This window comes from Eulemur rufifrons, chromosome 30, assembly GCF_041146395.1.
Source record: "Eulemur rufifrons isolate Redbay chromosome 30, OSU_ERuf_1, whole genome shotgun sequence".
NCBI classification, from domain to species: Eukaryota; Metazoa; Chordata; class Mammalia; order Primates; family Lemuridae; genus Eulemur; species Eulemur rufifrons.
Window position 1 is genome coordinate 68,351,243 of NC_091012.1, and position 72,089 is coordinate 68,423,331.

At 38.2% G+C, this 72,089-nt stretch overlaps 1 protein-coding gene across 1 annotated transcript; it reads right to left on the reverse strand.

Annotated features, from left to right (window-relative positions):
- Positions 1-10,531: 10,531 nt before the first annotated feature.
- On the reverse strand, positions 10,532-25,161 carry TNMD (tenomodulin). Its single transcript, XM_069463887.1, has 7 exons — positions 25,031-25,161; positions 24,734-24,865; positions 16,180-16,320; positions 15,909-16,010; positions 12,789-12,942; positions 11,238-11,404; positions 10,532-10,913 (listed from the first exon to the last, which is right to left on the reverse strand). Exons 1-7 carry the CDS (start codon positions 25,076-25,078, stop codon positions 10,704-10,706), a joined length of 954 nt encoding a protein of 317 aa, XP_069319988.1. The 5' UTR covers positions 25,079-25,161; the 3' UTR covers positions 10,532-10,703.
- Positions 25,162-72,089: the final 46,928 nt, after the last annotated feature.

A 72,089-nucleotide genomic window follows, 5' to 3' on the forward strand; every position in this document is an offset into this window, starting at 1 on the left:
AATGGATCTGGGAGACAGAAATTAACTTGTAAATGATTCTCTCTGGAATTTGAATGAGCCCAAAAAGCAGACATTATCTTGTGAAAAAGTTTGTCTAAGTGTGGTTACATTCCTCAGTCTTCTTTTCTGGGATAGATAATGAGATTTCTGGGAGGAAGTGCAAGGCAATTCTGTTTTCTTTGGCAGGTCCAGTCTTAAGGTAGATAAAGGACTATCAGAGTAAAGCTTCTTCCAGCATCTGCTGACCTTCAAGAGCCTTTAATTTAAAATAATCAACATACTAAGATGCAATATTTTGGGGTGAAATTCCTTGGGCTCCTTCACTGCTGTCATCAACTCCTTGGTGACCTTGGAAAAGTTACTTAAACTCTCAGTTTTCACATCTCTGAAGTAAGGCAATGATAAGCAGGGAACACAGCATTATAAAAGCATTGTAGTAGGTATTACTGTAATCACAGGGAAACTGAACTTGATCAGGTAAGCCACTGATAAAAGCTTATACTTTTAAAACCTTTTTTCTCCTCACAATTGATTTTGTTCCTTAGTGAGTAAAAATATAATCACAAAGAAAAGAAAGCTAGTATTATCCCTTTGAAACATAGACAGTTCTTATAGCAGAATGGTTAAACACAGGGCTCTGGAGCCAGTCTGCCTGTCTTCATACCCTGGCTCTGTCCCTTAGCAGGCTGTGTAAGCTTGGGAAATGCCTCAGTTTCTTCATTTGTAAAATAGGAATCATTCACTCCAATCATCCATTGGATTGCTGTAAGGATTAAATTAGTTAATATAATAAAAGCACTTAGTACTGGGCAAATAGTAAGCACTCAATAAATGCTAGCTATTCTTGTTATTCATTTAAAATGCTCTCCCTTGCTGAAGCCCTGAACAGGAGCTAGTAAGACAGGTGGAGGCAAAGAGCTGGCATGTATGGGAGCAAGGAAACTAGAGGCTTTCCTCTAACTCTACCAGGGAGCTCATAGTTCTTATGATGGTGTTGCTGACATACCAGTCAGTAATTACTCTGATCATACTATCAGGGTGTTTTGTAAAATACATCAATTTCATTCAAAATGTATTCCCTGGGCTACTTGCATCAGAATCAACAGGGGAGGGAAGAAATGATAAAATACAAATTCTAGAGCTTCATCCCAAAGCTGCAGAATCAGGATTTCTGGACCTCAGATCTAAGACTGTGTGTTTTTAACAGGAAACCCAGGACCTTCTGATATAGACTAAAGTTTGAGAACCACTGTACCAGGGTATATTTAGATATGTTTTGGCCAGAACACAGTAAGCAGCTAGTAACACTGACAGTGATGTCAAATGGCACTAGTGAGGACTGAACTCTGATTTTTTTCCTTTTGCTCAAATTCCTTCCTAAGGAGGCCAGATGAGTCAGGCTCACAAATGGTAAAGTCCCACTAAGCAGGTTTTTGTTAAACAAATATAGTGTGGTTTATTTCCCAACCTGATTCCGGTATAGCATTAACATCACCTAAGAGATAGAAAGCCCCCCACCTTAACTCAAGCATCCCAGCAGATCCTTATCTTAACTTGAGAGATTCTCCTGTCTGGACCTCCTAGAGTGCTTGCACCTTTATCTTAAATTAAACATTTACTTTCTGGTCTTTTAGATAAAGCCTAACTCTCTCAGCCAATTGTCAGCCGAGGAATCTTCAAATCCACCTATAACCTGTAAGCTCCCCCCTCCCCCCACTTTGAGATATCCCACCTTTCGGGCCAAACCAATGTGTAATTCCCACGTATTGATTTATGACTTTACCTGTAACCCCTGTCTCCCTGAAATGTATAAACCCAAACTGGAACCCAGCCACAGCGAGTCCGCTTGCTCAAGGCCTCTTGGGCGTGGCTCCGGGTCATGGTCCTCAAATTTGGCTCAGAATAAACTTCTTTCAAATATTTCAGAGTTTGGATTTTTCTGTCCACACTAGTATGTGAATCCATATTCAGCTTGATTCTGAAGCTGCTCTGACTACACTTGCTTCTACTCTCGGGGTAAGGAATAATCTTGTTTTGTAATTTTCGAACTCAGGTGACAAGATATCCTGTTTCTGGGCAGAGTAAACAACTTTTTAATTCTTGGGCTTTTGTCACGTAAATTTTTGAGACTGGCTGTAGCTCTAGATTTTACCAGTAGGGAGCACAGTCAGTCTATTGATCTTAAGCTTTGCATAACTAAGAAGTTTGAGATGGTCTTTTCTCTCTTTTAGTATGGAAATCTTTTCCTTCCGGTTGGTTAGAGACAAGGGCCACTTCTGTGTGGGGGAGGAATGTAACCCTTATGGTGGAATTACTCGTTTCTTAAAGATGACACAGAATGAAATCCATCTAAAACTTTTATATCTGAAAAATATGCTCTCTTAGACATGCCACCCCATGAAATGAAATGGAGCCCTTCTTTCATGAGAAATGTGCACTCCAATTGAGCACTTTGGAATAGGGTGTGAAATGTAGAGAAATGTGTAAGAAAAATTATGAGATGTTGAATTACTCTATTTTTGAAAACATCGTGCTTTGGCATGTGGAATTAGACACCTGGAGGGAAATACTGGAATGCTTGATGAAACATAAATTTCAATTTTCTGCAGTTCGAGGTGTTTTTTCTCAGTTCCACAGACTGCTTAATTATATCATCTAAAAAAAACTATATGGGCAAGGGTTTGGAGGCTTTGGGGAAAAGATAAAACACAGATCAGATTTACCTCTCCTTCCTCCAAATCCCCAAAGTCAAAATATCTGAGACCCTCAAATGAAAACCTTTCTCAGTGTTTTCTGCACAACTTTTCATAAACTCAAAAAGAAGGATTAAATCATTAATAAAATGTAGACAAGTTTTAGACTAAAAGAAATTGGACTGAAAATCAAGACAAATGGAATTTCTGTGAAGCAATCCCTTAGTACTTGAAGTGGGCTTCAGTCATTTTTTTTTTTTTCTCTCACAGCTTGGGAAGCAGAATGGGCTTCAGTCTTAAGATGCTGAAATGTAATACTGGGTCAAAACACTTGGGACTGTTGGTTAATATTTATTAAGTGCCCACAATGAGTGTGCTGTGGGGAATCAGTTTGTGTTGGTTGGCCTGAAGACTGTGAACAAGTTTCAAACTAATAAATTTTTTTCTTTATTTTTTCTCTGGTGGCCTAAATAGTCATTGTAGTTTCTCTCAATATAAAGGTTTATGCTCTTGGGATTGGTCTATAAATTGGTTACAGCCTTTTATATCTCCAAAGCCATATTCATTGCAATGACTGATGGGATCCACTGATGATGCAAAAAACAAAGATTTAGAAAAATATGTGTGGATTATTGGCTACTTGAAAGAAAAGGGAAATTTCCCTGGGTGATAGCAAAATAGAACTTGTTTTTTCTGGCCTTAGATTCTCACATCTGCTCTATGTGTGATGTGTCGTGAAATTTACTCTGCTCTGCTAGACATATTTTGATTCTCCATAATGTAGAACATGAACTTTCTCTAGTCAATTTAAGTCTGTCAAAACAAAACCTCTTTGATGAATAATATTCATTTTTAAAGGTCTTACTCCAAAAACTAATGAAAATTTTTGAAAAGGAAAACCTGTCCTCATACTTATCTTCAAAACGGTATTCTATTTTGATTCGAGAGCAAGAGCTATAGTTATTTGGAAGTTTTTTTCCTCTCCTTTTCCCAACCAGTTCTCAATCTCCTAAGTACTACTTTTCCCCCTTTGCTGGTAAAAATAAAATAAATAAAAATATTGCAGAAGATAATAAATGGAATTGTTTGCCTTGAGATATATTATCTTTGAGTATAATCTATAGACTGTAGCAATTCCGTACCATTGTATCAGCCTAGACTTGTGGGGTTAGTCTGCAGCAAAATTGTGAGGTAAGCAAAATTGGTTTCTGCTCCCTCCCTACCCCTCAGTCTAGTGGCTTAACTTTACAGAGTACTCTAAATGCTTTCCCTTAAAATATCCCTTATTTGCTTTCCAATTAGTGTTTTTGGTTCTCTCTACTTATGATCTCATTCTTCAGAGAAAAAGTTAATCTCATAGACTGGTTTGTGATCATCATATGAAGATGGGTCTTAATTTGTTCCTGTTTTACCACTTTGCAAGTAATATATTTGCAATTAACAGAGATTTTGAGAGACAGCAATTTAATACAAAAGGGATGGCTTTTTAATAGTAGGGATTCTAGATTCTGTGACAAATTACTAGATGTCGACAAGACTGCTAATTACCTCCTCCAGTATGTCTTCTTGCCCTCTTCCTCAGTGACAGAAGCTGGATTTCATTTGAGATGATAACGCACCCAGAACAAAGACTGTTGCTAGTCTCCTTTGAAATCTTTGTCCATGTGACTTAGTTCAGGCTTATAACATGTAAGCAGAAGTCTCCCTAAAAAATAGGGGCGTGTCCTTTTGTCTAATCCTGCTTCTTTCTGATGCCAATCTGGAATGTGGACATGATGGCTGGAACTAGATTATCCTAGGTCATGAGGTGACCTTGAGAATGAAAACCACATACTGAACATGGTAGAAAAGAAAGATAGGTACATGGGTCAGTTGACTGTACCACCTGGACTACGTACTTCTACCTTGCTTAAGTTATGTCATTTTGGGATTTTACAGTTATATGCAGCTAAACTTGATCCTAACAGTAAGACAACTATCTTTGGAAAATCAGGGCCTTGCAGATCTCTCAGCATAGTTGGTAGGCTAATTCTGAGAAAGCCATCATTGTTGGCTGTTGAAATAGAGAAGTTCTTAGTCTCTGAAAGCATACGGAGAATTCTTGCTTTCTTGAGTCCTTGTGAAAAAAAGTTCTATCTCATACTTAATTGTTTAGAGGGCATAGATCTTATCATGTCGAATATTTTATAAATGACTAGGCAATAAAGAGGATGACATATTTTCTATCTGCCGTGCTAGTGTCTAGCAGTATGCTGGGTTCTTTGTATCTTGTTGATCATATTGAGTAACGGTTACTCTCGATTGACATGCCCTCATAGGAAAAAACTCTCAAAAAGAGAAGTAGTTTGGAGGAACAGGAAATGTAAAAGGTCAGCCACAAACCATTCTGATTTCAGCATGACATGATTTAGCATAACCAAAACATCAAAAGCTATTATTGGGAGCATGGGAGATTTACATCTCAGTGGTTCACCAGATACACACGGCCAGAACAACACTGCTGTGTAAGAGGCAACACTCAGCCCGAAGAACAGATTTCAGGGGACACAGTGAATTTGTGAGTCGATGTGCCACACAGGCCCATTTACAATATAAATAAGCTCAAATCACTATGTTCTATTTCTAGGTAGTCATACTGCTGCTTTCTTACTCTCTATTTAAGCAGCTCAACTGTGGCTAGGATCTGTACCCTAAATCCCCTGCCCTTGGCAGGTGTCTTGCTCTTGGCTCGCTGATGATTGATATGAGTATGAGCCTGAATTGTGTTTTAGTAGCCAACATTGCTGTAAGTAAGACCAGCAGAAATACTGCTGTCAGTGGAAAATTCAGAATGGCAAATGATAGCATCAGCAGGGAAAGATAAATATAAACAATATCACTGTCAGACAGAGATCATCTCAGCACTGTGGAGTTCGTGGGGATTTTTGTTGTTTGTTTGTTTGTTTTGGTTGAGGGATTTATCGTGGCTTGGTCTATTTTTCTTGGTTCAATCTGCTTCTATCTTTCTGAGTCCTTTTAGCAAGGACAATAGGCCTGAGTGTGAAGTTCAGAGAATGGAAGAAAAGGTAGACAATGGAACCCAAATCTCAGAGCAGCAAATAGACAAGTGACTATTCACTTACTGCGTTCCAAATGCCAGAACTGAATATTGATTTAGATAAATTATCAATGCAGTCATTGGATAGGTAGCTTTCATGTGAATTGATTAAAGATACCCAAGGAGACTTCTGAACAGGACTTTGGAATGCCAGGGACAATATTTTATGTGTGTGTACATTCATACCTGGTTTTTAATATGGAGCCACTTTGTTTTTCCTGTTAGGGAACAGCATGCTGTCAGCAAAATTAAGCCCCAGGATGAAACTTCTTCAAAAAAGGAAAGCCAAAATGAAATCATTTTTTAAGGGTATAAATAAAATAGATCCACGCATTTCCTGACAGCCTGAATGAGAAGGTCCATATTTATCTCAGTAAGCTTTCAGTGTTAGACTTTAGGAGCCAAAGTGACAGTTTTGGACTCAGCCAGACAGTGAGCCTTATATATAAAGACTCAAAATAGATTTCCTTTGCCCCTAGCCCTGCCAAAGAGCCGTTTTAGGTGTGCAGGAAGGCGCTGAGCACACTAATACATAGTGTCCTTATGCTGAGTAGGAGCAATGGATGGCTTTGCCTCACCTAACTTTTCTTGATTAGAATTTAGATCCCCAAATAATCTGAAAGGTCATATGATATTTCTTGTAATTTCATGGCAGATGTGCTTTTTGACTTTTTTCTTTTTTATACATAGCATCATTGAAATTAAGATGAAAATGTGAAAAGCCTGCATTTGTATAATGGAAATAGATAATTGAGCTGTGGGCAATCATCAATGCTTTTGATCATTCTGGAATTAGAGGAATTCCTCACACTTGTAGAAATTGACTATGTCATAAGATGAGGAATACAAAAATGAATTTAAGTAAGATGAGAACTTTCATCCCAAATTTGAACACAACTCAAGGTCAACTTCTATAATAATATTCTGAAGGGCTCTGTAGCTGTGCTCTTTTACAACTTCCACTTTTTCTTCTACCTTCTTTCCCCTCTTCTTTCTTATTGCCCTCAATCAAAAAAACTCAAACATTTAGAGTCCCCCTATAAGCTTTAGATACTGTGTTAGTCTCTAGACAGAGCAAAATGGGAGAGGGTACGGGCCCTCTTCTTTTAAAACTTGTATGTTAAAATCGTACTTAGAGGGTATGTGCATTGAGTGATATGCAGTTGGCCCTCCCCATCCATGGGTTCAACATCTGAGGATCAAAAATATTTGGGAAAAAAACCAATAAAAAATAACAACACAACAATAAAAAAATACAAATAAAAACAATGTAGCATAACAGCTATTTAAATAGCATTTACATTGTATTAGTTATTATAAGTAATCTAGAGATGAGTTAAAATATAGGAGGGGATGTGTGTAGGTTATATGCAAATACTATATCATAGTATATAAGGGACTTGAGCATCCATCAATTTTGGTATCCTGGGTCGGGGTGGGGGTCTTGAAACCAATCCCTTGCAGATACCAAGGGACAACTGTGTTAACCTATACAGGCATAGGATAAAGTAGAGAGGATTTAGATTTCATGTTTGGGCAAAAGGAAAATGGGATTTTTAAAATTTCTTCACATCAATGAGAGACAACTCCATAAAGGACATGGGATGACTGGACAAATAGAGCATGAAGCTAAGGTGTCTGAGGAAAGCAAAGGGGGTGGGTAGGGCAATGGGAGGAGAAAAGAGATGGGAGGTGGTAGTTTAGGGTGGTTTGAGTAAAGATGTTTCAAATGGGAGTTAGGCTTAATCCTTAATGTAGTAAGTAGCTATTACTTGGGAAAAGACTCTTTGGAAAATAAATTCCATTAATAAAATCTATGAGTGAAAAATAAACTTTGTGTAAAACCACTTATGTTAGTTTCAGTCTACAACCTGGGAACTTCAACAGGGAGGAGGTTGAAACAGATGAGCTAAGAAATAACCTGTGGCCTGGACCATAAGCATAATTGAGGGAAGATTTAGGAGGGAAAGGTGGGAGTATCCGGCAAGAGACTGTCATGGAGGACAGGGATACATTAAAATTACTATAAGGTCTCTGGCTTGGAAGGTGATATAGAGCAGGAAGGAAAACAGGAGTAACTCCATGACAGACTGGACCCTAGTCCTAGGATAGGCCTAAGTTTCGGTTTCCCGACGCAGGCCCTCCCCCTCCCCAGAATGCCGCTAGTAACAACTGAAAGCCCCGACTTGGAAACTGGCCAATCAGGAGCCAAAGCCCCGGCTTGGAAACTGGCCAATCAGGAGCCAAGGTCCCGGCTTGGAAACTGGCCAATCAGGAGCCAACACTATCAGCCGCTTTTGAAAGAGCAAATGAACCAAAAGGGGGGTGGGGGGAATGATGTGCCCCATACATGTAACCTACTGATGAGTATTAAAGCTTAGTGCCCACCCTAGGGCAGGGTCCTGGCTCGTGGAGAGACCACTGTGTTGGTGCTCTGAGCCTTGGACCCTAGCTCGGGCTAGAGAATAAACTCCTTTGTCTGTTGCAGCCTTGGTGACTCTGCCTATCTGTTCCTGGGGCTGAGGGAAACCGGTTCTAACAGTCAGAGTTACTTTGGTGTTGCCCCTTGTGTGGCGGGGAGGCTGGGCTTAGGGAAGGGTGATAGAAGGAAGAGAGGCAACTCTAGCTTCAATGGGGTTGATGTGAGAGAAGTCTAAGGCATGATGTAAGGGATATCTACACAGGACTCAAAAATCTATGACAGAAGAGAAATATACTTTCTCCTTTTCCAACCTGGCCTGGGCTTAAATTGAAGGGACAGACTAGTGTGTTTGGATTTGTTTGTTTGATGTGTTGTTTTTTTCCCTAAGCACATGATGATTTGAATGCTTCTTTAAACATGCCTTTGTATTTTCTTTTGAACTCATGGTCTACTTCATTAGGGGATCACGCTTTGCCACTGTGGAATTATTTGGAGGCTGAGGTATCTCATTTGAACGAGAAATGTTTCCTGGATTAAAAAAATGTGAGGTGTATAATTATCTGGAGATGAGTTAAAATATAAGAGGGGATGTGTGTAGATTATATGCAAATATTATGCCATATTATATAAGGGACTAGAGCATCTGTGGACTTGTGTCCTCAGGGGGGTCCTTGGCCAATCTCCTGTGAATACCAAGGGATGACTGCGTTAACTTATACAGGCATAGAATGAAGTACAGAGGATTTAGATTTGAAAATCTAAAATGTGATATGGATCCACCTATACATCTTAGTGTGTGTGTGTGTGTGTGTGCGCGCGCGCATGTGCACATATATCCAAAGCATACACAACTGTAGTTAGTTGTATGTAAGTTCCTGTGTTTGGGCTTATGTATTCTGGGTGTCTTATCTTTCTTTGGAAATAGGAAGTATACTTTCTACTTCATTTATATCCCTCACAGAGCATGATATATATAGTATACTATAGATTGCATAAATTTGAGTATCTCAGGAAATTAAAATTATTGGCTGATCTAAAAAAGCAATGTTATAAATGAAGAATTTATTAAAAAAGATAGGGAACATCATAAAGTCCATATAACCTCAAATGAATCTTATATCTTTTACATTTTTCTATTTAAACTGTAAATTAATGCCTGTTATGATAATCGAAGTACTCCAGAACGATCAGATGTCTTCTAAATCATCAATAAAAAAGAAAATATTTTTAGTGATGTGCATTGTTAGATACATTTTATTGTGCTCTCATTCTATGGCATGTATGCTAATTATCAATTAATGACTGGCTAACTTGCCTCAACCTTGAGCAAAGCCATTTCTATGTGTTTCCTCAACTGTTAAATGGGGGGAAATGACTCCTGGCCCACAAGCATCTTGGTGAAGATTTATTTGAAAATACTTTTCTGATAGAAAGTTCCAGACAGATATTTTCATGACACAATAACTTTGAAGTTGAGCAATGAAGGATGCTACGTTCAAATGAAACTAGAAGGGGTGACAGATAGGTAGAGCATGAATTTTGAAACTGGAACTGGCTGGGACATCAAAGTTAGCATTACCCTCTAACCACCTCTTTTCCTTTCGCCTTTGCCCCCATTCTCCTTTCCCAAGCAAAGTATGAGGTGATTGGGAACTAGGCCTTATCCTTCCTTTAAGAAAGCTGCATACTGCTAGTTCCCTATGATTTGGGAGGGAAAATCTTATTTGATTCCTTACCTCAGTAATTTCTTATGATGCCTGTTTTGTGAATGAAGTTTATGTGGCCTCGTTTTTCAGACAATTGCCTTGGAAAGTTATGTAACTGGACACTGACCTAAAGATAAGTCAGATGTGAAGGTTATGAGACGTTGAATTTGTCCAAAGTTCAGCTCCTGTTTATAGGAGGAGAGCCTGGGACCCTTTTTGCTAGGTTGGCTTTCTCCTTTGCTGAATCTGTGCATTTGGAATATTTTAGTGTTGGCCTGCTGTGACTCACTGCCTGTCCAGCAGCTTAGTTGATTCTTAAGCAGGTCCACAATATGTCTTTCGGATAATTAAACATTGAGGCTATGTACACACACAAAATCTGTTTTTATGCATTGGTTATGGGGACATTTTATCATCAGCCCCTCATTTCTACTTTCTCAATACAGCAGAGTAAAACATGGCATTTGAGAATCATTATGCTTTGCCCTTTCGTACTCCCGAACCTGATGAAGTGCAAACTTCATTGTTATCATCCATGTTACACAGGTCTGTTTCATTTCAGTTGCTGGGAATATGCTCAGCAAACCCAGTGTGTTCAGCAGCAATCACGCCATTGGTGATGATGTAGAAGTTTATTAGAATATGAAGAGAGGAATTACCTACAAGTAATTCTGGAGTACTGGCTACCAGGAGCCAAATGCCTCAGAGGCAGAAATTCATTGGATAGCATGCATTTATTATATGTTGGCTGCCAGAAGTTTAAGCATTTAAGCTCAAACTTCCTATTAGACCCTCCCCAGCATGCGGGCCACCCACCAATTGCAAGGCATGATGACACGACAGATGACCCGTCCTCCTTGGTAGCAGTATGGATATGGGTAGTAACCTAGCAATGGTTCACAGACGCGGCGGCAGTAGCGGTTGCCTCGACGGCAGTAAATACAACAATAACCTCTCTCATCCAGCATGGGGTCAAATTCTATTCCATTTTCAGTCTGAAAGAAGAAGAAGCCAGTGTTGGGGGCAGGGGAAGAGGCAGAAGATTCACTAGGAAGTGGCCTCACCAAGCAGGGCAGGACTATAAGACTTTATGAGGTGGGGGCTGGTGAGAAATTAAGTTCCTTAGCCTGATCATGAATATATATCAATAGAGATCAAGATTGATTTTGAATGAGCTTCCTGGAGATTCCAAGTTTCTTAAAGATTTTTTGTTAAAACCATGATCATTCTCCTTCCAATGATCGTGATCTGAGGGGTTGTAAGTTCTGTGAGGGATCTTTGTTTCTCCTCTACCAAGAGTTAACATGAACATAACTCACATAGTCATTTATTGGAAGTTCTTCCTCACTTGCTTGTCTGGTGTGACGGGTCCTCTCCACCTTCACTTGGGGGACCACCCACTGCTCATTTTGTTCAATCCCTTTTTTTTCGTTGGTTGGAAAATGAAGGTCTTCACCATCCTCCTCAAAGTCTTGTAACTCGGAAACTAAGATAATAAATACAAGATTGTGATGTGACTGCTTTGCAAAAGTTTCTGAAAGAAGTGCTTGGGGGACTAGCAGCTGGGGATGGAGATTTTCATTGTGCCTTCTGATTTCATTGTGCTTTCTGATCATTTAGGCACGCCTGGGCCACTTTTCTAAGCTCCTTCAGCTGATATTTTACAGAGTATTTTCCAAAACAAACCTGACCATTTCCATGCACACAGACCCCTTCGTTGTCTGTTTGGCATCAAACATTTACTGCTTTGCCTTATTAGTATACTAAATTAAAAACTGAGGACAAGGGACATCTGTGTCTCTCACAATGATTTTACCCATAGTAAGTGCTCAATAAATATTTCTTAGTTGTCTGATTTGATTTGATGTCCTCTGTCTTTCACTCACTTCCCTTCTGTTTCCTGTCTTAAAATCTTTTTAAAAAACTTTCTATTTGGAAATAATCTTAGATTTATAGAAGAGTTGCAAAAATAGTACAGAGTTCTCATCTATCTTTCATCCAGTTCTTCTAATGTCATCTTACATAATCAGGGTGCAATGATCAAAACTAAGAAGTTAGCATCGGTACAACATTATTAACTAGACTATAGATTTTATTCAGATTTCATTAGTATTTCTGATAATGTCCTTTTTCTGTTCCAGCATCCAGTCCAGGATACCACATTGCATTTAATTACCTTTTTTTTAAGTCTCCAAAGAGTACCAACAGATGCTTGCATTGGTGGGAATGGCCTCTCTTGGATAACATAGTAATCTATGCTATCCAGAATGAGAGAGGCCAAATTCCATGTTAGCTAGATAGAACAAGATGTCCAGGGGCCTTTACCTTCTCTATGGGCTGTCTGGAAGTTGAGGGCCGGACTCTTCTACTCTGGACCTCTAGCCCTCAATTACTTTTATAGTGATTCCTAAAACAGCCACAAAGAAATTTGTATTGCAGTGATTGTCCTATCTTCTGGGGAGAATGCCACCATTTGACATAGAGAATCCTTCTTGACAACAGAGCATTGTTTTTGCTCTTCTCTCCTCTGTTCTTTGGTTGGACCCACAGTGGTTTGAGCAATAGTCTGGTATCGCAACTGCAATGAATATAGATGTGCAAAGAAAGACAGATTAGCTTTTTGCTATCACTAGTCACATTAGGGTGGTGTTACCTTTGCTGGGATATTTAAAAGCCTGTCAGCATTAATTTATCTGATTTATAACTTGGCTGTGAAAAATTCCCTTCTCTGGCAGTCAGCATATACAGTTTCATCCAAGAAGATATAACTGATCATTTGTTTTCCTAGAAATGTGGTCTCTGAATGCTGGGAATATTAACCTGTTACTGTCTTTGGAAAGAGGAGGAGGCTGAGGAGGAGGAGGCCATACCTGCTATTAGAGTGGGATTGATCCAATACATGGTCACGTTATCACAAATCTCCAGAATTTTGGAATTTTTAAGAAAGTCTCGGTTTTCAATAGGCTTTTCTGCTGGGACCCAAATCACTGACTGTTCAAAGAAAGTTGTGGTAATTTCTTCATTCTGAAAGAAGAAAGTAGTTCAGGATGGGGATTAGCAGAGAAATTAATAAAATGAGTGTGAAATTATGGGATGCTAGATAACAATCTATTTTTTTTTTTTTTTTTGAGACAGAGTCTTGCTCTGTTGCCCGGGCTAGAGTGAGTGCCGTGGCGTCAGCCTAGCTCACAGCAACCTCAAACTCCTGGGCTCAAGCAATCCTACCGCCTCAGCCTCCCCAGTAGCTAGGACTACAGGCATGCGCCACCAGGCCCGGCTAATTTTTTTCTATATATATTTTTAGTTGGCTAGATCATTTCTTTCTATTTTTAGTAGAGACGGGGTCTCGCTCTTGCTCAGGCTGGTCTCGAACTCCTGACCTCGAGCGATCTCCCCCACCTCGGCCTCCCAGAGTGCTAGGATTACAGGTGTCAGCCACCGCGCCCGGAGATAACAATCTATTTTGAGTGTGAATAACAATTCCAACCCTAGGGCTGCTGGTAAACTAGCTCTGTGCCTTGCATACAGTGGGTGCCATTGGGGGTGTTAACAGCTGATCCTTCCCTCTCTTCTAGGTTTAATAGCAGGGCCACTCACTGACATAGGAGCCTTTTCTGTTATAATTTCACTTAAAGTCAGAAAGGCTCTCCATTATTTTCTGGGCACCCAGGGGCCCTGTATGTTTTAATTTGAGCTTCTAGAACCATGAGTGATTTACACATGTTTTCTCTTTTTTAAAATGGATATTGCAAGCCTGCCTTGTTTTAGGCTTTCAGCTAGGGTTGTGAGCAGAATTTGACTTCAAACTGAAAAAAAAACTCCTATAACCCAAACTGGTGATATCAATTAAATAGCAACTGAACCTAATATTTTTGTTTTACAAGATTTGTCTATTATGGTAGCTAGTTGTAGGACAAAAGATGTCTTTTTATGTTTTAAAGTCAAGCCTGCAGCTGATCATTTCACTGGCCTTACCACTCTTGTGTTCTTTTCATTCTAGATGCTTAGAGGTTGTCTCGCAGAGTGTTTTTGCTTTACATAGCCTTTCTTATATTGTGAAGGACACCATCTTCTATTCACTTTCTAGCATTGAAGTAGTTGTCTTGTATACCTAGTTCTTACTAATTTTTCCCTGAGTCATTTACTGCAAGTCTTAGCACCTTTGTCCTTGAGTTTGTGAAGACCTTGGGATGCATCAAAAGGGATTGTATAAAATGAGGTTAGTATGCTGACTAGCTTTGTTAGCAAAATCAGGGCTATTTATATACCTGCTCTGCATGTTTAACATGCACAGTCCGTGGCTACAGTGGTGAGGGAAGTACAGAAGAAGAGGGTTTTTGGTCATTCAGGACTACAAATTTGTCTCATAAAAAATATGTAGTGTGAATATAAAGAATAGGATTTATTTGAATGTGCAATATTCTGACTGTTGTGTGATGAATACTTGGGGTATTTTAAAGATTCAGCAAAATTAACTGAAGAATAAATTAGGGCCAAAATGAGACATTATGGGTCTTTGCCTTTATCTCTTTCAGAAAAATAAATCCCATTATGTCACTTCAGGCTTTCATTGCTGGCTGGCCTACTCAAATGCTTACATTATTTTCTGTAAGAATCAGCATATGATATTGTGTATAGTAGCCTGTTAATCCTATTGATTCTCCTTTCATCTTACCCTTGCCTCCCACTGTCATTCCTAATATCCTGGAAGTTGATCTGTTCCTCAGATGCATCTAACTTATGCTTATTTTAAAAATAATCTCCAAAATTTGTCACTACTGTAGGCCTTGGAACACAGCATCATCTTTGGGGAAATTTTCTTCTTTTTCTTGGAAATTCTACTAATAAGGATCTGTAACTTCTCTGACCCTGAGGGGACCAGTAGCATGAAAGAGTAATGTGGGAGCTAAGGACAGCTCTGAGACTTGGGTAAGGGAAATGAAAAAGTGCTCCTCACCCTCCACCCTCCAAAAAAGAAAGGGAAAAGAAAAAGATACATGGGTAGGTAAGAGTTAAAATGGAGAGAGTTGAGTGGGAGAAAAGTGAAAAAGAATAGGACAGAGAGAGGAGAAAGAGAAAAAGGTTCTTATAGCCTGTGGAGAGGCCACTGTGCCATTGCCATAATCCCATTTTAGATTTGCCAGTTAAGCACTAAACCGAACTAAACCAAACCTAACCAAATCAATGCTTGTTTTTTCCTTGCTACAGTGGGGTATGCTGTCACCATATGGCTCTTCTCCTCACTGGCAAAAACATACTGTGATTATAGACGGAATGCCAGGAAACAATAAAGAGTCTTAAGGGCTTTATGGCTGGTTGTATTTTAGTTGTCTAACATCTATCTTCTACTAGGCTTTCAGGGGCCATTCAGTGATTACAACAGTACCCTACGTTGCCTCACCCTGGCCTAGCAGTGCGTTTCCAAAGGATTCATATATCACTGCATTTCTCACCCTCTTTGCTTCTGCCTTTCCTAGTGAGGTTAAACGTGGCCTATTTCATTAGCAGCCAGTACAAAATGGTAAGGAGAATGAACTGAAATCTTTAAACTAGGTGAATGTTGCAGTGTGACGAGTGGCAAGAACCTTAGGTGGCCTTTGGAATATTTTTTAAGGACTTTATCTTAGACATAATTGATTTCATTTCTCTGGCTCATCCCTCTTACTAGAGATCTTTGGTTTGGAAGCAAATGTACATAATGTTAATGGGTACCCAGGTATAAATGTGTAGTGTTGCACCTAAAAGCATGAAAGTTTTTTGAGAGGCCTGAGTTCCAGACCCCAATCTACTACTCAGTAGGTGTGTGATCTTGGGCAAGTCACTTTTTGGTTCTACGTCTCAGTTTCCTAATCTGCAAATAGTGTTAATAATAGGACCTATTTATAGGGTTGTTTGAGAATCAAAGGAGAGTAAAGCATTGAGTACAACGTTTGGCACATAGCACCCAATATATTATGTCTTTTGCTACCACTATTGTTATTCTTACGTACCTCATCTATTTCCTCTTCTGGTTCAGAAAATTCAGGAATCACTTTTATCTGAGTTTTGATAAAACATTTTTGAAGACCTACAAAGTAGATGCCAGTGTATCCCTATAAAACAGACAAAACAATAATAAAACTTCCCGAAATAGCCACAGTTAATGAGTTCCATGATCTGTCAGGATCCCAAACTAAATGGAGGTTTAAGGCTATTTTTAACTGGACTCAACTGTTCTAATATTTTAAGAGGAAAGCCTTAGGGGAAAAACATCCAACTTACGTTTTTAAAGTCATGTACTTCCAATGTTTCATCAGTGCCATTTCCACTTCTGAATATTTCAGTTCTGGTCACAGGATCGATTTCCATGTAAATCTTCTTCTTCTCTCCATTGCTATAGAAAGTGTGCTCCATGTCATAGGTCTGGGGGAACAGAGGAAAACAATCTCTAAGATACTCAGTGTGTCCCTTCCTAAGATACTTTAATTGGGTAATATCTGGGGCACCTTCTCTTTCCAGAGCTTTTGTAGTGAGGTACCATCTCAGCAGTTTGCCGTTGGGAATTCTTTGAAACTTGAGTTTAAAGTGAGGTGCTTTTTGGCTCTCAAGTTGATATGGGGATCCCTTCAGAGCTGGTAGTTTGAATTCAAGCCAAGTTGCTGAGCTAATTACTAAGAATTCCAACAGTTTTCTTGGCAGCCCTGACTAAATAGCAAATGATATTCTGCAAACCAGCCTGTAAAGTATTTTCCCCTTGTGTTAAGCTGACGGATCACCTAAAACCTATGCTGCTTATTTAAGCTACCACGTCCCTTTCCTGCTCTATGATCAACCCTCCACGCTCCCCATGAAATTCACTAGGGCTGAGAAAGAGATTTGAACACACTTAGAATAGTTAGGTATTGTTCTCTATCTCCTTGTCTATCCGGGGCTTTAATATTGCCACACAGTCTTGGGTCTGTCTTTTTTTAGAATCTGAAGATGTTCCCCTTGATCAATATTAGGTAAGTGTCCTACCTTGCCCTGTTTGCTTCCTTTTGCCCTTTAAACTCCAGGAAACATTTATTGCCCTCCCCTAGCCTTCTCTTTTATAGGCTAACTAACCCCATCCAGTTTATTCCTGGCTTCTGTTTTCCAAACCTTACTCAGTTGTCTTCCAGTTTTGCAGATTCTCCTGTATATATAGAATTCAGCAACTGTGTCAAGTGCCTTGCATTAAGCAATGTGGAGCTTCCCAAGAAGGGTGACTTGGAAAGGCTGTCAATCAGGTCTTTCTTGAGTGGCTGAAACAAAACCCCATATTTTCTCCTGCCCTCTAAAAGAGGAAATGGTCTTTCTAAAGACCAAGGGGTCCGGTCCCAGTTTAGGAGTAAGCCCATAACCTATAACTTAGGCCATATGTATAGCTAGAAGCATATAATAAGCATAAAGGAATTTGCTACCTGTCACAAACCAGGCCAGACCTGCTGGTGCCATTTGGAAGTCTATCTTATCCCTGTTGTTAGGGGGCCTTTTTTTTAATCAAGTTTCTTCATATTCATTTTTCCTTATGAAAAGAATTTGGAAAACTAAAAGCCTGAAAAGACAAGTTGTCTACAGAGCCAACATTGCTTTCTAACGATACGGTTCCCAGTGGCTGCCTCGTAGAGATTACACTTGGTTGGGTTGTTTTTTAGTGTCTGCTGATGTCCGTGACTGAATGTTAGTTTAACCTGGTCAAATTTTCCCCAACTCAAGAAGGAAAACAAGTTGGAACCATTTGTAGAAGCAAGTGTTATTTCAAGGGTGAAAAGTCTATTGCTGAATAGAAAAACAAGAGACAATGTTTTTACCTCTTGGTTAGCCCTACAGTGACTTGGACATGGTTAAGTGTTTGTTGAATAAGTTTTCCTCACCAATAGCACATCCTTATCTTCCAAAAGAGAGATCTTGAGCATTGGCAAGGTCTTTTAAGAGACCATTTTAAAAGTGGAAAGAAAACAGTATTTAGAATCCTCCAGCAACTGCAGAGTTAACTCAGAAAGTCTGGCCTGGTTTGTGACAGGTAGCAAATTCCTTTAGGCTTGTTATTTGCTTCTAGTTATAAATATGTCCTCAGTTCTAGCTCTGCAGCCAGCTTGAGAAAAGAAACTTCTACCTATGGCAACAAATTGAGTTCATTTTACCTATGTAGGGAAAGAGGCATCCACTTCAGATCCAGTCTTGTCAGCGCTCCCAACAGTGGGGAGTTTGCTAGAAATACCATTCATTATTGTTGAGACAAATGTTGACACCACTAGCCACTGGGGGCTGGGGTGGGGTGTTTGTTTCATCAGTAGCACCACTGATGGATTATTGTATGGAAAAATGAGGTTAGAGACTAGGGGATATTGGACTGTTGCCTACCTGGGCAAAAGAGAAAATGCAGGCTGTATTTTCAATCATTGGTAGAAGACTATGGAACCACACTGGTGACATTTAAGATTTCAGTGTACTTCTGTGGAATGAGTTTTCCTGCACTGTTGGCAATGCACTTTACTTGGACACCTTGCTAGATGAAAACTCTTGGAAACCGCCAAGCTCAGCAGATCTTGATTATTTTCAACCTTCCTGCAAAAAGTTTTTTGGTAGGGGAGAAGCGGTCCATTCTGATTATATTCATTAACCAGCTTGTTGGCTTTATGTTAGCAATGGTAGGTTGCTAAATGTTTATGTGTGAATCCGTGGTGGGGGGTAGGAGTGGGGAACTATATATTCACCCAGATGGAATTCCACTATCAAAGGTGTCATTTTGGAACAGACTGTCTTTTGTCTATGAAGATGATGCTGGTGGCCCACTTCTGACTGTTTGTGGATGGGTTTGAGCAAATCCAGACATACTGTCTCGTCCGGGTCCCTGTGGAGCACATTGCTTGGGTAATGGCTATGCAAGCTTCACTGGCCCATGTGAAGACTGAGCTCATGCCTTTGGCATCACGAGTACTTTGCTCTTTACTAAGTTCCCCTGGCTCAGGGGTTGAGGGTCTTTCTGGAGATGAAGGAACACATGGCTTTGTTCTCTCCAGGAACAAGCTAAAGCATAGACAGGATGACTGGCTTGAGAGAAGTGTGAGTGGGCTACAAGTAGCTCATCTCGGATTGCCCCCAACTCAGCTTTATTCCAGGAAGGACAGAGCAAGCACAGAGTGCGACAAGGAGCACAGCCCTGCCAAATTCGCTAATAGAAAAAGTTAATCTTTGGTGCTTCTAGCTTCCCTCTTCTGTTCTCTTTTCATATCCTGCTTGCCCTGTCATGGCCCTTCCCCTCCCATTCCCATCTCTGTCTGTCCTCTTGTCTCCTGTCTAGACAATCTAGGAATCTCATGGTGCTTCAAATACCTTATGACAGAGAAGAAGTCAATCTGACAAATAATTTCATACTTAGAAATTAGTGATGGCCATTTGTCTGTTTAAAAATTGAGTAATACTTTACTCAAAGGAATGAAGTACCAATGGAGGATTTTAGGCATGGTGGCCCCAGGAATAGAAAATATTTGGGGGGCAAGAGCATCTTTCCAGCACTACTCAAATGGGCTCTTACTCCACCCACACATAAGTTTGGCCTTAACTGCAAGGGCCAGAACACTGGAATGGGACAAGGAAGTCAATGGCGTGGAATATGAATCAGAAGTGAAATGAGACAGATACATGGTTAAGCCCAGTCAGTGAGAGGTGTAAGAAGACCACACTGACGAAACATGGAAAGGACACAAACCCATTTCTCTTCCCTGCCCAGGAATTTTGTCCTCAGTCCAGTTAAATCCTTCACTCAGGCAGCAAATGAACCCTAACATCCCCTTTTCACAGTTTGCCCTGCCATTTTTTTTCCCTCTGTTTGTGACAGTCTCTGAGATCAGAAAAGAAAGCTTTTTATAAAGAGTAAAACTGCCTCAGACCTCAGTGTGATGGATCTGTTTTGGGGGCAAGTAGCTTTAGCCTGTCCTGACAGGGATTTGAGGACATTTGGCTTAAGTTTGTTTTTTGAAGCCTGTGATTAATCTAGCTGCTCTTCTCTCTGCCTTCATCCTTTACTGTCTGTTTATGAGGTACACTCTCCAAAGGTGAAATACATGCTCGGAATAGCTGGCTAGCAGGTGTTAGGCGGGAATGAAGGGAAGGGAATGCACTGTACCATATTATTACTGACCAGGCCTGTGGGAACTAAAGGGCCTCCGGGTGTTTCTTTACCAACACAGAACAGACAGATTGTTTCTTATGCAAAGTTGGACTTCTGCATCTTCAATCACCAGTTCTCAGCCCCGAAAAAAATTGGCATAAGCAGCACAGACATTCCTCTTTTTCAACATGAGCAAGCCACTTCTTTCATCTATAGACTTGAGCTGGCCAGAAAGTTTTCCCCTATCCAGTGTCCCCACCCCTGATTTTTAAACACAGCAGAAAAATAGTGGAAAGAATCTTCAGACTAGATTCTAGTCTTAACCTCAACTCTGCCACTTACAAGCTGTGTGACTTTGGGCAAGTCACTGACTGTCTCTGGGGACTCAGTTCCTATCTTTATCCTCCACCTCTTTCCAGCTATCATATTAGATAGTTAGTAAAATCAGTTCTGCTCAGATTTGGGCTGACACCTGTCAGGTTGATTACTGGAGTGCAACTACCTGTTGATCAGCTAGACTATCTCCCTCTACAGCCCCAATTCCACTCTCAGACACTCAAGGACAGCTCTCTTTGAAGACTCAGGCTTTCCTTGCTGGTGCCACTTAAGTTGCTCATCAGATGCTGCCTTAGGAGAACAAAGGGACTGACTAAGAATGTCACAACCAGAGTTTGGCTCCACATAATTAGTAGGAGCTGCCCCTGGGTAACCCAGAGTGAGAGCTGTTGTACAAGAGAGGGCCTGGGTCTCACAATGCTTTAAGAGAAAAAAAAATAAAGTGAAGTCTCCTTTTCTAAAATGCCAACGTGGCAGTATCTGGTGAAGTTCAGTCCCCCTGATAAAGAGATTCCAGCCACAACTTCAACTTTTTCCTTGAGATTATATAAATGTTTCTCCAGATGCACATTTCACCCACAAGACTGTTTTGTAGGAAAGCCCAGGGAAATTGAGGAGGAAAATTGTCTTCCCTGGTACCCAGAGAGCAGTGAAGAAAGTTAGTCTCGGGCTAATGTTAGCATTAGAGAAATAGGCACAGAGAAAGCTGGACTCAGACTTGGCAAGAAAATGCTTCTTCTGAGCAAAGGATTTTTCAGCCTAGATTAATATTGGGCTCTCCGCCCTGGGTGAGACTGTTTTAATGGTCATCCACAGTTGAGATGGAAGCGGGAAGGGCAGAAGGATGCCTGCCTATCCCCAGCACTTCTCATTGCTCTGGTGGTGTGGAGAAGTTGAGGGAACATCCCCATAAATCTGTTAATTGCTGTGTGGCCCTGATGGCTTCCAGACAGTACTAAAGTCAGCAGACAGCTCCTATGTATGGCAGGAAGGACTGCCTTTCATTTATTTAGTTTATTATATTCTTCTGCCTCATTCCACAAAGGATTGGTGGGGATGGGATACAAAGTCTGAGCTGTGTTTGTAAACTGTTACTTTAAGCGTTGGGATTTTTCTGATTTGTTTTCTTCATATTAGATTAATTAGCTGGGGAGTTGGCTTCTGATCATTTCAAGTGAGATGTGTAATAGAGGGAGCTTTAAGCAAGAGTGTTTCTCTGGGGATTCTGCTTCGGTGATCCCAGGGCAGTCACTGCCTGGAAGTGGAGCTCTCATTGCAATGCTTTCTCAAAATTGCTGGGACTGAATAGGTCTCTTCTGCTTGGTTAAGAAAGCTAAATACAGAGCTCGATGGACCTGGCTTTCATTTAGCTCAAGTGGCTCCTATATGTGGCTATGGATTAGTGGCCTGGGGCCTGTAAGAAAGTGCAGCAGCTCACCCAGAGTTAGGTCTCCTTGTTTCACTTTATTTTGATCTCTTTCTCTCTCTGATGTGTGTGTATGTGTGTGTGTGTGCACTCAACATGTGTGAGGAGAGAGGGTCAAGTGTGGCTTACTCACCCTTGGAATCAGGAATCTGGATCTTTTGTATGCACCAAGGTGGGAGGGAGGAGAAGGACTTACTGGCATGGAAATGTCAACACCAGATGTAGGATGTTAAATAAACACAATTTATTAATCACAGATGTCGAAAAGCAAAATAAAAAGGAGGCATGGTGGAGGCTAGGGGAGCAAACTCTAAGAGCTTGGAGGAAGCCTCAGGACAGCAAACAAATCACTGCCACCAATAAGCACAGTAGCATACACAATTCTCTCCACCAAGGGCCCCTCAGTTCCCAGGAGTCCCACAGGCTTGTAAAGGAAAGTCCAGAAGAACCAGGTTTATAATCTGCTAACTGTTGTTTCTTACTAGGCCATACTCTTAAGGGGAGAGTCTTCAATTTGTGTAAGATGCCTGGGTCCTTTTCCTCTGCAACTCTTCTAAGACTAATCTGACTACTAGTCACATCCTAGGATTCCTAAGTCAGCTCCAGGGCAGGCTCACTGGTAGAGGTTTAGCCACTGGAAACATAGATAGTCTCCGGGGCTACTTGTCTGGAGCTTAAAGGTAGTAGTTGAATGAAAAAAGCATCCTCATCCTCCAACTAGTTTCTTAGTTTGCAATGAACTCAACCTGGTCTTGTGAAGGCCAGGACTTAAATATCAAAGACAATAAATTGCAACAACCCACTGGAATGGAAAGCAAGCAACATTTGTTCATGGTGGAGAAACTTGTCTTAGGACACACACATTGTCTTTTATCTGGATTACTTTGTAAAAGCTTTGTTCATTTCTGAGAGTCCCTTTGCTGAAAATTATATCCCAAGATGGATTACTTCAGAAGAGATTTGATTTCTGATAAACTTTATGGGTAGCATATCCCATCTCTTCCATGCATACACTGGCAAAGTTTTACTTTTGGTTTGAGGAATCATGGAACTGTTCTTTATAAAAAAAAGTACTGAATGAGAAGCAAAAATGACACAATAGGGAATCTGAGAAGACCATGGACCTTGCTAGTGTGTTTGGCACCTTTCAAGATAAAGGCAAGGTCTCTGCCTAGTCATTTATAACTGCACTGAGGCAAATAGCACTGTAGGTTTAGAAAAACATATAAACCCTTTCAGAATAGCATTTGCAGTTCCAGTGGCTACAGTAAAATAAGAAAGGCCATCTGGCCCCTTATTTAGGCAGGCATCTATAGGTGATCAAAAGGATTAGCTACCGGCCCCAGTCAGTTAGGTACATTATGGCCATGGAAAACAAAAGGTTTATGGCCTTCTAATTCATATAATTTTCAAGAGGATCCAAGGTTCTATTTGTGGGGCAGCATGTCGCCTTGGGGATTAGCTAAGTGGTACCAGCATTGTATTGGAATGCATTTTGGCATTCTTATTCATTTACTTTTTCCTTCCTGATCTCATTGCTTTGCCCACCCTGCTGGCTTGAACACAGGTGTCTTCTCTAGAAAGACATTTGAACAGTAAGTAATTCAGAAGTAGGGAGCAGTGAGGGTGGAGGGTGAGGGCTGGGGATGGGTAACTATAGGCATGGGGTAATGCCTGGAATTCTTTCTGGAGCAAAGTATAAAATAAAAAGGCAAACAAATTAGGCTGGTTTGCTCTCCCTCCTACTTAAACTTGGTACGGTATCCTTTGGGACGAAATGAAAGGGGGTATGGCAGCAGAGGCAGAGAATCTAAGGGGGGCTATGCCTTACTTCTCTGGTTTCTTTTGCACACTTAGCCAGTTTATTTCTTATGTATCCCCCTCTGCCTCTCCCTCTTCATTGATCCTTATTCTTCTCTGCTCCTATCACTCCTTTGGCTCCTAACAGTCCATGCCAACCTATTTTCTTCTTGTCTCATCCTCCCTCCTGGATTTGTGCCTTTCCCTCCCTACATCTGTTACCAAATAGAAACCCGTGTCTCATGACTGCAAATTAACAACAATGGTAACAACAGCAATAGCAACAGCCCACACAGAGACAGAAAAACATGGCAAAGCCAGAAAACCATCTTCACGCCTTGCAGCTTGTACATTTATTAATTGTATTTCAAATGGAAGGGACTGTGGTTTTATTTGGGTCACATCTAAACTTGGCCATTGCATGTGAGCCCAGGAGTAACAATCACACAAACTATAATGGCCAGCCAAGCTTCACCAAATGACCCCAATATCAGGAGCTTTCTGAGATATTTGTGATTAATGACTTGGTTTCACTGGATTCTACACTGTGGCATTACTATCTCAGTGGGACAGTGACGACTGTGGCTGGTGAGGAGCTAAAAAGCTCCAGCTATTTTTTTAAAGCATAAATTAATGTGAACTCAGGTAGGAGAATTGCTCCTTCTGAAAAAGAACTTGCTGCCTGTCCTCACAGAAGATGCATTAAGTCAGAAACATAATCCCTGAAAATCCTTTGCTGCCATTTCTGGTGGTTTCTCCTTATGTGGTAGTATAATTACTTTTCCATCAGTTTCTGCCCAGATAATTGAAAGAAAGATGGAAAGTATTTTTTATTACAGTAAAAAATTTGCTTCTAGGAGGACTATTAACTCCTTAAAGGCAAGCATTATAGAAGAATGGGCAATTCTACACCCCATCATTACTAACTGAAATACAGAAGACAACTTTTTCCCTTACCAAAATCATTAGACAATAAAAGAGTGCAAAATCTTGATTTGGTTTTTCATACCACCAGAAAATATACACAAAAGAGACTTAATGATTTTCATTTTAGAGTAATTTACATATCAACCACTGATTAAATACAATCAAACTCAGACCAGAAGCATTGGATAACGATGTGCATTTACTTTACTTACTTTTTTGGGTGCCTCCGGCCAGAAGTGCTTGCTCCCCCAAAACAGGACAATTAGAGTTAGGGCCAGGATACCAAAGACCAGTCCACAAATCTTAAGTGATTTACATATCTTTTTGGATTTAAAAGTTTCTGCCTAAGCAAAGAACAGAGAGAATAAAACAATACACAATAACCCTCAAAATAGCAAGCCATAATTCAAAGTCACCTTTGATTTCACTTTCTAATATTCACATTGCAATACGATAAATCTGTGAAACCATGCTTCTGCTCAAAAGGGAAAAAATATCAATCAACTTACATTTAGAATGTGACAGTCCTCACAGTTCTCTGGAGGATTCTTTGCCATGGTCTCTCAGCACACAGTACTCTCTCCCTGCTTTGAGAGGACTGAGAGACCACTGCTGAGGTGGAGTTGCAAGGGAGTCAGCTAACAGATGCCAGAGGAGAAGCTGAATTTATATGGCTCAAATATGTCATACCAGAGCCTGAGGGAGCCCAGGGGGCTCCTGTGCTGCGATTTGTTACATAGATATACCCATATATGTATATAACTTCTGTGCACAGAATTCCATCCAGAATGGCAAAGACAGAAGGTTATAATGAAAACTATTGTCCTGGGGGTTGGGTTGGAAGGGGACCAAGCCTAGGACACATTGAAATGATTTTTCACTAGGAACTTAAAATATCAGTGGCAATACATGCTGCACACTCCAGGAGTAAGCAAACAAAACAAAGAGGGAATGAAGTCCTAATTTCAATTCCATTTGATTCAATAAATATTTATTGCAGGCATATTAAATGTCAGGCACTGTGCTTGGTATTGGAGATTCAGAAGTGAATAAAATATTGCCTCCTTCACTGTATTAAAGCTCTTTGAAGACTGAGATTGATATGTACTCAACTAATTATAATAAAAATAGGATAAAATAAAGACTAACTATAAGCTCTCTCTCGTCATCCTATCTGATTATTCCCTTTTTGTGAGTCCTAGTCCTCAGTTTGTTTCTTAATGCTGATATGCCTTGTGAATCTCTCCTTGATCATCTCACTTTACATACATGTTTTAGATGATCTTATCCACTCCTCCAGTTTAAAATATCATTTATATATCAATGATTTCCAAATCTGTACCTGTAACCCAGTTCTATATTTTAATTTCAAAGCCATTTGAACATCTCTACCTGATGTACCTCAGGTGTCTCAAACTTAACCTGTTACTCATCAAACTCTTCTTTCAACACCTCCATTCCCCAACTTACTTTCTTTCCTATATTCCCAATCTTGGTTGGTGGCTATATTAATTTGCTAGGGCTGCCATGACAAAGTACCACAGACTGAGTGGCCTAAACAACAGAAATTTATATTCTTACAGCTCTGGACACTAGAACTTTGAGATCAAGGTGTTAGCAGGATTGACTTCCTCTGAGACCTCTCTCCTTGACTTGCCGTCTTCATATTCACATGGCATTTCCCCTGTATGAGTGTCTCTGTCCTAGTCTCCTCTACTTGTAAGGACATCAGTCATATTGGATAAAGGCCCATCCATATGACCCCATTTTACCTTAATTACCTCTTTAAAGGTCCTATCTTCAAATACAGTCAAATTCTGAAGTACTAGAGGTTAGGACTTCAGCATATGAATTTTGAGGGGACACAATTCAGCTCATAACAGTGCAACCATCACCCACCCAGTCTCCCAAACCAGAAACCTGAGGTTTGTCTTAGACTCCCCTCTCTTTTTCATATCCCTTTTATCCAATCAATCACCAGGTCCTATCTATTCTAAATTCTTACATTTTTCGAAGCTGTTCTTTCCTCTCTGTGTGCACAGCTAAAGCCCTGTTTTAGGTTGTCATCTTCTCTGACAAGTCTTGAATCCATATCTCTCACCTAGACTGCTCTCTTGGGGCTCCAGACCCATGTGTACATGTAACCTACTAGACACCTCCAATACGCCATGGACACCTCAAATACCACATATCCCAAACTTAATTAATTATATCCCCTTCCAAACATAGTCTTTCTTTTGTGTTACCGCTCACTAAATGCCACAATGATTAGTCTCTAGAATAGAAATCTCCAAATAATCCTTAATTTTTTCTCTCTTGTTCATCTCCATGCCTAATCAATTATTAAGCCCAATCAATTAAGCCTCTAAATTATCTCTGCCATTCTATTCTCTCCATTCTCAATCACCATGGTCTTAGTTGAGGTTCTCATAGTTACTTTTATTGTTGCAATAGAATTCTGTTTTCCTTGCCTTTAATCCATTGCCATTAAGGTGATCTTTTGAAGGCTCAAATCGGAGGATAATCTCTCCCCTGCTTAAAATCCTTCAGTGTCTATTTATTGTCTATAAAATCTAAGCTACTTATGGTGACATAGTAGTCATTTCATGGTCCTGACCCTGAAAATCTTGATTTTAGACAATTTTCTCTACAGAAATGGAGCCAACTGAGGGTCTTAGCTGGACAGAGCAATGGGTCATGTACATATGACTCCATTCACATCTTAATATCTTGAAGAAAAATAATTTTCTAATTGTCAGAGACATGATTGTGCATGAAATTGGTTATGTAAATTATGAAATATGTCTTGATTCTATTTGTTCTACAATTCTTTGGCTAAAACAAAACAAAGCAAAAAGATAAGTTATGAGCACAGTCTCACGGAGAAAACTATGTTTATTGCGTTGGATGGTTCCCCTCAACAATGTTATTCACACTGTGTTTCTGATGCCTCCCTCACACTCTACGCCCTATTGATAGCATGCTGTGCCTCTTCACACTGCAGGGCATTTGCACATCTATATTCATTGCCTGGATTTCTCTTCCTTCCGTTGTTTACCTGGAAAATTCTCATTTAGCTTTCACAATGTTGCCTAGATGTTATTACCTTCTGAAAGCTTTCCCTGGTCTCATCTCTACCACTTTGTTAAGTTAATCACCTTTTCCCTTGTGCTATTTTTGTATCTTTCTCATACTTCAACTGTTGTACTTTGTATTATAATTAGTTTTTATGTGTTTCTTTCCTGAACAGACTTTGAGATCTTTTTAAACATGCCTTACTTCTTAAAAGGATTGAATTAAAATAGAGGTCAAAGCACTATGTCTTGGAAACATACAGGGAGGAATGATTAATTCTGCTTCAGGAAAACAGGTAAAATGGCACAAAGGACGTGACATTTCAACAGATTGTTCATTTATTAGCACATATTTATTCAGTGTCCCCTATGTGGTAGGCACTATTGTAGAGGCTGGATGTATATTCAGTAATGAACAAGCAAACACAGTCCCTGACTTTATAGAGCTCAGAGTCTAGTTGGGGAGACAAACATTAAACTAAGAGGAAAAAATCCTATAAATAATAAGTTAATATATATATAAATTATTAAATATGCTAAGAAGGAGAAGTGCAGGGTGCTATGAAAGCACCTAATTTGGATGGGGGGGTGGGTCAAGGAAGTCAATGCTGAGGAGATGTCACTTAAATTCAGGCCTGAATAATGAGTAGAAATTAGCTGGTGAAGAGTAGGGAAGAGATTATTCCAGGCAGAGGGAACAGCACATGCAAATACGTTGAAGCAGGAAAGGGGTTGAAGTATTCCGAGAATAAAAGGAAAGCCAGTGTAGCTGTAAATAGCAAATGAGGAGAAGAGTTGCTTGAAATAAGGCTAAAGAGGTAGGCAGGAGCCATATCATCCAAAGTTGTATCTCCTAGAACTGTTTTTGGCTACATGTAACAGAAACCGATTTATGGTAGTTTAACCCAATAAAGGGTTTATTTTTCTCACATACCAGGAGTCTCAATGTCAGTAGTCCAGGGCTAGTTCAAGTGCAAGGACTCAAGCTTCCATCTTTCTATTCTGTGATCCTTTGAACATGGCCTTTATCATCATGCTTCCAAGATGGCTGCTCTACCTACAAGCAAGAAAAAGGGGCGATAGTAAAGGGCAAGAGAACATGTGCAAGCTAAGTTTGTCCCTGTCTGTTGGAAAAGTAATAGTTTTCCTGGAAGCCCTATCCTGTAGATTTTTGTTTATCTTATTGGCCAGAAGTAGGTTGGATAATCACTCCCAGCTATACTGGAGTCTGGGGAGGTTTTATTTTCAACTGAGCTTATTACTACTACTCCCAATAATATTCTGGGTTTGTTATAGAAGGGGAAACATATTAGGTAGGCAACTTACAGTTTCTGCCACAAAGGGCATGGTAAGTGTTTGAAGTTTATTTATTTATTTTTAATTTTTTTTAAGAATTAGAGATGGAGTCTTGCTACGTTATCCAGGCTGATCCTCCTGCCTCAGCTTACCTAGTCGCTGGTATTACAGGCATGCTCAGCTGAAGTTTATTCTAAGAACAATGGGAATTCATTGAAAGATTTTAAGCAGAATTCCTTTTATGTTTATTAACATCTCTCTGGCTGCTGTGAGAAGAATGAATTGTAAGGGGGAAAATTTTTAAAGGTTGACAAGTTAGGAGGTAAATGAAAAAGATGATAGTGGCTTGGACTAGGAAAGTAGTAGCAGAGATGGGGAGAAGTAAACAGATTTGGAATACATTTTAGGGGTAGCATATACTCAGTGATAGATTGGATATCGAGGATGAGAGAAAGGGAGGAATAAAAAAATAACTCATAGATTCCTGGTTTGTGCCTTTGGGTAGAGAGTGGCACCATTCACTGGGATTAGGAAGCACTGAGGAGGACCAGCTTGGGGTAAGTGATGAGTATGGTTTTGGACAATGCTGTATTCGAATTGTCTATGAAGCATCCAAGAGGAGTTGTCTAGCTGGCAGTTGGGCATTTGTGCCTGGAGCTCAGAAAAACAGGTCCTGGAGTGGAAATACAGATTTAGGAGCCATTTGCCTTTGGATGATATTCAAAGCTATAGGAGTTGATGATATGGTCTAGTAAGAGAGTTCAGAGCAGAAAGAGAAGAAGGCTCAAGATTGAGCCCCAGCGAATCATCACAGTTATTTATTTAAAAACATGCTTTCAGAATGGCTTTCTTTCTTTTTTTTTTTTTTTGAGACAGAGTCTCGCTCTGTTGCTGGGGCTAGAGTGAGTGCCGTGGCGTCAGCCGAGCTCACAACAACCTCAAACTCCTGGGCTTAAGCAATCCTGCTGCCTCAGCCTCCCGAGTAGCTGGGACTACAGGCATGTGCCACCATGCCCGGATAATTTTTTCTATATATATTTTTAGTTGGCCAGATAATTTCTTTCTATTTTTTAGTAGAGACGGGGTCTCACTCTTGCTCAGGCTGGTCTCGAACTCCTGAGCTCCAGTTATCCGCCCGCCTCGGCCTCCCAGAGTGCTAGGATTACAGGCGTGAGCCACCTCGCCCGGCCTTTTTTTTTTACTTTATAAAAAAGATAGATACTCATTATAAAAATAATAGAGAAATACAGAAAAGTACAAAGAGGAGGGAAAAAATCCCTCCAAATCTCCACCAACCAGGAACAACCATTATTGTGCCTCAGTTTCCTTATCTGAAAAACAGGAGGATAAAAACAGTACCTGTTTACACGCTTATTGTGATAACTTAATGAGGTAATCAATAAAAAGTGCTTACTTTGATACCTGGCAGATAGTGAACCCTTAGTAGACGGTAGCTGCTTTAGGATTAATGAGCATTTTTCAGGGCAACAATTTTACTATATAGGATTAATAAATATATAGACAAATTTTAATAGATATAATAATATGCTACTTTTAAAACTATGAATTTTTAAAAATACTTGAATGAAAGAAAAATAAATCAAAGTGAAAGTAAATGAATTGATAACTTGAGATAAATGTTTCTTCCCACTCAAGGAATGGTAGTCTTTGAAAGACTATTTTAAAGTAAAGATCAAAGATTTGAAAAATATAAAGAGGTTGAAGTCTTTGTATTTTTATCTCTGTGTCTCAATTTTTGATAGTGTTAACTGATTTCCTGGGAAGTTGGTTAAGAGCATGGGTTCTGGAAATAGCCTGCTTGGGTTTAAATCAGTCCTTGCACTTACTAGCTGTGTGAAGGGGGGGCAAATTATTTAATCTCTATGTGCCTCAGTTTGCTCTCTGGAATGGGGATTTGAAAGTACCTACTTCACTGGATTATTGTGAGGAATAAATATATAAAATACTTGGCACAGTGCCTGGCACAAAGTAAGCCATTATTATAAATATGAGAAAATGCACCCTTTTGCACTTTCCCCTTCATTTCCTGATTTATTTTAGCTATATTATCATTTGTATCTTCTCATAGTTTATAACATTTAAATTCTGTTCTCCACCTAGAACTCTCTAAGTTGTTTGGTCTTGGTTCTATGTTTAAATTTATTCAATACTTATCACTAGTCCTTTTATCACAGCTTCTTTATTCCTAAGTTCTTTTTTATATATATATTTTCATTGTCTAGATTTTATCATCTATTAGTTTTTTTAAAAAGAAGCATTCATAGGTGTTGGATTACTTGACCTTTTGTCTGCTTGAGAATATCTGTCTGTTGAAGGGCAAAAAGACAGGATATAAAATTCTTGGGTCATTTTCATTCCCTCAGGACTTGGTCAATATTGCTTCACTGTCTTTTGGCATTGTGGGTAACACCAGTTCTTTAACCATGGTTCTTTAACCATCTTTAACCAACAACCTTTTCATTCATCCTTTGGCTGGCCAGATTGCATGATAGAAATTCCAGCATTAGAAATCAGGTGATGGAGGAGGAGGAGCTGGCAAATGAGATTGAAATAGAATGGCCAGGGAAATGGGAGGAAAACACTGAGGTGTCACAAAAGCCAAGAGAAAAGTGTGTTTGACAAAGAAGGCACTGGAGAACTGTGTCAAAAGCTTCTGCAAGGTCAAAAGGCCATGAAAAGTAGGATTTGGGTGGAGGAAAATGTGGAAGAGCATTCTGGGCTGCAAGAATAACAGGTGTATAAATCTGTATTTGGGGTGAGGGAGTGAGTAGTTCAGTGTGGGTGGAATACTGATTGCACGAGAGAGATGAAGTTACAAAAGATCAATTTACTCAGATCGCTTTCTTTTTCTCCCAAGCTTTCTTGTTTTTTCCTTCTGCCACCCACCTAGCTTTACATTCGGAAATTCACAAAACATCTCTGAGTTATCTTTCTTTTCTCCCTCCTTTACTGTTTTCCATATTTTTCCATTTTTTTCCTTTGGAATGAAAAGAATAGAATTTTCAATTAATAAATTCAATAAATATTGAATTTTGACTGGGAATACTGCAATGCATAATATATATATTCTGGATAAAGTTTCCTTGTCAGGCATATAATTAGCAAATATTTTCTCCCATTTTATAGATTGGCTTTTCATTTTTTAAAAAATTTTTTTATTTCATGAAATTATGGGGGTACAAACATTTTGGGTATAATGTCCATTGATACACAAAAGTTTTTATTTTGATAAATTGCAATTTAAGCATTTTTTCTTTTGTTTCTTGTGCTTTTGGTGTCATATCTAAGACTCCATTGCTAAGTCATGAATATTTATCTGTACGTTTTCTTCTAAGAGTTTTGTGGTTTTGGTTATTACATTTAGGTCTTTAATCCATTTTGAGTTAATTTTTGTATATGGCATGAGGTAGGAATCCAAATTCATTCTTTTGCCTATGTATATCCAGTTTCATAGCACTGTTTGTGGAAAAGACTGTCCTTTACCCATTGAATGATCTTGGCATCCTTCTTAAAAATCATTTGATCCTATATGCAAAGGTTTATTTCTGTGATTTGTATTCTATTCAATTGGTCTTTATGTCTGTCTTTATTCCAATTCCACACTGACTTTATTACTGTAGCCTTTTGAAATCAGAAAAATATGAGTTGTCCAACTTTGTTCTTTTTCAAGATTTTTTTTTGTCTATTATGTCTATTTTTTTTTTTGAGACAAGTTCTCTCTATTTTGCCCAGGCTAGTCTCAAACTCCTAGGCTCAACCAACACATCAGCCTCCTGACTAGCACCACTGCACCTGGCTATTATGGGTTTCTTGCCATTCCATAAGAATTTAGGATCAATACATTAATTTCTGCAAAAGAGGTAGTTAGAATTTGTATGGGATTGCTTTGAATTTTTAGATTGATTTGGGGAATATTACCATATCAACAATATTAAATCTTCCAATTCATGAACATAGGATGTCTTTCCATTTACTCAGGTCTTCTTAATTTTTCCAATTATATTTTCTAGTTTCCAGTGTAAAAATTCTTGCACTTTTAGAAAAGATATCAGGGAAGCACAATTAAATGAGAATTTAGAAGCATATCTTTATCATCTTGCTATAATACAGACAAGCTCAAATTCTGATAATCAGGACGGGGCGGGGCAAACACCTCAGAGCCCCCACTATATACATGAGCCTATTCCATTTAAAACTCTCAAAGAATTGCTTACAAGATTAGCTCAAACGGAAAGATTAATTTCTTGGGATTGGGAGTCTTTGGCGTGGACAGTTTTTCGGTTGCCAAGGGTAGTGGAATTTACATAATAATAGGTAGTTTGGTTTAGGGTCAAATTCTTCTAAAAGGCTACTACAGATCCTTCAGCTAACTCTATCTAGGGGTGAAAAATGAGTTATAAAATCTTCTTAGGGCAAGCTTCTAAGTTTTATGATAAGGCTATTACTTTAGCAAAAACAGAGACATCGTGGCTCTGGTAATTGTGTATTAGAACAGAGATTTCTGAAGTCAAGTGTGAGGTGTCTCTTATGCTAATTACTTTAATCGCCGGGTTCCGTCTGGGCCCGGCTGGGGCAGCATATCTTATGGATCAGCTCTCATCTCCGGTGGCCTTTGTTACTCAGCTGCGGCATGCCGTGGCTCCATGCAAAACATCCTTTGTCTTTCAAAGCAGGTGATGGCCACAGGCCTGGACTGACCATTGAGACGCCCTCCTGAGGCGAGGCAGCTTTTGAAATGCGAACTAACATATTTACATTTTCCTTTAGGGCAAAGCCTTGCAAGACCCCTGAGATCATTTCTGTCTCTAAAAATATATGGGGCATTTCTATAAATCAATATTTCTTAGGCTTAACATTTATCTCTAAGTATTTTATTCTCTTGATGCTATTGTAAATGAAATTATTTTCTTAATTTCATTTTTTGGATCATTCATTACTAGTGTATAGAAATATAAGTGGGTTTTATATATTGACTTTGTATCCTGAAACTTTGCTGAACTTGTTTATTCGTTTCACTATTTTTTAGTGGATCCTTTAGGATTTTCACTATAGGATGATGCCATCTGCAAATAGAGATATTTTTAATTCTTCCTTTCCAATCCTGATGCCTTTTATTATTTTTATTTCCTCTCCCCTTTCCCTTTCCCTCTTTCTCCCTCTGCCCCTCTATTTCCCTTTCCTCCTCCTTCTCCTTCTTCTTCTTGCCTAGTTGTCCTGGCTAGATCTTTCAGTAGATTTACTGGATTTTTCAACTTCAGTTTCAGATGTATTGAGTTATAGGTGCTTAGCATCATTCAAATGGAAAAGTCAAGTACATGGTGGAAATTCAGATTTAGTAGATGTTAACATAAAAATGGTAATCAAAACCCTTGAAAAAATGACTTTGCCCAAGAAGAGTGTTTAGAATGAGAAGAGGACCTAAAACAGAGTCCTGGAGATAAATATCCAATAAAGAATGGGGATTGGAAAAAAAGTTCACAAAGGAAACTGATAAGTCAGTGCCAGAATACCAGAAATTAAATCTTGAGAGTGTGGTGTCATGGAACCCAAGGGAAGAAAGAGTTTCAAGAAAGTGGAAATGGTCATTAGTCTGAGGAGGATGAAATGCTTTAAATGCTGCTGAGAAGTCTAGTAAAATGTCTGGGGTTGATTAGAGTATGTTAAAACACTCAAGGAACAAAATCCGTAAAGGTGATGGTAAGGTGCTAGAGACAGAGGGAATAATTAGTAGCCTATATTTTTTTATGTGACCAAATAAATAATATTTTTAGATTTGGATTATATCTGAATTTTATAGGTATTGCTTATGCCTTTTCGATGTGGTGAAAAATTCACTGTAGGGAACTCTTTTGCTTGAAAGAATTTGTTCTAGAGCAGCTTCCAGGTAGAAGAGGCCTAGTTTAGTCTTTCTACTTCAATGTTTCTTAAGGTATCCTCTGACTTGCATTAGAATGCACCAGAGGTACTTTTAAAGATACAGATTGGTGGTCATATTTACAGACCTCTTGAATTACAGTCCTGAGAGTGGTCCTGGAATCTGCATTTAACAACTTCATGCAGATAATTTCTATGCATACCTAATTTGAGAAGCATGGTTCTGGAAGAATCACCTTTTAAAAGTTATTTAAGCTCATTCATTTGCCCCAATATAACAGATCTACCCAAAAGAGACACTGCACATGAATTTATTTGGCTACATTTCTGTATCTGGGTGCATAGTCACACAGAATGTTTGCCAAGTTTCAGCTACATTCTCTTATGTTACCAATGATGTCATCAGTGTCTGGCTGAACAAGGGTGTCCATCCTCTGTAGGTTACTGAATGATGCTAATGACTTTCATTGGCCAGATTCCACCTTGCCATATAATCCCATCTCTCGAGGTCAAGACTCCTTGCTTTCAGCACACCTCCTATAGACTGAATGTTCATGAACCCTCAAAATTCATATGTTGAAATCCTAACTTCCAGCGTGATGGTATTTGGAGGTGGGGCCTAAGGGAGGTGATTAGGTCATGAGGGCAGAGCCCTCATAAATGGGATTAGTGCCCTTATAAAAGAAATGCCAGAGAGCTCTCTCCCTCTTTGTGCCATCCAAGGACTTAGTGAGAAGACAGCCGTCTATAAACCAGGAAGTGGGCCCTCATCAGACACCAAATCTGCCCATGCCTTGATCTAGGACTTCCCAGCCTCCAAACTATGAGAAATAAATGTTGGTTGTTTAAGTCACTCAGTCTGTGGTATTCTGTTATAGCAGCCTGAACTAAGACACGATCCTGTATCTATTTTGATCGGTAACTTTATCAACCTATAAAAGAAAGGACAGTTTAGAGGTGGAAAATGACCATTTAATACAAGTCTTCAGGTTATCTGTAAAATAACTGACTTATATCAAATGGAATCTAAATCCATTCTTAAATTGCTAATACCGTCTTATGCTTTTCGGCTTCATGCCTCTTTGGATTTGTGTGTGTGTGTGTGTGTGTGTGTGTGTACATTGCCTTCTACCCTGACCAATCAGTTAATCTCTTCTTACTTCACTATTCTTCATGTGCTCATTCATAGTGTGTGTTTTCTTTTATTGATCATAACATCAAGGAAAGTTGGGACATTTTAGTCCCAACTTAAAGATTTTCTCCTCCAATCCTCTTATTTTTACAGATAGGAAAACTGAAGGCCAGGGTCAGGAAACAGCATGCCCAAAGTAACACAGCTAGTTAGTGGCCCAGCTAGGACTGGTGCCTCGATCTCCTGATTCCTTTTCCAGGGTTTTTCCCACCATAGCAGGGAGAGTTATCCCCAGAGAAGATGAACTAATAATTTTTTATACATTCTTCAAGTAGGACCAAGTCTAGGGTGCAAAAGGAAGGAATTTGAGGAAAATAGTGAGTTTTTTAAAAAGCTTAGTCTGTTAAAGAGATTTACTTTTCAACCACTATATTAGTTTTCATTTTTTCCTCCCATCTCTGCCAGAAACAATAAAATGACTACTGTGGCACTGAGACCAAGGCAAGGTATTATACTTAAATCTGAGTTTAAATGATTTACAATTGAGTGGGAAGACTGTCTGGTGTACTGAGTGTACCAGGCTATTTTTCTGAATGCCACAGACCAGCCACGTGACCCTCATCAAATCATAGCAAGGCTCTTTCCTACAGGTTTTTCATTTTGCAGGGATGACTCTGCTTAGAGTGCTTAAGCAGAGACCAATGAGAAAGCAGTGGCTTAAAAAAAAGAAGTTACTCATGCTCAAAAGGTATCAGCTCTGGGCAACTTAGTGACTGCCTTTTACAAAGGATAAGATTGAGGCATAAAGAGAGGTGAATGGACTCCTTCACTGCCTCACACTGTGGCTTGATTAATATTCACTTCTGAAAACTTAAAAAGAAGTTCTAAGATGAATAGAATATCATACTTTAAAATGGGGAAAAAATCTGGAGTAAGAGAAGATGTTTTTTCTTCCAGCTGATCTTTTTTTTTTCTAAGTAAGCTCTTTGGATATTACCAAAAGAGTTATTAGAATGTGAGCATGAAAGAGAGAGGGACAGAGAGAGAGACAGGAAAAGAAATAGATCATTCAAAGAGAATTTGACATAATAGCAGTGACTATAGGGAGAAAAAACCTCAGTGAAACGTGGTAAAGTCAAGCAATTTGGGTGAAAAGAACATGTGGCACTCTGCAGGAGTAGGAGCCAAGGAGGATAGGTGGAAAATAGCATGTGCTTGGCCAAAGAACTTTTCAATTTTTTTAAAAACTGAGAACAGTGGGAGATGAACGGACAGTCTCCAAGGTGTTCTGGAAAATCAATCACAAACATCATCTAGAGCAGCTGACTTAATTCATTCTATTCCTATTACAATAAATCTGACTGGCATATAAAATTTGTGTGCCTGGAAATACTGGCCTGAAAAATGACTTTTGGGCTTTTGCTTGAATTTTTATGTGAATAAAGAAGACTAGGAAACCACCAAAAAAACAAAGAGAATCCAACCATTTCCTTTTCCAGAGAATGTTTCAAGACTCAGATTCAGTCTAGGGTGTGGGTAGTAACTCACTATATAAAATAATTTGTAAACATTTTGGTGATCCAAAAATGAGGAGGCTGCCTGTTATATACGAAGATACAGAATTTCCACTAGGCTAGGTACTTGGAGTATGTTTTCTCACACTGGGGATGGTTTTGTATCAACTCATCTGTACTTACTCACCCAGCCTCCCTTATGTTCAGTGCTAAGAGGCTGGCCAGGGAAGAGAATAAATTGAATGGCCCATACAGGGGTTGGGCCTGTGACTGAGGCCTCATTAGCACCTTGGCTCAGCCAACTGATTCTAATTCAAGCTCCCCTGAAGTGGCTGTGATGGATTTCTAAGCCTTAAATTAGAGCTACTGAAAATGCATAATATATTTCACAACATAAGCTTGCTACAGACCAGCTCCCACTGATGATAACTAAATCATTTTAGAGTGGTCAGTCCTTTTTGTGCATTTTGCTGGGCACATGGTGGGCCCTTTTAATCTGTGGACTTGCATCCTTTGGTTCTGGGAAATATACTATTTATTTGATAATTTCATCCACTACATTTTCTCTCTTTCTGAACTCCTGTTAGGTGCATATTAGACCCCTGAATTGATCCTCAAATTTTATTATCTTTTCTCTCCCATTTTCCATATCTTTATCTTTTTGTTTTGCTATTTTATTAGACTTTAGTTTTTAGATAAATAGGATTGTAATGATGGATAACCTCTAAAACTATTTACTAAAATAGATATTCCTATGATTGCATTCTGAAGCAAAAATCTGACCTCTCTTCCATCTTTTAACTTGTAATCATGCTTAAAATATGTCTTAAATTATTTCATTTTAGGAAGCTTCAAGGAGTGATACTATGTGAGATGATATCACATTGTAGTTTTGATTTGCATTTTCCTGATAATTAGTGATGTTGAAAATTTTTTTTTATACCTGTTGGCCATTTGGAGAAATGTCTATTCTGGTCCTTTGTCCATTTTTAAATCTGGTTATTTGTTTTTTTCCTATTAAGTTATGTGAGTTTTTTTAATATATTTTGGAAATTAACCCCTTATCAGATACAAGGTTTGCAAATATTTTCTCCCAATTCATAGGGTGTCTTTTCATTTTGTTGCTTGCTTCTTTTGCTTCACAGAAGCTTTTTAGTTTGATGTAGTTTCACTTGTTTATTTTTGCTTTCATTGCTGAGCTTTTGGTGCGATATACAAAAACAAAGTCATTGCTGAGGCCAATGTCGAGGAGCTTGTTCCCTATATTATCTTCTAAGAGTTTTATGGTTTCAGGTCTTTAATCCATTTTGAGTTGATTTTTGCATATGGTGTAAGATTAGGGTTCAATTGCATTCTTTTGTATGTGCATATCCAGTTTTCCCAACACTTTTTATTGAAGAGACTGTCCTTTCTCCATTATGTAGACTTGGTACCCTTGTTGAAGATCAATTGATCATACATGCGTGAATGATTTCTGGCCTCTTTTTTCTGTTCCATTGGTCTATATGTTTGTCTTTATGCCAGTACCATACTGTTCTATTTAGAACAGCTATTATAAAAAAGACAAGAAATGATAAGTATTGGCAAGGGTGTAGAGAAAAGGGAGCCATTGTACACTGTTGGTAAGAATGTAAATTGGTATAGCTATTATGAAAAACAGTATGGAGGTTCCTCAAAAAAATTAAAAATAGAACTACCATATTACCCAGAAATCCCCTGGCTGGGACATACCCAAAGAAAAAGAAATCAGCACCTTGTAGAGATATCTGCACTCCCATGTTCATTACAGCATTATTCACAATAGCCAAGATATGGAAACAACCTAAGTTTCCATTGTCAGATGAATGGATAAAGAAGGAGATGCTGTCATTTGCAACAACATGGGTGAACCTGGAGGACATTAAGCTAAGTGAAATAAGCCAGATACAAAAAGAGAAATATTACATGATCTCACTTGTATGGGAAATGTTTTAAAAAGTCAAATGCTTTGAAAAAGAGAGTAGGACCATGGTTACTAGGAGCTGGAAGTGGGGAGCAGTGGGGAGATGTAGGTCAAAGTGTATGAATTTGCATTTATATAGGATAAATAAATCTAGAGATCTAATGTACAGTAGGACTATAGTTAATACTGAATCATATACTGAAAATTTGCTAAGAGAGTAGATTTTAGGTGCTCTTACCACAAACACCAAAAAAGAGGTAATTAGGAAATATGATGGAGATGTTAAGTTGCTTATCTGTAGTAATCATTTCATTGTGTGTGTGTATTTAAAAACATCATGTTGTATACCTTAAATATACACAATAAAAATAAATTTTAAAAAGAGGTGACACTATGAATGACCTATATACTGTTGAGTAGGATAGCAAGTTGCAGAGAATTTAAAACACTCTTTGTAATGGTTTCAAGTCCACAAACTTCAAAGGCCACAAACTCCCCAAAATCTATGGCTGTGTTTAAATTAAATTACAGTAAAAGTAGTGGATTCTTGTCACAAATGTCACAACTTGCAGTGAGAAACATTAAGTGAAAATAAAAAGAACAAATTACTTGGTGAGTAATTTTTTCATGGATATATTTACCCTAGAAGGACCATATAGTAATAGAATTAGATAATATAATATGACTATTACTTTACAGGTGGGGAAACAAGAACCAAAGATGATAATTTACTTGCCTAATATGACAGAGGTAATAAGTAGCAGAAACAGACTAGAATTATTTTTTAAGCGAGTTTTCCACTCTTTCCATAGTAAAACTCAAAGTACGTTATTTCAAAAAAATGAGTAAAATGTAAAAAAAAACTTTAAAAAAATGTGTAAAATGTAGATTCTTCCACATGAGCAGATGGACAATGTGGTATTACAAGAAAAAAAACTAAGTGTTATTATCTTTAAAAAAGTGTGTTCTTGTTCTTTGGCTTCTTTTCCCCATAGAATCTTGCTCTTGTTTTATGGATTCAATAATTTCTTAACCTTCTGAAGATATAGTAATTATAGCTTTTGAAAAGTCTCTTTTTGAAAAATCCTCTTTTTCTTTCTCCTCACCATCATATATACACACATATGTACATATGTGTGTGTGCATATATATATATATATATATATACAGAGAGAGAGAGAGAGAGAGAGAGAAAATTCAGTAGAATGGTGGAATATAAAGTTAATGTATGAGAATCAATATTTTTATTATGTACAAGAAATCCATTAGAAGGTACAATGGAAGAGAAGACCTTATTTGCAATAGCAACAAAAAAGATAAAATACTTAGCAAGAAATGTGCAAGACAAATGAGGAAAACACTACTGAAAGACAAACGTATACTTAAACAAATGGAAAGAAATGCTCTATTCTTAGATAGGAGACTCACATCTCTCTAAATTAATTTATACATTTAATGCAATATCAGTCTTTTTTCTGAAAGGAAATTCTAAAGTTCATATGGAAAATAAACAAAAATAACCAGAAATATTTGAAAAAGAAAAAGTATATGTTAAAAAAGAAAAAAATAATATATTAAACTATAGAGCCTCAAAAGTTAAAAGAGTGTGGTCTTGTTGAATGAATAGACAGACATATAAAACAGCATGGAAGTCCAGAAATAGACCGAAATAGATATGGAAATTTAGTATGGAGCATCCCAAATCAATGTGGTAAAAAGGACTTTTTTAAAAATTTCAGACAGAGTCTCACTGTTACTGGGCTCTAGAGCACAATAGTGTCATCATAGCTCACTGCAGCCTCAAACTCCTGGGTTCAAGTGATTCTCCTGCCTCAGTCTCCTCAGTAGCTGGGACTACAGGCACATGACACCATACCTGGCTAATTTTTCTATTTTCTGTAGAGATGAGGGTCTTTCTCTTGTTCAGGCTGGTTTCAAACTCCTGGCCTCAAGGGATCCTCCCTCCTTGATCTGCCAAAGTGCTAGAATTACAGGTGTGAGCCACCCTGACTCAAAAAGGACTTTTTAATAAATGGTGCTGGAAAAAGATAAAGCTGGATTCGTATGTCATGTTGTATACCAGGCTAAACTCCAAGTGGATTAATGATTTAAATTTAAAAAGAAATGAAACCACAAAAGAACTGGAAGAAAACGTAGGTGAATTCCTTTATAATCTTGGAATGGGAGAAGGCCTTTTAAACTATGATTCAAAATCCAGAAGCCATTAAGAAAAAAGAGTGATATATTTGACTACATTTTTATTTATTTATGTTTTCAAAATCAACTTTCAGAAGATGATCACATTTTTTAAAAAGCTGCTTCATGGTAAAAAGCATAATCAGCAAAGTAAAAAGAGAAAGGCAAACTGAGAAAATATTTGCACTTTGTATCACAAAGAGGTACTCTTCTCGTAGAAAATGAGAAGGAAAAGACAAACAATCCTATTGAAAAATTGACATAGGACGTGAACAATTTAAAGAAATGCAAAGATCCCTTAAAAATATAAAACGATGACCAACCTCATTCATAATAATTAAAACCTGAATTAAAACTTTTGTGAAATATCAATTCTTACCTACCACCTTGGAAATAATCCAAAAGTATACTCTTCGGATGAGGCTTTGGGGAAAAAGGGAACAACTTCTATGAAGGGGGAATCTGGGAATTTATACCATAATTACAGATCTATTTTCTCTTTGACCCAACAATCCCACTTTTGGGAATCTATCCTACAGATATTGCATAGATAGAAATATACAAAATTACGTGTTTACCATGACATGCATGCAAAGTGTGCTCTTTCAGGCAACAAACAAACAAAAAGCCAAATGCAAAAAAGCCAAAGACAGAACTACAATAAAAATGAAGGTCATCCTGTACTGATACGGAGAGACCTCCAGGATATATTCTGAGTGGAAAAACATTTCAAGATGAAAACCAGTATACATTATCTTTTGTAATATATATAGGAGGAAATAAAATATATATTCATACTTTACTGTATTTACCTAAAGGAATATGAAGAAGGCAAATGAGAAACTAGTAAAATGATTACCTATAGGGGAGTGGGGGTAGGAAGAAGGTAGATGGGGCAGGGGTAGGAATGAGACCAATCAGTGTGTCCCTATTTATATTGATTTGACCTTTGAATCATGTAAATATATTATTGATTGAAAAAATAATGATAAAGATAAGAAATCTTTTACTTGCATTGTCTCTATTTCCTCTTGTTTCCTTTTATTGTTTGTCTGGTTGGTCTTTTTTTTGGTTTTTTTTTTCTTTCCCTTGTACTGTTTTTTAAAATTTTATTTTAAATTTTTATGGCTACATAATAGTTTGTTGGGCACTGTTTGGTCTTTTGGTATGCTGGTGTTATTATTGAGTAATCCTGAAATATCAGAATGTGAAGGCTATATTTTATAGGCCTTTCCATTTCTCAAGAGGAAAATTAATCTTGTGAGCCAGATACTTGGTGTCTGGCATTCTGGGAGCAGAGGACAGGGGACAGATGTTGAGGGATCCCACATTTAGTGTTTGGAGTTTGATTTCATCCACCTTTTTTCAGCTTCACATCCATTCCCACCCACCTTCCGCTAGATCTGTTTCAGTTCAATTTCTCCACAGTATAAACCTGCGGTTCCCAACTCCCCGGCCGAGGACTGGTGCTGCTCTGTGGCCTGTTAGGAACTGAGCCACACAGCAGGAAGAAAGTGGTGGGTGAGCTTCATCAGAGAAGCTTCATCTGTATTCACAGCTGCTCCCAATTGCTTGCATCACCGCCTGAGCTCTACCTCCTGTCAGATCAGCGGTGGTATTTAGATTCTGCATTTTGGTGAGTTGTATAATTATTTCATTATGTATTACAATGCAATAATAATAGAAATAAAGTGCACAATAAATGTAATACTTTTTTTTTTTTTTTTTTTTTTTTTTTTTTTTTTTTGAGACAGAGTCTCACTTTGTTGCCCGGGCTAGAGTGAGTGCCGTGGCATCAGCTTAGCTCACAGCAACCTCAGACTCCTGGGCTTAAGCGATCCTACTGCCTCAGCCTCCCGAGTAGCTGGGACTACAGGCATGCGCCACCATGCCCGGCTAATTTTTTTTTTTGTATATATATATTTTAGTTGGCCAGATAATTTCTTTCTATTTTTTTAGTAGAGACGGGGTCTCACTCTTGCTCAGGCTGGTCTCGAACTCCTGACCTTGAGCGATCCACCCGCCTCGGCCTCCCAGAGTGCTAGGATTACAGGCGTGAGCCACCGCGCCCGGCCTAAATGTAATACTTTTGAATCATCCCAAAACCACCCCTTCAACGCCTGTCCGTGGAAAAATTGTCTTCCATACAATGGAATGGTCCTTGGTGCCAAAAAGGTTGGGGACTGTTACCATAAACCTCTGGTTGTGTGTGAATTGCTTGGAATCTTAGGTAGTGATTCAATTACATCATATATAGACTTTCTACAACTAGTCACTCTGTATTGGCCCTATGTCTCACCCTAGTTTTCTGAGGAGTTTAGTATCTGTACACCCTGGTCCTGTGAGGGTTTTTCAGGGTAAATCAACTTTCTTCTCCTCCTTCTCATCTTTTTCTCCTCCCCCTCCTCCTCCTCCTCTTTCTCTTTCTTCTTCATTATTGTGGCAAAATATATATAACATAAAATTTATCATTTTAACCATTTTAGGTGTACAGTTCAGAGGCATTATGTACATGTACATTGTTGTGTAACCGTCACACCATCCATCTCCAGAAATTGTTCATCTAAGCAAGATGAAACTTTGTATTCAATAAACAATAATTTCCCATTCCCTCCTTTCCCCAGTCCCTAAGAACCACCATTCTATTATATTTTCTGTTTCTGTGAATTTCACTACCCTAGGTATCTAATGTAACTGGAATTATACAATATTTACCCTTTGGTTTCTGGCATATTTCACTTAGCTTAATGTCTTCAAGGTTCATCCATGTCATATCATGTGTCAGACTTTCCCTCCTTTTCAAGGCTGAATACTATTCCATTGTATGTGTACAATACACTTTTTAAATTCAGTCACCTATCTATGGACATTTGGATTGTTTCCACCTTTTGGCTGTTGTGAATGATGCTGCTATGAACATGGGTGTACAAATATCTGTTTGAAATGCTCCCCTTAATTCTTTTGTGCATATACCAAGTAGTGGAATTGGTAGATCATGTGGTAATTCTATGTTTAATTTTTTAAGAAACTGCCATGCTGTTTTCCACACAGCTGCACCATTTTACATTCGCACCCACAGTGCACAAGAGTTCCAATTTCTCCACATCCTTGTCAACACTTGTTAGTTTCTATTCTATTCTGTTTTTATAATAACCATTCTAAGTGTTATCTCATTGTGGTTTGATTTGCATGTCTCTAATGATTAGTCATGCTGTGCTTCTTTTCTTATGCTTATTGGATATCTATATCTTCTTTGGAGAAATATCTATACATGTCTTTTGCCCATTTTTGAATTGGGTGGTTTGTTTTTTTATTGTTGAGTTGTAGGAATTTTTAAAAAAATATATTTGGGATATAAACCCCTTATCAGATTTATGATTTGTAAATATTGTCTCCTATTTTATGGGTTGTCTTTGTACTCTGTTGACAGTGTCCTTTGATACACAGAGGTTTTTAATTTTAATGAAGTTCGATTTATCTATTTTTCTTTTGTTACCTATGCTTTAAGTGTCAGATCTGAGAAATCATTGCCAAATCAAATGTCGTGAAGGTTCCTCCTATTTTATTCTAAGATTTTTATGATTTGAGCTCTTATGTTTAGGTTTTTGATCCATTTTGAGTTAATTTTTGCATATAGTATAAGACAAGTGACCAACTTCATTCCTTCACATGTGGATATCCAGTTTTCCCAGCAACATTTGATGAAAAGACTGTCCTTTCTTCAATAAATGGTCTTGGCACCTTTGTCAGAAATCATTTTACTATATATGCAAAAGTTTATTTCTGGACTCTTTACTGTATTCCATTGGTCTACGTGCCAGTACCATGCTGTTTTGATTACTATAGATTTGTAATAAGTGTCAAAATCTGGAAGTGTGAGATCTCCAACTTTGTTCATCTTTTCCAGGATGATTTTGCCTATTTAGGATCCCTTGAGATTTCAAATGAATTTTAGGATGGATTTTGCTATTAAAAAAAAAAGTTATTGGGATCTTGGCATTGAATCACATTGGGTAGTATGACATTATAACAATATTATTAATAAGTCTTCCAATCCATGGATACAGATGTCTTTCCATTAATTTATGTCTTTAATTTCTTTCAGCAATGTTTTACAGTTTTCAATGTACAAGTCTTTCATCTTTTTGGTTAAGGTTATTTCTAAGTGTTTTTATTCTTTTTGATGCTATTATAAATGGAATTGTGTTTTTAATTTCCTTTTTGGATTATTCATTTTTAGCATAAAGGAAAACAACTGATATTTGTGTGTTGATTTTGTATCTTGCAACTTTTAAAAAATTCATATATTGGTTCTTACAGATTCCTCACTATTTGGGCTCAGCATGTTACTTAATTGTCTATGCCTCAGTTTCCTTATCTGTAAAGTGGGGATAATGATAGTGTTTAATTCATAGCCTTGATGTAAAGATTATATGAGGTAATCTATGTACTTAGAACAGTATCTGGCTCATAGTGCTCATTTAATAAATGTTTGATATTGTTATACATTTTATAGAAGAAATACAATTAAGACATAAAACCATAATTTTATAAGTATCATTGCTTAATATGGGGTCAAGTAAAAAAAGAATTGATTTGAAGAAAAATATTAGGTGAAGTAGAGTACATATTTTATTTGGATATGACAAAGATTTGGAAGGTGGTAGATGACTGAAGTTTGGAAAACCGTTGTCCGTCCCACAGATCCCTACCTCTTGCAAAGCAGTAAATTTCAAAGCTTTAAAATTAAGGTTTTTTTTCCCCCCTTTACCTTCCCGATTAATGTTTCAAAGGCCTTAGGGCTAGGTTTTCACTAGAGCTTTCCTTTCTTCCATCAACTGGAGTAAGAACTATTGACTGAAGAAGACATTTGAACTGCGAATAAAGATAGAAGCCCATGATTATGACTGCCTCCCCATTTCTCTCTACAATGCACACACACGCACACATGCCCGCACTGAGAGGGAGAGGCATTATGCTTCCCTGGTGTTGGAGGTAGTCAATGTTGAGGTTTTTGAAGTACTCTTGGCCTCCAGCCTAGGTTATTATAGAAAGTGGGATAGGGCCAAGCCTTCAGGTAACAAGGGGTAAAAATGGAAGATAGGGTGTTCAGAGAGTAGAGAAAGATGAAGTGACACACAGAGGGAGGAGGTGGGGAATGACAAAACCTGTCCCTAATTATTTTTAACTATTTGTTTCTGAAGAGTTTTAAGTGTGTCTGAATAGTAGGGATCTGTTCCACAATTATAATGTAGAAGGGCCTGTCCCATCCCTAATGTGATGCTCTGTTGTCCTGCTTAACACACCCTTGGCCCACCACATGTCATCTTTAGAAAGTACTTGAGATTTGTGCCTGGTATCTTTACCCTAGTGCAGTGCTGCTTAAACTGGAGTCATTTATGAGCCACAGTTGTAAGTTTTGCCATATATGCCTATTATCTGCACAAAAATAATAATTAACATTTTCTTTAAGTTAATTTTAAATCAATTTGTCTTTTAAAATTTAACTTTATCTTAAGCCTTATTAGCCTGTGGATACTTGGGTTAATCAATTAGCTGTATTTGTTTTGCAATACATGAATGCATAAGTATTAAAATAAAAAAATGATCATTCACAAATTACCTAAAATTATTTAGTGTACTATCAGTGGTATGGGTACCACCCTTAGGAAATACTATGCTAGTGGAATATATACTTCAGGATCAAAGGAAGCCTGACATAGCTAAGTAATCACAGACAGCCCTCATTATCTAGGACAAACTGGTACCCCCCCCCAAAAAAAAACACTTAAAGAGAATGTCCATGAAACAGGGAACATTTCATGATAAATAGTGAAAAAATAAAAGATTTGATTGTGATATTAGTTGAAAAGTGAAACAATTATGAAAAGAGATATGAAAAGAGATTTATCTTACACTTAACACAGGTTCTAATTCAACTAATTTTTAATTCTTAAAACAAAGAATGAATTGTTGCTTTTTAGGGTGTGATTTTCTGACAAATTTATGTGATGGCATGATAACAACATCCTTCACTTCACTTTTGACTTTCATTAGAGGATCATTTTGCAAAAATGTTTGAGAGCTGCATCATTCTTTTCAAGGACCTTTCTTAAGCTTTTATTATTCAGATAATACTCTTTTGAAATGTCAATGCTGTCATCATCCTTGTCCATTTTCTCTTCTTCAATTGTTAACTTATCTAACTTTGCCAGGTCATCATTTGCCAATGACTTTGTGGGTTATTTGAGCAGTTCTGCAACATCTTTTATTTTCTTCATACTTCTGCATCTTTTGCAAAATTTTCAATTTCACTTTGCAAATTTGCACTGCACATTGTTGAATATTTACGGGAAAGAAAAGCCATTGCTGCAATGGCCAGGGACATACACTACTGTTAGTCAAAGAGGAATGTTTAAATGGGGCCTAATTTTACTACGGTTAGTTCATTGATGAATATTTTTTATGTTATGACAACTTTTGCTCCCTGCAAGGACTTACTGTGTAGACTCTGATAATGAATACTTGGATAATAAGAACTCTTTTGTACCTCCCAATAAATCCTATCATTATTTAATTAGGATTCTTTTACCATAGGCAACAATGATTTCAGTGATTTATTTGTTCATTCATTCATTCTTCTGTGTCCCAGTGGTAGCAATAATATTTTCAAACCAGTAGATGTCAATATTACAGGTCTTAATAATCCATGAGAAAGAATACTTGTAATATCAGTGAACCAGATTCACCAAAGCCTTAAACTAAACTGAAACAGACTAGGCCCTACTCAGAACCATTACAAAATGCACTTACATTGGTGGATTAATAAAGAAAAGACACTCAAGAAAACACTTGCAAAGTAGTTATATCAGGTTGTACAATGTGTCAAGAACTATGAAGGGTCTGATATTTTACTCAACTTGGATGCTAGTTTTATGGATGCTGACAGAAAATATAAGACTTTGGGCTCAGAGACAAAGGATTTCATTACTTATTATACAGCAAACAGCAAGAGCTTCATGTTCATGTCAGCTCCTCTTGCCCCTCTCTACCAGTTCCCACAAGGTGATGCAGAGGAGGCCACACAGAAGCTGTGAACATAATGGGGAACCCAAATCTTTTATAATGGGCTGCACATAAACCTGTTCAAACTTTGTTCTAGAAGGAAATACTGTCTTTACTATACTAGATGTCTTAGTCACATCCTGTTCACTCCATTGATGAGGGGGTGATTCCGGCCCCAGGGTTATGGAGATGGCTAAACACATGACACCCAACACCGGACAGATAAGATCCATAGCAGTTTATTAGTCACATATAAGTCACAGCCCAGAGGAGGAGGACACCATATGCCATGCAGGGACACATGGGGTTGCACTTGGGAATGGTTAACAACAAGGGGCTGTGGGAAACAAGCCTGGTGGCATCAAGAAGGCGAGGTGACCCTGGTTCTTGTGGGAGGATGCAATTGGCTTGTTTGAATAATTCTGCAAGATGACAGGAAACTGAAACAAACTACTCAGGGATAAGCAAGAACTGTGTGTCTTATTCCCTTAATAAAGAGGGTTGTTTGGCTAGGGGACCTTATCCACAGGAGCAGAGTAGGAAGGAAACTTGTACCATACTGGACAATAAACAAATGTACCCTTTGTCCCAGGGGGAGATGCTATCTCTATCTTTCATGGCTCTTTGTTATGCAAAAATCTTTGAAGGCCAGAGTGGAGGCTGGGGCAGGAGGATTGCTTGAGGCCAGGAGCTAGAGACCAGCCTAAACAACATATCGAGACTCATCTCTGCAAAAAAATTTTAAAAAATTAGCCAGGCATGGTGGTTCATGCCTGTAGTCTCAGCTACTCGGGAGGCTGAGGCAGGTGGATCACATAGCCCAGGAGTTTGAGGTTGCTGTGAGCTATAATGAGCCACTGCACTCCCGTCTGAGCAATAGAATGAGACCCTGTCTCAAAAAAAAAAAAATCTATGAAAATATAGTCACTACTTGTGCTTGCAAGACATGCAGAAATGTGAGAGACTCATGGGTAATTGTCTCCCAACACAGTGTCAATAGGATTGAAGAACAAGCACATTTTTTTTTTGAGACAGAGTCCTGCTATGTTGCCCAGGCTGATCTTGAACTCCTGAGCTCTCATCTCAGCCTCCTGAGTAGTTGGGATTACAGAGGTGTTCCACCATGGCTGGCTTTTGATTACAATAGTAATCAGACTAGGGTCACAACAAATGAAAATTTATCAGATCAGTTAGAGTCCATAATTTTGGCAGCTCTTCATATAGTGGATGAGAGTAAACTATAAAAGTGGGCCTTTTCAATTTCATCAAAGGCTAGAATAGAATTTCTGGAGAAGGCACACTCAAGTCTCTGTATTCTGAATATTTGACCATCAGCAGGTGTCTTTAACCACTCCAGGTCTGACATGGCAACCCTAACTTTCTAGTTAGGTGAATAAAATCTTATCCTTGGGAAAAATAAAAATAGAAAAAATAAATTAGAAACAGAACCAGAAATAGAATAGACACAAGAAATATCTATTTACAGAAATGTTCTCTTCTCAATGAGACATGACAACCCAACATGACAACCTCCATCAAATTTCCACTCCTAGCCCCAATACTACCTCTTTCGGGAAGTCTTGCTCATTTCCCTGGGTAAAATTAATTCTGTGAATTCAAATGATTTTGTTTATAGTATTTATTATAGCAGCTATCATACTTCCTTGTACTACAATGCTTCCTTATATTTTCTACCAGAAATAGTTTTTGCCTCCAAGTAGCTTACAATCTGGTTAATAGATTTTCATTCCCCAAATAAATTTTTTTCTTCACTTCTTAATTTATTTTTATTTATTTTTATTTTTCTTTCATTTTTGTGTGTGTGTCTCTCTCCCTCCCTCTCTTATCTATATATTTAAAGAATCTTAGAAATAGTCTTACTCTTGTCTCAGTAAATCTACTGTTTGGAATCTACTTTAAGGAAGTATTAAGGTCATTAAATATGAAATGTCCTATTTACAATCAAAAGTGTAGTTTATTATATCTCAAACAAAAAGCAGTATAATTAATCAAAGTATGCACCTAAACTGTCAATGCAGTTTTGCCATCTTAACAGTAGCTTGTTTTTGCCAGCAGCACAGAAGCCTGGAGAACAAGTAGTGATAAAATTGCGAAAGGTGTTTTCCACAGCTTGTTGAAAATTGAATATTTTTCCTTGCAAGAAGTGGTCAAAAGCCTGGAAGAAGTGGTATTCAGTTGGCGCAAGACCTGGTGAATGCAGTGAATGATGCGGAGTTTCCAAGTCGAGCTTCTGTAGTTTGAGCAGCCTTTTTCGTGCAACATGTGGTGAAGTATGGTCTTGCAAGAGGATTGGCCTGTCTTTATTGGCCAATCTTGGCTGCTTAATCATGAGCATCCTCATAATTTTGTCCAATTGGTTGCAGTAAACATCCCCTGTAATTGAATGACCAAGTGTCATGAAGCTGTAGTGGATAATACCACCACTGGGCCACCAAGCAGACACCATTAGCTTTTTTTGGTGAATATTTGCTTTTGGACTGTGTTTCCACACTTCATCTTTATCCAACCATGTGCTTGCAATTGTCAAGAAGAATTCGTTTTCATCACATGTAATAATACAGTGTAGAAATGGTTTGCCTTCATGTCGTGACAGCAAAGAAAGGCAAGCTTCGAGATGATTTCTCTTCCAACACTCATTTAATTCATGCGGTACCCATCTATCCAGCTTCTTTACCTTGCCCATTTGTTTCAAATGGTCCAGTATTGTTGGAATAGTAACATCACAGCTTGCTGCTAATTCACATGTAGGTTGAGATGGATTCACTTCCACTACAGGTTTCAGCTCATCATTATCCACCTTGGTCGCAGGTCACCCATGTGGCTCATTTTCAAGATTAAAATCACCAGAACGGAACTTCTCAAACCATCGACATACTGTGAGTTCATTAGCCACATCCTTCCCAAACATTTCATTGATATTTTGAGCTGTCTGCACTGCATTGGTTTCAGGACAGAATTCATATTCGAAAATAACACAAATATTTGACTTAAACATGATTTCACAAAAATTGCTCTTAAAAAAAACTTTGAAAGATAATCATAAGCCAAAATGTGTGTTTGAAAGACTGAGGATGTACCTTCACATTGAAAATAAAACAAGAAGTATCAAAGTGAAATATCAGAGATATCAACTGTCAAACTTAGTACTTAAGGAAATCAGTCATTTCATACTTAATAACCTAAAATAATTTGAAATAGAGTAGTTGTGGAAGGGTGCTCATCACAATGTTACTTACAATGAAAATGTGGAAGCAGCTTAAAGTGTCCCCAAAGAGGAAAGTAGTTAAATACATATGGTGTATACATACAATAGAATATTTTATTTTTAATAATCTGATGCATTTATTTTTAGGTTATTTTTCTTTTCATATGTTTACATTGTTGAAAAATAGTAAGTCAATGTGATGCTGGCATAGAATAGAGAAATTGATCAAGGGATAGAATTGAGAATCCAGAACTACATTCTAATATTTATTATCAATTGATTTTTGACAAAGAAGCCATGGCAATTCACTGAGCAAAGAATAGTTCTTTCAACAAATAGTACTGAGACAATGGATACACACATACAAAAGAATGATTTTGAACCCCTACAACAAAATATACACAATTAACTCAAAATGGACCATACACCTAAATGTAAGACCTAAAAGTATAAAACTCTTACAAGAAGGTATAGGAGTAAATTTTTTTGACCTTGGGTTAAGCAATGTTTTCTTAAATATGACATCAAGAACATCAGCCATAAAAAAGATACTTGAATTTCTTTGAAATTACAACTTTTGTGACATAAATGGTATCACTGAAAAAGTCAAGAGCCAACCCAGAGATTGGGAGAAAATATTTGCAAGTCATATATATGACTCATATCCAGAACTATTAAAACTCAATAATAAAAACACAAGCAACTCAATTGAAGAGTAAAAGAAGCAAAGGTTTGTATAGACATTTCTCCAGTGAAGATATACAAATGACCAATAAGCACATGAAAAGATGCTCAACATCATTAGTCACTATGAAAACGCAAAACCACGGAAAGAAGTCCCTGCGATGGCTCAGGCAGACCAACCTGAGCAATATAGTGAGACTTCCCTGTCTCTACTAAAAAAAAAAAAAAAAAAAAAAATTAACCAAATGTGGTGGCATGGGTTTGTGGTCCCAGTTACCTGGGAGGCTGAGGCAGGCTGATTGCATGAGCCCAGGAGTTTGAGGTTGCAGTGAGCTATGATGATGCCACTGCACTCTAGCCCGGGTGACTTGTCTCAAACAACAACAACAACAACAACAACAAAAAACCAAACAAACAAAAAACCCCACAGAGAGATATCACTTCATATCGCACATACTAGAATAGCTATGATAAAAATACAGATAACAACAAGTGTTTGTGAGGATGTGGAGAAATTGGAACCCTCACACATTGTTGTTATGTATGTAAAATGATGCAGCCTCTGAGGGAAACAATTTGCCAGTTTCTCTGAAAGTTAAACATAGTATAACCATATGACCCAGCAATTCTATTCATAGTTATCTACTCCCCCAATAAAGACATATGTTACACAAAAACTTGCACATGAATATTTATAGCAGCATTATTCATAATAGCTGAGAAATGGAAACAAGCCAAATTTCCATCAACCAATGAATGGATAAACAAAATGTGATATGTCCACACAATGGAATAGGCTATTATTCATTCATAAAAAATAAATTAGTGTCTATAGAAAGATTACCCGGGCATGGTGGCGCATGCCTGTAGTCCCAGCTACTCGGGAGGCTGAGGCAGAAGGATTGCTTGAGCCCAGGAGTTTGAGGTTGCTGTGAGCTAGGCTGATGCCACGGCACTCTAGCCTGGGCAACAGAGCGAGACTCTGTCTCAAAAAAAAAAAAAAATAAATAAATTAGTGATGCATACTTCAACAGTGATGTAACTTGAAAATATCGTTAAGTGAAAGAAGTCACAATAGACCTCATATTGTATAATCCCACTTATGTAAATTTTTACAATAGGCAAATTCATAGAGACAGAAAGTAGATTAATGGTAGCCTAGAGCTAGGGATGGGGATTTTTTTGGGATTATGAAAATGTTTTACAATTAGATTATGGTGATGATTGCACAGCTCTGTAAATATACTCAAAAGCGTGGAATTGTATACTTTAAATGGGTGAACTTTATGGTATGTAAATTACATTGTTAAAGCTGTAAAAATAGCATCATATAATACATGTGTTTTACCAATGGTTTTATTCAATTTATTAATATATTTCATGCTAATAAATATTTCTACAACATTTAAAAAATCTTTGTTTTCTACTTATTACAGAACTAGTGCCTGTTCATCGGGGAAAAAAAACCTCAAAAATATAGAAATGTCTAAAAGAAAATCAAAATTTTCACATAATCGTATTATTCAGCAATATGGTTGCCTAATTAGTGGCTGCTTAGTATTTTGTTGTATGGTTGTGTTATAATTTACTCAGTTAATTCCATATTATTTTTTATTTAGCAATAGATTCAAAACAATTTCTAGTAAATCACATTGCTATGAACATCTTTGTGCAGATGTTGTGGTGCAATGGCCCAATTATCTTGTTAGAATAAATTCCTACAAGCATATTTGCTAGTTAAAGTGTATGGATATTTTTCAGGTTTTTAAAATCATTACTGCTAAATTTTCTCTGAAGAAAACCACAAATTTGTATCCTAATCAGCAGTATTTGTGTAGTGTCTGTTTCCCCTCATCTTTTTCCAAACCTAGTTATTATTTCCCTTTCTTAAAACATCTTTGCCAGTTTGATAGATGAAAATGGTGTCATTTTAATTTGACATTATTTTTATTACAAGTTAAATTGAATACTTTGTCATGATAATTTGACTATTTGTATTTCTTCATGAATTTCCTGTTTAATTAAGCCTTTTGCTCATTTCTTAAATGGAAGTCTTCATCTTTTTTCCAAGACTACATTCAATAGAATAATGCAGCCAATAAAAATGTTTTATAAAAAGATTTAATGCTTATTTTCAATGCTAAGTGAAAAAAAAACCAGGATTGAATTTGTATCCATCACACCAGCTCAATCATTTAAAATACATTATGCATTGGGAAAGACTAAAAAATGTTTTTAGAGTAATCACCTCTAGATGGTAGGTTTAGATGCTTTTATTTTCTTTAAACTTTGTATTTTCCCTGTTTTTTACAATGAGCATGTGTTATTTTTATAATTAAGCAAAAAAGTGGGTTTTTTTCCTTTCAAATCACAGAGCTAGTTTGTGGCTAAACCAGGACAAGACTACCATTGCCCTTACCCACCCCCTCTGCCTTATGCCTCTAGAAAGGTGTGGTGAGAGATAGCAGAAGAATCAAGGGAAGAGAAAGAGTGCAAAAAGTTTCAAAAAGAAAGTGTTATAGGAGGATGTTCTTATTCTTAGGAGATGCAGGCTGCAGAGCTTAAGATTCAAGTGTACTTAATGCTATTTGCAATTTAGGAATTGTATGCTGAAGTATTTATGTTATGTCTGGAGAGAGAAGAGGAAGGTCAGGGAGAGAGGGAGAGAGAAAGAGAGAGAGGGAGAAGGAGTGAGGGAGAGGGAAGGAGGGATGGAGGAAGTATGGTGAAATGTTAAATGGTGATTGTAAGTGAAGATATGTGGCTGCCTATTTCAGTGTTCTTTCAACTTTTTGTCAGTTTGAAAACAACAAGGAGGTTAATTAACCACCTTGAAAGTGTTTCAGAGAAATGAATTATGATGAGCCCTAAGAAGAGGCATTAGGGATTAGGAAATAACTGGAGAGCTTAACTAAATAATGATTTTCGAAGGGTTGAATGAGGAGGAATGCAAAGGGCTGGAAAGTAAGTGGGATACAAGGCAGTAGAGTCAATTGTGTGGACAGGAATTTGAGCAATGGGGAAAAGAGAGGCAGGAAACTGGCCTGTGAAGCAAGAGAATTTTGGAAAAGTTTTCTGTATTGTTATTAATTTTCACCTCATTGTGGATTCCTAGTAAAGTAAAATTAATATTTGACCTTCTATCTCCTCTCCACACACGTTTTTTTTCCTGATGTATAAAATGAGCTAGAAAAATCAATAAAAAGAATAAAAGAAAATAAAATGCACAATGCTACCATCTAGAGTATCCACTGAAAATTACACCCAGTGTTTGCCATTAATGCAGGTGACTTGCTCAGAGACCAGTTTAGGGCCTCTGCGTTTATATGTGTTTGTGGCTTTGTGTAAGCCACGTAGGTGGGTGAGCAATATTCTCGGTGCAGCCCAGTGTTTAGGGACAAATATTTTGATCCCTGAGTAAAACATTACACATTTTGATGAAGTCCTAAAATTTGATTTCAAACTAGGAGAGACATTTTGGCAATGCTTTACCTCAACAGTGCTTTGAAAATGAACTGAAACATTTTGGAGAAGAGGAGGTTCAAAGATCACTCTGAGTACAAGAATTAAGGGATTTATTGCGTTTAGCTGGGAGAAGGGTGAAACTGCATTTGAAGTTTCCTTTTGCTTCAGAAAACGTCATCAGGCTTTTCAGCTAGTGTGAAGCCAAGTGTTACTGGATAATGGTGAAGGTGCACATATGGGAATGCACTCTTGGGGAATGGTAGACAGAATAATTTAGGGTGGGCAGGAGCTGGCCCTTGAAGGGTGTGTAGGATTTCAACAGTTGAAGATGGGGTGGACAGGAAAAGTTCCAGGCAGAGGGAATATTGAGAACAAAACAGAAAAGCACAGGGCATGTTTAGAGAACAGGGATCATCAGTCCTGGAGCGACCAGAGTAGGAAATGCATTAGGAGAACGTGTCGGAAAGAAGGTGAGAAAGGTGGATAGGCATATGTGTCTCTCTTCTCTTCCCCCAACAAGAGGATTTGCTCTTGAGAATAGGGGGCTTCATCTTTTGTCTTTCTAAGGGCCTGAGTACACAGTAAAAGCTTAATAAATGTTGGTCATTTAGACCATCAGCTAATACCACTGTGCACTTCTATCTCCTAAAAGTTTGGCTGAGGGTAGATGCTGGGATTTAGCTACTAAGAGGCATGGCTCTGTTTTTTGAAACCAGGCAAGTGCAACTCCCAGCTAGCACCCAGAGCGGTACGTCTCAGATCACCTGGGGCTCTTGTTAACAAGCAGATTCTAATTCAGTATGTCTGATGTGGGGCCTGTGATTCTGCATTTCTAATAACCTCCCAGGTGATGCCTCTGTTATTAGTCTGGGGATATCACACATCAAGTAGCAAGGATTTAAAGGGCCTCCACTCCTCACTCCTTGAATTTTGCAGATTTCAGACTCCTAAATGATTGGGCACAAGTTACGATTTTTCACTTAGTATCATTGATGAAAAAGCTCAAATCAAATAAAGTATCTTGTGAAGATTTCTTGCCACTAGAATTGTTGAGATACATTTGGACTAGTGGCATCCAATTCATGCCAACTTTCTTTTTACTTTTCCTAATTAGATGAGTATGGGTCTAGCTAGCTGGACTCAGAGTGTAATCTAGTCTTTTTTTTGGAAAACAGTAAGCCTTTACTCTCCAAATATGGACTTATCTATTGATTGAACATCCCTTCTGTCTAAATTCCATGCCTGTTTCCCCTTTAATAATTACAAGACTGTGTTTCTCAGGCTAATAGCACATCCAAATATATACATTCAGATATATAAATTATTTTTGGTTTATAAAAATTGGATGACATTTTACATGCTTTTCTGTATTTTTTATTTATCAATGCATCATGGATACTTTTCTGTGTTAATTAATATATATAGATTTCTCTCATTCTATGACCCACAATATTGCATTGTCCTAATCTATTTCACAATTCACCCATTAACAGAAATTTCATTTATTCTAGATTTTTCTATATGAATTATGCTATAACAAATACCTTTGTACAACGCAAGCTTTATTTTGTAGCATAAATTCCTAAAAATGGAAATTCTGGGTCAAAATGCCTGGACATTTAAATGTTGAATTTTGTCAAATTTCTTTCAACAAAGGTTGTACCAATTTCAACTCCAAAGGATAAACCAATGTATAAGAAGGCCTGTTTCCTAGAACCCTTACCAATACTGGGTATTTTAATCTTTCAATTTTTTGCCAGTTTGAAAAATGGTATTTTGGTATTATTTTAATATGTATTTCATTTATGATTGGTGAGGCTGAGCATCTTTCCCATATATTTGATGGCCATTCATGTTCTTTATTTTGAAGAACCTACTTCCACGAGGGATTATAGAGAGCAAACAAGTACGCTTTTGGGATAGAGCTCTGGTGATGAGAAAGGTTTCTCAACTATGCTGACTCAGAAAGATCAAAAGATAAGTGTTTCTATCTCTTAGACGTACAGATACACTTCTTTAAGTGGCAAAAGCTGAAAGGAAGGTGGAATGTGTCACTCTGTAAAGAATACATAGACTGACCTCATAGTGTATTTCTGAGACACTAAAGCAATCAAACAGAGGAAAGCATGAAGAATAAGGGTGCTGGTGAAGGTGGCAGTGTAATTCTTACCATCCATATGACAAATATTCAACAAATCTTTTTGAGCACCCACACATTGTGCTAGTCACTGGGTATCTGGTGGTGAACAAAGATCCTGGTCCCTAAAGTAAGACTGCCTTGGTTTGAATTTTGGTTATATCTCTTACAGCTGTGTGACCTTGTGAAAGTTGCTTAATTTCCCTGTGCTGCAGTTTCCTCATCTGTAAAATAGGTATAATAAGAGCATGTACCTCACAGGGTTGTTGAGAGGATTAAATGAAATAATGCAAGTAAAGTTCTGTGCACAGAACAAGAATCTAACAAGAGTTATATTTACAGTTCCTGACAAATGAGTTGCTGTCCTACTCCCCAAAATCAACTCCAGAGAAACTGTAGAAGCCACAGAGAAACATAGATTCTAGGAACAGCAGCAGCAGCAGCAGCAACAATAACAACAATAACTGTGAGAAACTGCTAAAGATACTGAAAGTTACCTTGAACTGGTGTGTATAGAAGGTGGGTTATTGTAGTTTGGTGCAGAGGATCCAGAGGCAGCAGTGATAGGCTAGGGAAAAAGAAAACTTTTTGAGCTCTACTCCTGCCTCCCTACTGTGTAGCCTTTGGATAATTACTGCCTGTTGCATTCACTGCAATAATCAATTGCAACAGTCCACAATGCCTATGTAGGTGGACTCATGAGTAGATGGGCCACCCAAAAGTCCTGCTGGGGAGAGAAGTTGATGAACATAGGGATAGAATAACCTAACCAACTACCCTCTGGCATTCATTCCTCCACCTCTTCCCCTCCAAATTCTTAGGTCTGATTAATTGCAACTCAAGGTGACTGACCAGAGGAGTTGCTTCATGAGGTGCCAGGAAATAGGAGTAACAGTAGTTATGTGATGTCTGGGACTCTCCACTAGGACTAGACTAGGGCATGGCCTTTAGTCCTTTCTTGATATGCATTATTAAATACAATAGCTTATACCCTACACCTTGTTTCCTCTGTTGTTAATATCTTACATTACTATGGTACATGTGTCACAACTAATGAACCAATATTGCTATGTTATTGTTAACTAAAGTCCATAATTTATTTTGATTTCCTTAGTTTTTACCTAATGTCTTTTTTTGGTCACAGAATCACATCTAAGATACCACATTACATTTAATTGTTGTGTCTCCTCAGACTTCTCTTGTCTGTGGCAGTTTCTCAGACTTTGTTTTTGATGACTTTGACAGTTTTGAGGGTTACTGGTCAGGTATTTTACAGAACATCATCCGGTTGGGTTTGTGTGATGTTTTTCTCATGATTAGGCTGGGGTTGTGTGTTCTTGGGAGGAAGACTACAGAGGTACAGTGCCATTCTCATTGCATTATATCAATGATACACAATATCAGCATGACTTATCATTGATGATGTTAACTTCGATCACTTGGCTGAAGTAGTGTGCATCAGGTTTCCCCAGTATAATGTTACGCTCTTCCTCCCTTTTCCATACTGTACTCTTTGGAAGGATGTCGTTATGTGCAGCCCACATTTGAAGAGTGGGAAGTTATGCTTCACCTTCTTAAGGGGAATGTATCAGCATAAATTATTTAGAATTGTTTTCTATATGGGGTTTGTCTATTTTCCCCCTTTATTTACTTACTAAATCATTTATTTATGTCAGTAAGGACTCATGGATATTTATTTTATATTTTGAGTCATAATCCAAAACTGCTTTGTTTATTTTCTTTTTCAAATTTTTTCAACTTTGACCATTGAAAGTTGACCTCTTTCAGTTGATTGGCATGTCCCTTTGACATAGCATCATCATTTTTGTTTTTTAGCATTTTCTTACTTTATGGTACTACATGATATTCCAGACCCATCTTGTATGTTCCTAGTCATAGCCCTAGAGTCAGCCATTTCTCCAAGGAGCCCTGGTTTCTTGTATTGTAGAATATTAGAAACCAAGGTCTAGGCACGGGGTGTAACATTTCTTTTTGTGCAGGTTTGTTGTTGAAAAATTCTCTCAAGCTTTGGTTTGCCTGACAAAGTATGCACTTAGCTTTTATTTTGGAAGGTGTTCCCCCCTCCCCCTTGGATATAGAGTTCTAAGCTAACAGTCTCCTAAATCGGCAAAATCACTGTGCTCGGCTTGGGTTTTTCATCCCTGTTATTGGCCACAAATTACCTTCAGGTAGCAGGCTGGGCAATCACAGAGATTATCTCATTTGTTTCTCTTTTCTCAAAGATCACAGTTCTGCACTTCCTGCTGTCTACTCTCTAAGAACAATTGTTTCCTATATTTTGTCCAGTTCTCTAGTTATTTATGGTAGGAGGGCAAGTTGAGTGCTAGTTATTCTGTCATGGATGGAAATGGAAATTCTAGTCATAAAAATATAATAGTTGAAATAAAGAATACAATTGATGGAATCAATAATAGGATGAATGTAACTAAAGGAAAAATTAGTGAATTTAAGATACAATTGGAGAACTTTCCCAGAAGGCAGCAGGGATGGATAAGGAGAAAGAAGATATAGAAGAAAAGCTAAGGGATATGGAAATTGGAACTAGAAGTCCCAACATCAAATAAAAGGAGTCTAAGAAGTAGAGAGAATTAAAAGAGCAGAGAAGTAATTGTTTTAAGAAGTAATAAAGATAAATTTTCTGGAATTGAAAAATAATAAAATACTTCATGTTGAAAAATCATAGAGTATTAAAACCATCAAGAAGGAAAACCTATACTAGATACAATATAGTGAACATTAAGAGCTTCACCAAGAAAGAGCCTTGGACAGAGGGGAAACTAGAGGTAGAACTGAATAGATAATTGACCAAAAGCCCTAACACTCAGTTTAATGATATAAAGGGTCTTGTGCATATTTTCCATGGCAGAAAATTGGGCTTATTTTTCCCCAATAGAACGTTATTCTCCTCTGGAATCAGAAAGACTAATTCTTGCATTTGTATTACATTTCAAATTGTTTTAGTATTCATTGCCACATTTGAGCTTATGTGGAACAGGATGCTCAAGCGTTATTGTGTTCAAGAGGTATTTTCTTCATTTTATAAACAAGAAAATTGAGACCCATTAAGGTCATACCGTTGATCAATGATAGAGCCAAACCTAGACTCCTAATTTTGTCTCTTCACTCTGTTGATCGTTTCCTTTGCTGTACAGAAGCTTTTTAGTTTGTAGTCCCATTTGTTTATTTTTGTTTTGGTTGCCTGTGCTTTGAAATCTTAGCCATACAACTGTTGCCCAGATCAATGTCATAAGTGTTTCTGCTATGTTTTCTTCTAGTAATTTTATAGTTTCGAGTCTTATATTTAAGTCTTTAATCCATTTTGTGTTGATTTTTTTATATGGTGGGAGACAGGGGTCTATTTCATTCTTCCACATATGCATATCCAGTTTTTACAGCACCATTTATTGAAGAGATTGTTCTTTCCCCAATGTATGTCAAAAATCAGTTAGCTGTAAATAGGTGGATTTATTTCTGGGTTCCCTATTCTTCCATTGATCTATGTATATGTTTTTATGCCAATATCATGCTGTTTTGGTTACTATGGCTTTATAGTATTAATATATTATGAAAACTGGTAGTATGATGCCTCCAGGTTTGTTCATTTTGGTCAGGATTACTTTGGCTATTCAGGGTCTTTTGTGGCTCCATACAAATTTTAGGATTGTTTATTATATTTCTATGAAAAATGTCATTGGTATTTTGATAGGGATTACATTGAATTTGTAGATTGCTTTGGGTAGTATGATTGTTTTAACAATATTAACTCTGCGAATCTTTGAACATGGAATGTGTTTCCATTTTTTTTGTATGTCCTTTTAAATTTATTTCATCAGTGTTTTGTAGCTTTCATTGTAGAGATCTTTTACTTCCCTGGTTAAATTTATTTCTAGGTGTTGTATTTTTTGTAGCTATTGTCAATGGGATTGCTTTAATGATTTATTTTTCAGCTGGTTTGTTATTAGTGTGTAGAAATGCTACCACTTTTTGTGTATTGAATTTGTATCCTGAAACTTTACTGAATTTGTTTATTAGTTCTAAGAGATTTTGGTGGAGTCTTTAGGTTTTTCTATATATAAGATCATGTCATCTGAAAAGAGGGGCAATTTGACTTCCTCTTTTCCGGTTTGGATGCCCTTTATTTTCTTCTCTTGCTGCATTGCTCTGGCTAGAACTTCCAGTATTATGTTGAATAAGAGTGATGAAAGTAGGCATCCTTGTTTTGTCCAGTTCTTAGAGGAAAATCTTTCAGCTTTCCCCCATTTATTATGTTAGTTGTGGGTTTCTCATATATGGCCTTTATTGTGTTGAGATATATTCCTTTTATGCCTCATTTATTGAGTGTAACTCCTACATTTCTGCTGTTTCTCCAGCATAGTGAAGCAGCATGAAAGCTCAGGCGAGCTAGGTGGATTACAAACTGATTTGTCAAATGGACCTTGCTTTGAAAGGCATTTTGACTAGGGGTGGGTATTCTCAAGTGAAACAGTAACTGTGCCATCCCTGAGAAGTGTCAATGGAAAAAAAGCCAAACTCTGTAAAATAATTTTAAAGAGATTTATTCTGAGCCAAATTTGAGGACCATGACCCGGAGCCACGCCCAAGAGGCCTTGAGCAAGTGGACTCGGTGTGGCTGGGTTACAGTTTGGTTTTATACATTTCAGGGAGACACGGGTTACAGGTAAAGTCATAAATCAATACGTGGGAATCATACATTGGTTTGGCCCGAAAAGGTGAGCCATCTCGAAGCGGGGGGCTTACAGGTTACAGGTGGGTTTAAAGATTTTTTGGCTTGTAATTGGTTAAATACATGAAGCTTTGTCTAAAGGCTTGGAATGTTTTAACATAGTTGCTGTTTATCAGAGACAAGCCACCGGACATAGATTTGTTGTGTAAACTGAGGGCCTGCAGGTTTGTCTTGCATATCCTTAGGCTTGATAATGGGTTACAAACGATGTCTCTAAGAAGGGTGAGGGGCATACTGAGGCACCTCTGACCCCCCTCCTTCTGGCAGGAAATTTAGTTTTAGCATATTCCTTTGGCCACGAGGGGGTCCATTCAGTCAGCCGGTGTGGGGGTGAGCCTTAAAATTTTATTTTAGTTCACAGAAGGCTGTGTTCTGCTGCACTTGGCTTATGCATCGTGATTGTTTTCAGCTCTGAGATATGATCCAATAATGAAAAAAACATCTCGTTTTCCTCTTGGAGTTCTTGTTAGTACTTTATGTGGATAAGGTTTTATTGGGATAATTATTGTAAATGTAGCACACATGAAGAGTAGCTCCAAATGCATTTTTAGATCATAAATGTATGATAATGGATTTCATGGCAACTCACACAAATCTCCTTGCCCTGAAAGCTACCAGCAGGAGAGACATTACTGTCTGTCAGAGAAATGACAGCTAGAAAGAAACTCCTCCTCTAAATTTTCCTTCTCTATGTATGACATGTCTTTCACATAGAGCTCTTAAAACCTTTCATGTTATCAGCTATACACGAGCATTCTTTTTATAAACTACCATAGGGTTCTAAGAGACTCCGTGAGAGAACAAAAAGAGCATAGTAATCCTAAGAAACTGGCTGAATGTAACAGTCCCACTGTCTCCTAATGAGAGGGAATGGGATCATGAGAAAAGCAGTGTGTCAGCCCCATGGCTAGTTTCCTCTTAGAGTGGGTCAGGAGCTTCAGAGAACCTGTCCCCTCAGTGTAGAATGTGATCTCCTGACTTGTTGCTCCTATTTGTTTCTCCAATTGAAAGATGCATTCTATGAGAATACATCTGTCCCCCCGACACCCCACCATGTACACTTTCTCCAGCAGAAAACATAGAATAGCCCATTGAAAAATAAGATAGAAATAGGATGGAGGGGCGTGAATTGTATGTGAGAAAATTTCAGAGCTCCATGCACCAAAATTGTAAAGAAAACAAAATTGAAAGCTGATCTGATACTGAAGTCTAAAATCGTGCTTCAAATGTAAAAAGTAGTTGAAGTGGGCCAGAGAAAAGGATCCACATGTACCAGTGAGTCTGAAACTCTTTTAGGACTAGCTATTAAATAATTTATATGTTAATACCCTTTGCAATTTTAAGATTAGTAATTCTGCTTTACACTTCAAGCAGTGTTTTTTATTTCAATCAGACCCCTTTGGGTATGTGTTTTATTACCGGATTTAAAAGAAAATGTAAAACTCTTGCAGAGCCTGGCTAGCACCATCTGCATTTGGCAACTTCCTCTTTAGACCGCATAGCAGGCTGAATTGCCTTTGGTAAGATGGTGTAGTTGATAAAGTTGATCTTTGGAGCCTTCAGCCTCCTTACTTTGTCCTCGTTTCTCTTTGTGCTATTTTACCTCCCCTTCCCCTCCCCACCCTAACCCACCTCCTCTTCCTTCAGGCTTCCAGCACTATATATTATCTTCCTTCTCTTTCTTCCTCCCTATTAAAACCTGCTCTGATGAGTGGCTGTAATATTAGTCATTTACAACTCAGTATGGATTTAAATCAACTTTTCCCCTCTCCCAGGGAGCTTCCCTCTACGCTTTATCATCGATTATAGAATTAAAGACTTAGTCCTTTGTTTAAGGAATTTAGGGCATTTGTAAGCTTGTGGGGGAGGTAGATTTTCGGCCAAGTGGACCTTAATGGCATCTCAGAAATTGATGGATGATTGTAACATTCACAATTCTTAGCACAGTGGCTAGCACACCTAGTGGCAGTTTAATGAGGATTTGCTAATTGAATAAGTGGTTGTCTGCTCCTCCTACCAATAAAGCTTTGGCTGTTAGACTTTCCCGGTTCCTTTTCAATGTCTCCCAGGTGGATACTGTGGGACTTGGGCACATTGTGGATCCTGATATTACACTGGAGTTTGATAATGAGAAGGTAGCAATATTTGAGAAGATTAAATCTTGCAGGATAATTTGATGAGCAGTCATAGGACAGAATCAGAAAGTTAAACAGACATATATGTATCTTCCAGAATTGAAAACTGTCGAAATTGCTGGAAGATTAGATCATATTAGTCATTTGCTGTAAACCTGCTCTGGCTGTACCTTCAAAGAAGGGTTTATTTCCTGTCTGTCAGTCAACTGTGGCCTGATTAGAGGGAGCAGGATCTGAGGAGGTCAGAGTCTGGCTCTGGAGTCATTTCTGATGAGTTTTTCTTTCACCTAAAACACAGCAGGAAAAGTGAGTGCAAGGTGGAGAAGAGATTTACATTTTTTTCCCTTATTGCTCATATTAAGCTTATATTTCCATTAAAAATCTTTTCACGGAAAGCTCTTGGAAAAATTGACCCCTGAAGCAAGCATTATTTGGAGAGTTTGGGACGTGGCTTTCTGGCAAGGTGTAGGTTTGAATGTGATTAGCAGACAAGCCCTGTGCTGGGCCTCTTGGCTTCTGCTGGCTGGTGTTCATCTGTACACCACCCCGCCTTCCCTGTTTCTGCTACTGCTAGAAATGTCCCAGCTACTGTTCAGACATTCTCCATTACATTCTCGAACCCTCCTTTATTGTCATTTGGGAGTGGCCCACCCTCAGAAATCAATAATTGTAATTTTCCCCAAGAAATCCTGGGAGGAGGGCGTGGTGGTTGTACTCCAATGAGGACACTTCTGCCCTAAACTCTAAGCCTATCTTACTGATGTAAGGACAACTTCTACCAGCTTTAGGAGAGGAAAAGGGAAGGAAAATAGGGGTGCTTTGCTCTTTCTTTGACAAACATATTTGCCTCAATTGCTGGTCAACTTTTCATCCCCTACCTCTCACACCCCCATTTCTAAGAAAACCCAGAGTTGCTTTCCTTTTGGGCCTCATATTGTTTTTCAATAGGTTAAGGCTCCAACTGTTATAAGCAAGGGCTTTTACTCCAGGGCTGTTAACGCAGCCCTTTTCAAGTCTTCAAAATTTGTTTAGCAATTAAAATAAAAGAGAGATGAAATCTCACATATACATGTAAGTGACTCTTCCTTTCATGTTTTTGCTTGGCTATAATTTGAAATGCTTTTTAACCACAAACTTTTCATTAAATAGAAAATGTATTAATTATTCTCTTAGGAAGGGCAAAACACACCCAGTGACCTGTCTAAAGAATCCCTTTAGTGACAGCTTCTGTCAAATTAGAGCAATTATTGTACTGATTCTGAACAATGTGGGGGCAAGACAATAAAATCAGGAAAATTTTAAGAATAACATCACTGGTCTAATAATTAGATTTGGGCTGTGAAAAACTTCTAAGTACTTTACTAAAGGTATATTTAGAAAGATAAAAAACTATTGCATTCTAGGCTCAATAAAGCAAAATGGTAATGGTGAACAATCCTAAAGATTTTTCAGTAAGAAGATGTACTGAAATGTCTAAGAAGTTTGTGGCATTATTTGAAAGAAAATTTTATATAATGGAGTTCAAAATCTCATTATAATGAGCTTGAAACAAGTATAAAAGTGATTAATACAATTTCCTTTAACAAGAACCCTTAATTAACTAAACCTTTTACTGAATTGTATTTTTGCAGAAAGAGGTATATCAAAAGATAACCATTTTCTGGGTTTTTAAAAGTAGTATTCCTAGTGTATTGTGGGTTCACTATGGGTTAAACACAATCTCTTAAGCCTTTTACAGCTACATTACTAGTCTGGACTGATGCCATTGATGGTTGGAAAGATGACTCCAAGACCCAGCAATATCTTTAATCTTCAAATATTGAATTTTGTTCACTAATGTAACTTACTATACTGTACTCACTAAGGCAGGAAATTGGACTCAGAATTTTCAGTCATAAATTTTGAAAAATAATAGGATTTTCATGTTAACCCCCAGTTACCCAGACAAAAACAATCAGACAAAATATTCTAGTCTCGGAACCAATGAAGAAAGGATTGGCCATGCTGGTGTGTCATTGTATTGAATATAACCAAAAATGATTGCCCATGGTTTAAAAATAGTTTTGTTTTGTAGTAAATTTGCGATAATAGGAATTGACCTGGGGCATTTGTTATTATTCACTAAATGTAGCCACCCAGAATAGTGCCTGGCATTTGATAGGTACTTTTAAAATACTTTTTGTCTATGTCTTGTATATTTTTGAGATAATAAGCCAATTTTGTTGTCGTTTGCCCCTGATAATTTGTTTCCTTCTTGTCTTGTACTCCTCCTACTCATTTAATCAATTATTGCTTCAGGGGAAGACAGATATGAACTAGAAAAAATGTATCATTGTTCAGCTCTGAGTTTCAAACTAATTTTTTTTTAATGCTTAGTGAGATAATAGTTTCAAAAGCCAGGTTTTGATGAGGGAAAGATTCCCTTTACATATCAAGAAGAAAATGTGGTAGTTTGAAAATAATACTTCACCATCAGTCATTGTATAGAGGATGGAGAATTCTAACATAAGGGAAGTTTCTGCCACTCAGGAAACCAAAACCTATTTGGATGCTTGGAGGAGCTTGGAGATATTTGGACAGAAATGTGCCTAGGCTTAGGATGTTGACGCCACATTCTGGGCCATGAGAGGGGTTGATATTTTCCTTCTTACTCATAACTTGTGTGTGTGTGGGTGACCTCACATGGTACCCCATATCAACACAGAATAGCCACAGTGGAATAGAAATGGCACCAGGGTGGCATGATAAAACAAAGATAGGGCTGGGGCCTATCCACTTGGTGCTAAAGGGCTAGAAAGGAGATCTTAAGTTCCCATATGCCCTGGTGAGGGATGCAAGAGTGAAGAAAGAACAGGTGGATAAGGGATCACCCAGGGTCAGGAAGAAGAGGCAGCTCAGTGCAGGAAGCTTACCATCATAGTAATAGCAATGCTCATGATCATTAGCTATGGCTCTTGGCATGATTCCTTAAAGGAGAGGTGGACCTGAAACAGTATAGTGGATACCTGTGCAGGACTCATGATGACCAAACACGGTTAGGGACATCTCAGCAGAGGTCGGAGAAAAACCAGAGACCAACATGCAGCATAAAAGCCCCTTCTCCAGCTGCATTAAGGCTACACAAACATTCCATTGCTCCCTGATGCCATCTAGGGGAAAGGGAAGAGAAGACATTTTGAGAAGATAGAAGCAGCCCTTATAGGAAGTTTGAACTTTGAATTGACTAAAAATTAACTTGAAAGATACTAGGAAATTGGGGCTCCAGAGTAAGATGAAGTTAGATATAGAAAATCAAGTTACTTATTTTTTTTTAGTAACTGAGTCAGAGTGTATAAATTTGTACTTCCTCCAACAAATGCATCCTCCAATACTTCACAACCTTTCCAACTTAGCACCAAGTTTCTAGGAAAGGTATAAAGATGAATGAGATGACAAGGGAGACATTCTCTATTAAAATTCAGTTTCCCCTGGAAGTAGTTACACCTTGACATGGTATCAATTAATACTAAATTATTAGTTAACAAATTTGTTGTCCATTAACACCTCAGTAGTGGTTCATAGGGAAAGCGGATGAAGACTAAGTACTTTGGAGAAGGTGATTGAGAAATAATTAAGAAGTGGTGTAGCTTTCTTTACATATCTGGAGCTGACTGGACAGTATTTATCCCATGGTTCTTTTCCTTTTGCTTAACCTGCCGGGACATAGGAGAGGACTGCTCTACATTTCTTTCTGTTATGAAGACACTGCCATGAGGTAGTTAAGAGCATGGTCTTTGCAGTCAGACAGTCCCAGACTCAAATATCAGCTCTATCATCTGAGTTCAAATACTAGTGTGTGACCTTGAGTAAGGGAGCTAACCCATTTTTGGCCTCAGTTTTCTCATCTGTAAAATGGAGGAAATAATATGTTCCCTTTTCCTTGTCAAACTGTGCTGGACATCTTCCCTTGGCCTCTCCAGACCCATTTTCCAACTATTTCTACCCTACTCTGTGTTCTGGAAGACTGACCTGTATAGGCTCACTTACCAGGCTTCCTTGTGGGTTAGACCAATGGGGATTACTAGGGTGAGATAAGAGAGAGGAGAGTGAAGTTGGGATGTTTATTCCTCTGGCTTCCCCCTGCAGGATGCCATGGGCTGATTCAGTTACTCCATAAAAGGTCACAGCCCTCTCCATGTAACTCCTCCCTCCCACTGTCCTTTCAGGCCTGAGGTGATAACCCCACTCCCATCCCTTCTGGGATTCTATAATATCTTCTTGTGGTTTATCACACCTCTGTAAGCAGTCTCTTTATTAGACTCTCCTCGAATTACTTAATTTGAGTATACCGGCCTGTTTCCTGCTGGGACCCTGATTGGTACATTCTCTTACCTTTTCTAAGTATCTAAGAGAAATCAAAGGAAGACACATGTACTCTTTACTTGACTCAATCTCTTTGTAAAAGCATGAATTAACTGCCCCAACCCTTGCTTTGAGATGCTGAGTTCCAATGAGGGGACAGTTTGGTCTAGTAAAAACAACACTAAACTAAGGATCAGAAGACTTGGGGTTTTGCTCTGTTTCTGCCATTAACTCTCTGTGAGCTTGGGCAAATGACACAGCTCTTCTGTGGGTCCCAGTTCTTCTTCTGTAAAATGAAAGGATTGAATCAGATTACTTCCACAGTACCTTTTAGTGCTTACTCCATAGTGACTAAAGTTTTCCCTAGTAGAGTTGTAGCAGACATTCCTTTGATGTTAACTCACTTAGCTTTCCATACAGGAAAGGAGAGTGATGCATCTCCCAATCTTTCTTAAGAAAGAAAGTAAGCAAAAGAAAAAAAGGGAAAAATAAAAAGGAAGAAAGAGCAACCCCTTAAAAATGATAAGTGAAGCTTTTAGAACCTTCCAATCAATCTCTCTGCCCTCAGATTGGCACATTAGGGCTCTTGACATCTGAATGATTTATTATGACTTAAAGTCCATACTCACAGCACTTCAGCTTGATTTCTTCACAACAGGAGGCGATGGAAGGAGACAGATGATAGGCAGGAAGCAACAGACCAATCACTGAAAAAATGGGATCTTAAATGGTGATTCTTCCATATGGTCTTGGCAGGAATCAGAATTTTTTGTTGTTACTTTAGTTGTTTGGTTTGGATGGTTTGTGAAAGTGGGGAGTTTAGAGAGGAAAGACAATATTAACACACCTGGACAAAAAGAAGAACCATCAAGGGTTATAGAGAGATATAAAATAGCAGTAGGGTGTATCGGGAGGAAGGAGTGAGGCTATAGATTGAGGTCTATCTTCTCGTCCATTATGTTACGGACTTTAAATACATTATAGCATTTAATCAACAACTATGTGAGATAGAGATTATGATAATTATACAGAAGAGGAAATGGGTTCAAAGAGGCTTAGAAACTTATCCAAGGTCACTCAGCCTTATTAATAAAGTGAAAAAATAGGTTTTGAACCTAAATTTAGCTGGCTTTAAAGTTCATGTTTTCCACAGACCGCTAAAGAGTGATGCCATGAATTGAGTCTGGCAATTTCAGGTTATGCAGCTAGTTTAAAACCATTCATGCATTCATTAAAAAATATTTATTGTGTATCTGCTATGTGCCAAGCAATGTTCTATATGCTGGGATACAGTGGTGAACAAGTGAGATGAAATTCCTGCTCTCACTGTGCTTACCTCCTAGCAGAGATAATCAACAAGTATGCAGGTAATACAGTGTAATTTTCTGATAGTCATTAATTATTTGGAAGAAGATAACATAAGGAGAAATTGATTGAGAGGTGGTCTTGTAACAGAGTAGTCTCCCCTCCTCCCATAGATATGGAGGGGAAATATTGAGAGTGGGGAATATATAACAGGAAATGGGCTGGAAAACTTCCCCCACTCTTTTGGGAACTGCAGCCTGGCCTGCATCCCTGAGGCAGGTTAAGTCTTTTGTTAAAACTCTCAGGTGGCGCCAGCCCCCCAGGTGGGCGGCTGGCAGAGTTCACAGGCTTTGTTTTTGGCAGAGATTAGAGTAGTTAATCACAGTAATTGCTTGAAGCTGAGAATCCTCCCTTTAAAAGCTCTGTATTTCTGCCTATGTTTGGGAAATTTGGGATTTTGAGACCAGAAGATCTACCGTATTTCCTCCTTTGTCGACAAAGTAAACTCTCCTTCCTCCGCAAACCGCTTGTCCTTTTTATTCTGATTCAGCCTCATGGACAAGTGGCCGAGCTTTTGGTAACAGTCTCAGGTGACTTCTCTGAGAAAGTGACATCTAAGCTGAGTCTACAATAACTCAGGAGCTGGTCTGCAAAGATTAGGACGAGCATTTCGGACAGAGGTACAGCAAAAATGGAAAGGAAGCCAGTGTAACTGGGGTGGGGGAGACATGATAGGGATAGGGATAGAGAGGAGAGAGAGAGAGAGAGAGAGAGAGAGAACTTCAGAGCACTAGAGAGCTTGCCAGTAGATTTCATCCCTGTAGATCATAATGCAATGAAGGGTTTGGATTTTATTTTAAGGATGATGGTGAACCATCACTGCCCTTAACTACTTTCTCCACCCAGGTCTTAATGGAAGGATTTTCTGAGAATAAACTTGGTGACCTAGGATCCCGTTTTGACATCTTAGCTACCTCTGAGATGGATGAAGTTTATATAATCAATATACTTCATGATGAAAGCACTAACTAAATGTCCATTTGTACATGGCACAAATCTACAGTTCAGCAGTTGCCACCCCATGTGGGAGAGGTCAGTGTGTGTGTGTGTGTGTGTGTGTGTGTGTGTGTGTAGAGTGTGGGGGTAGGGGTAGTATGCATGACTGCAAGACCTGGAAGGTCAAGGAGGTAGGTGGGACTACCCACAAACCTCAGCAGTCCTCCACTCCATCACCTCCCCAGTTTAAGCAAACAGCCTCTTTTCCCTGGTGCTTGAGGCTATTTCCTAGTCTACCTGCTGGTGTCACTCCTGAATGAACTGCAACTTACAGTGAAAATGAAGGGAAGATGTTTGCATGGCTTTGAATCTTGCATAGGCAATTCCAGTGAATGCATGG

Excerpts from the sequence above, each read along its gene's own strand:
- TNMD (XM_069463887.1), bottom strand. The coding sequence starts at position 25,078 with ATGGCAAAGAATCCTCCAGAGAACTGTGAGGACTGTCACATTCTAAAT. Across the intron at positions 16,011-16,179 it reads AAGTACATGACTTTAAAAAC|GGATACACTGGCATCTACTT; the intron begins GTAAGTTGGATG and ends TCTGTTTTATAG. Across the intron at positions 12,943-15,908 it reads CAGAAGAGGAAATAGATGAG|AATGAAGAAATTACCACAAC; the intron begins GTACGTAAGAAT and ends TTCTTCTTTCAG.